At 39.0% G+C, this 72,089-nt stretch overlaps 2 protein-coding genes across 2 annotated transcripts; both read left to right on the forward strand.

Annotated features, from left to right (window-relative positions):
* The first annotated feature begins 14,623 nt into the window (after positions 1 to 14,623).
* On the forward strand, positions 14,624 to 16,273 carry LOC109216984. The gene is made up of 2 exons (XM_019381202.1): positions 14,624 to 16,117; positions 16,190 to 16,273. Exons 1-2 carry the CDS (start codon positions 14,624 to 14,626, stop codon positions 16,271 to 16,273), a joined length of 1,578 nt encoding a protein of 525 aa, XP_019236747.1.
* A 3,474-nt stretch (positions 16,274 to 19,747) lies between these two features.
* On the forward strand, positions 19,748 to 23,403 carry LOC109216985 (receptor-like protein kinase HSL1). The gene is made up of 2 exons (XM_019381203.1): positions 19,748 to 22,463; positions 22,847 to 23,403. Exons 1-2 carry the CDS (start codon positions 19,988 to 19,990, stop codon positions 23,245 to 23,247), a joined length of 2,877 nt encoding a protein of 958 aa, XP_019236748.1. The 5' UTR covers positions 19,748 to 19,987; the 3' UTR covers positions 23,248 to 23,403.
* Positions 23,404 to 72,089: the final 48,686 nt, after the last annotated feature.

Consider the following 72,089-nt stretch of genomic DNA (forward strand, 5'->3'; position numbering starts at 1 on the left):
GGGTAAGCATCAACACGATCCAAACCAGAAATTTGGGTCTGAAGTGATTGTCTATCATGCTGAAAAGATAAATCGTTAGGGACTATTTCTTCTACCAAGGGTTCCTGTAATGGTTCAGAGGCCTCCTTGCTCTTAGAAGATAATTTTTGAGAAAAAGAACCTCTAGTTCTAGAGGAAGAACCAGGGCTAGGAGAAGGCATGGCAGAACCACCACCACGAGAGGATCCTAAGCTACGAAGTCTCCCACCTCTTCCATGTCTAACAGGAGCATTGGGAAAATTATCTAAAATAGGAACTCTCTTAGGGTTAGGGTTCGAAGAAGACATGATGAAGAAGAGAAAGAAGTAAACAGAGATTCGCACAATTCAAGCGTTCAAGGAAAAAGTTTTATGTGGTAAATGGTGAAAGGAAAAATTGAATTTATACTGATGGGCGACCGTCAAAAGTAAAAATGCAGTAATAGAAGGATCACAATAATGGTAACTGATACTTCATGAACAGTGGAACCGAAAAGACAGCCTGAAAAAGTGTTGGAAATTGTGGAACCAATAAGAAGATGACACATGTCTAAAGCATTAAATGGAAGCGATAATTAAAGCGTCAACTCTGTCAGAACATTAATGGTGACAAACATTCTCCTTTAATGAATTCCACTTCCCAAATATTCAAACTGATGAATAAATGGAAAGTGGGGGGACTATCTGTATTGGGGAAAATTGTATTTATATGGTGATGTGTCATGGCACATAGACTAACCAAGCAGTCAAAGAATTAAGGTTGGTTAACAGATACGAGCAACAACAGACACGAGCAACGATAGATACGAGCAAGTTAAATGAAGAAGGTACGAGCAGTCATACAAATAATTCAACGCTCGTACCTATTCAAGACATTCAAAGGTCAAGGATCGAGAAGAGACAAAGGAATGAATCTGACAGCAAAAAGAGCCCAGATACAGCATTTAATGAGTATTAAATACTAGAAACGTTAGAGAATATGTATTGAATGCATATGATTGCATAACGTAACATTTAGGGTCATTAATTACCCATAATTGTCTTATTATGACAAAGGGAAAATTTGTATTCCCAAAACAGCTATAAAAGGGAAAGTCACAAACAACTGTACGGACACGAAAAAATATTACTGGAATATACTTTGTTCTTTTTGCTTTCTGATTATATTATTCAAAATCTCTTTCTTATATACTTTTCCGATTATCAGTAACCCGAGTTCTTCTAAATTCAAGCTTTGACCTAAAATCTAATTTTTGGTTAAACAAAGGGAAGGGGGGGGGGGGGAGGGGGTAAGGGCTTAGGAGAAGACGAAGGGGAGAGGGGATGAGATTATGAAGAAAACAGAGAAGTTGTTCCTTTTTTCTTTTTAGTTTTCCAGGTGTCGCATGTCAATTCGTTTAATTTGCCACGTTGGAAGCACTTACAATCTGACTTGAGTTTAGGTGTTCAATAGAACATATCTTAGTTCAAGTGTCTAAATGAAAAAAATGAACAGTTTAAGGGCTGCTTATGTATTTGGCCAAAAAAATAAAGATGAAGGGAATAGATGTGCTCTAATATGCGGCCTACCACAACATTAACTTGACAATAGAAGTTAAAAAGAATTCTTTGGCCATGTTTTAGCGCCTTAATCACAACTTGGATTCCTCGCCATACTAAAGTGGAAATAGACTTTTTTTTCTTGCGGTCAATTTAGGGGAGAATTTTCTAAAGTGATTGTTATATTTCCTTTTTTTCCTAATTACATAGTTAACCAAAAAAAAATTTATAGATTCAAATGGACATATGAGTCGTTATTGGAAACCACCAGCTCTAAATTATACTAAAATTCAAATTTGTGACATCTTGATTATTAAAACTGTCTCTTTGTAATAATAGAACTGATGTTGGAGTTAACACATAATTCTAGGCAACATGAGTCTAAAACTTTTGAAAGAAACAGTAGAGGACTCCCCATGTAAATTTGACCTCATCTATAGTTGCTTGATCAACCAAAAAAAAAAAAAAAATAATCCATTCAGCACGAGTGGACATCTTTATTTGCATTTTCACTATTTGAGTACCTTATCAAAATATCCAATAGATATTCCCATTTACGGTAAGATATTCCGGCTGATCTTGATAATGGTGGCCGAGTGATATTCCTTGTTTTTCTGGTTCTTATGGAGAGCTGAGGTAGGAGCAGACCATAAGTAAAAATGTTGACTACAGGGAAATTCTCGAGGGTCAGCTGGCGCGCGATGTTTAACTCGGCGGCTAATATCTAGCTCTTGTTTGCAGTATTGTTCGAACTCGTGACGTGACTTAAGCCACATGCTCTAATTACTGTCACGATCGAAAACTAACCCCGTCATGATGGCGCTAATCGTGATACTAGGCAAGCTGACACATTTCCAAAACAAAATGATATTTTTATTTAAAAGACAAATCCCAAGCTATATAATGTAAAACCTTAAATAAGGAATTCAGATCAAACAGAAGTGCAGAAAAGAAAACCCGACATCAGGGTGCCACTAAGTCATGAGCAACTGCTATAAACTGTTCAGAAAGATAGCAAGACTAACATAGTCCGAAAAATAACTAAATACAACTAAAGGAAGATAAGAGGGAGAAGAACAGGGCTGCGATTGCCAGGCAGCTACCTTGCTATCTCCGAATAATCAGCAACTGGAATAGTCAACAGCCGCTACCGTGCCCAGATGCGCCTGGATCTGCACACAAGGTGCAGGGAGTACGTGAATACTTCTAACTCAGTAAGTAACAGAAATAAATAAGCAACTGAGAAGCAGTGACGAGCTATGCAAATACAATGCATTTCAGTAAACTTCATCAAGGATAGGCATGCTTTCAAGTTCAGAAGTTTAAGTCAAATCAGTTCGTGCTCAAGTATCAGATAACAAATCTTTCAGAGAGTTACATAACAAGTACAGGAAATAGTTAAGTGCAACAATAATGGAAAGCGAGTACAGTCTCTCAAGACACAGTCACTCAACTCATCTCAGCAGCTCAATCACTCGGCTCTCAGCCCTCAATAATCACACTCAATTGATACCTGCGCTCACTGGAGGTGTGCAGACTCCGGAGGGGCTCCTTCAGCCCAACCGCTATATATAATCCGCACGGATAACTCACGTGCTGCACGGACAACTCACGTGCTATAATATCAGTATCAGAATCCGCACGGACAACTCACGTGATGCACGGACAACTCACGTGCAATAGTCTCAATATCAAAATCTACACAGACAACTCACGTGCTATAGTCTCAATATCCTCACAATTAGGCCCCCGGCCTCACTCAGTCGTCAATCTCTCTAGTCTCTCGGGCTCTCAAGAATCATATAAACAGCCCAACAGAAATAAGATCATGTATCAACAATGAACAATAAGAGACGGAGGCATAATAGGCAAGAAAAGCTATGACTGAGTACAAAAAAACAATTAGCAGCCAACATAGCCAGTACATGACCTCGCAGGTCTCAACAGTGATCACATAAGGCCTAATCATTATTTCTAACATGAAGTACAGTCAAATTCCATGAAAACAACAGGAACATGTATTAAACAGTAGGCCAATTGATTCCACAGTCTCACGGGATGGACCAAGTCACAATCCCTACGGTGCACGCCCACATGCCCGTCACCAAGCATGTGCGTCACCTCCAAAATAGTCATACAACACGGTGTCCGGAGTTTCATACCCTCAAGACCAGATTTATAACTGTTACTTACCTCAAACCGAGCAAAATCCTACTCCGCAATGCCCTTGCCTCTGGAATCGGCCTCCAAACGTCCCGAATCTAACTAAAAGCAATACAATGCAATCAATATAGGCCAAGGAACCAATTCCACACAAAAAACTATCGATTTAGACCAAAATCCCGAAATTCACCCATACCCGGCCCCTGGGCCCACGTCTCAGAATTCGACAAAAATCACAAAACTAGAAAGCCCTTTCCCTCACGAGTCTATCCATACCAAATTCATCAAAATCCGACATCAAATGGTCCCTCAAATCCCCAAATCAAACTCTCCAATTTCCAAGCCTTAACCCCTCATTTTCACCCCTAATATCCATTAAATAAATAATTAAACAACGGGAAATCATCATAAACACGTGTATTAGGCTCAAGAAACTTACCTCACTGAAAGCCCCTTGAATCTCCCTTCAAAATTACCCCAAAAGCTCAAAACCCCGTCTTCAAAAATGGTGGAAATGAGCAAAATTCGCGAAGTCTCCAATTTATAGGTTCTGCCCAGCAAAACCTCATATGCGGTCCCATTTTGCATGTGCGAGACCGCTTCTACAAAAACCTCTCCGCTTCTGCGAAATTTCATTAAAAGACCACTTCCGCATCTGCGATTGCTTGACCGCATCTGTGGTCATCGCAGATGCGGGGACCAAGCCGCACCTGCATCCCAGCTGCGCACTTGCGCCTCATACTCGCTTTTGCGGACCTCGCACCTGCGGTTCCCACTCTGCAGGTGCGGTTAACACAGAATCAGCAGCTTCAGCTGCATTACCAAATTTCCAAACTCTCCGCCAACCATCCGAAATCATCCCGAGGCCCTCGAGACCTCAACCAAAAATACCAACAAGTCACATATCAACATACGAACTTAGTCGTACCTTCGGGACACTCAAAACAATATCAAAACACCAAATTACCCTCGGATTCAAGCCTAAGAACTTCCAAACTTCCGAATTCCGCAACGATGCCAAAACCTACTAATTCACCTCCGAATGACGTGAAATTTTGCACACATATCAGAAATGACACTACGAACCTACTACAACTTCCGAAATTCCATTCCGACCCCGATATCAAAATTTTCACTGCCGGCCGAAAAATGCCAGATTTCCAATTTCGCCAATTCAAGCCTAATTCTACCACAGACCTCCAAATCACATTCCGGACGCGCTCCCAAGTCCAAAATCACCTAATGGAGCTAACGGAACCATCAAAATTCACATCCGAGATCGTTAACACAGAAGTCATCCGGTCAACTTTCCAAACTTAAGCCTTCCCAAAAGAGACTAAGTGTCTCAAATCCTCTCCGAATCCACTCCAGACCTGAACCAACTGACCCAACATATCATAATTTAACTAAAGAACACAAAAGGAAGAGGAATAGGGGAAACAGGGCTATAACTCTCGAAACAACCGGCCGGGTCGTTACATCCTCCCCCTCTTAAACAAACGTTCGTCCTCGAACGAGTCTAGAAACATACCTGAAGCCTCAAATAGGTGTGGATATCTGCTCCGCATCTCCCGCTCGATCTCCCATGTAGCCTCCTCTATGGGCCGACCTCTCCACTGCACTTTCACTGAAGCTATATCCTTTGATCTCAACTTTTGGACCTGCCTCCCCAAAATAGCCACTAGCTCCACATAAGTCAAATCACCATCTAACTGAACCGTACTAAAATCCAAGACATGACACGGCTCGCCGATATACTTCCAGAGCATAGAAACATGAAACACTGGATGCACCCCCGACAAGCTAGGTGGCAAGGCAAGCTCATAAGCCACCTCCCAAATCCTCCGTAACACCTCAAAAGGCCCAATGAACCGAGGGCTCAACTTGACCTTCTTCCCATATCTCATAACACCCTTCATGGGTGAAACATTCAGTAGAACCTTCTCCCCAACCATATAAGACACATCACGAACCTTTCTGTCAGCATAACTCTTTTGCCTTGACTGTGTTGTACGAAGCCGCTCCTGAATCACTTTCACCTTGTCCAAAGCATCCTGTACTAAGTCTGTACCCAAAATCTTAGCCTCGCCCGGCTCAAACCAACCTACTAGAGATCTACACCATCTCCCATATAAAGCCTTGTATGGAGCCATCTGAATACTCGATTGATAACTGTTGTTGTAAGAAAACTCCGCGAGCGGCAGAAACTGGTCCCATGAACCCCCCAAATCAATAACACAAGCGCATAACATGTCTTCCAATATCTGAATAGTGCGCTCGGACTGTCCGTCCGTCTGAGGGTGAAATGTTATACTCCACTCAACCTGAGTACCCAACTCTCGCTGCACAGCCCTCCAAAACTGCAATGTAAACTAAGTACCTCTATCTGAAATGATAGAAACTGGGATACCATGCAGGCGAACAATCTCTTGGATATAAATCTCAGCCAACCGCTCAGAAGAATAGGTAGTACACATAGGAATAAAGTGCGCGGACTTGGTCAACCGATACACAATCACCCAAATAGCATCGAACTTCCTCAAATTCCGTGGGGGTCCAATTACGAAATCCATGGTGATCCGCTCCCACTTCCACTTTGAAAAATCTATCTGCTGAAGCAAGCCACCCGGCCTCTGATGCTCATACTTCACCTGCTGAAAATTGAGACTCCGAGCTACAAACCCAACTATATCTTTCATCATTCTCCTCCACCAATAGTGTTGCCTCAAATTTTGATACATATTCGCGGCACCCGGATGGATGGAATACCGCGAGCTGTGGGCCTTCTCTAGCATCAACTCCCGAAGCCCATCTACATTGGGCACACATATTCGGCCTTACATCCTCACTACCCCGTCATCACCAATAGTCACATCTCTGGCATCGTCGCGCTGAACTCTGTCCTTTAGGACAAGCAAATGAGGATCATTATATTGGCGCTCTCTGATACGATCAAACAAGGAAGACCGAGAAACCACACAAGCTAGGATCCGACTGGGCTCCGAAATATCCAACCTCACAAACCGATTGGCCAAAGCCTGGACATCAACCGCAAGAGGTCTCTCCCCAACAGGAATAAATGCAAGACTGTCCATACTCACCGCCTTTCTACTCAAGGCATCGGCCACTACATTGGCCTTTCCGAGATGGTACAAAATAGTAATATCATAATCCTTTAGAAGCTCTAGCCATCTCCGCTGCCTCAAATTGAGATTCTTCTGCTTGAACAAGTGCTAGAGGCTATGATGATCAATAAACACCTCACAAGACACACCATAGAGATAATGCCTCCAAATCTTCAACGCGTGAACAATGGCAGCCAACTCCAAATCATGAACAGGGTAGTTCTTCTCATGAGGCTTCAATTGACGAAAAGCATAAGCAATCACTCTACCCTCCTGCATCAACACACACCCAATGCCGACCCGAGAAGCATCATAATATACCGTATAAGAACCTGAAGTTGATGGCAAAACTAACACTGGAGCTGTTGTCAAAGCAGTCTTGAGCTTCTGAAAGCTCGCCTCACACTCATCCGACCACCTGAAAGGAGCACCCTTTTGGTTCAATTTGGTCAAGGGTGATGAAATAGATAAAAATCCATGAACGAACCAACTGTAATAACCCGCCAAACCATGAAATCTATGAATCTCTGTGGCTGAGGACGGTCTGGGCCAACTCTGAACCGCATCTATCTTCTTCGGATCAACTTAAATACCCTCATTGGACACCACGTGCCCCAAGAACGCCACTGAACTGAGCCAAAACTCACACTTGGAGAACTTTGCATAAAGTTTCTCCTCCCTCAACAGCTGCAATACAACTCTTAAATGCTCAGCGTGCTCCTCCTAACTATGCGAGTACACCAGAATATCATCAATGAATACAATAACACGAGTCGAGATAAGGCCGAAACACACTGTTCTTCAAATGCATGAACATTGCTGGGGTATTGGCCAACCCAAAAGACATCACAATGAACTCATAATGACCATATTGGTTCCTGAAAGTTGTCTTAAGGATGTCCGAGTCCCTAATCTTCAACTGGTGATACCCTAACCTGAGATAAATCTTGGAGAACACCCTCGCTCCCTAAAACTGGTCAAATAAATCATCAATACGAGGCAAAGGATACTTGTTCTTGATTGTGAATTTGTTCAACTGCCTATAATCAATGCACATCCTCATAGTGCCATACTTCTTCTTCACAAATAGAACAGGAACAACCTAAGGTGACACACTAGGCCAAATAAACCCCTTATCAAGGAGTTCTTGAAGTTGCTCCTTCAAACCCCTTATCAAGGAGTTCCTGAAGCTGCTCCTTCAATTCCTTTAACTCCGCCGGTGCCATACGATACGGTGGAATAGAAATGGGCTGAGTGCCCGGCACCAAATCAATACCAAAGTCAATATCCCAGTCCGGCGGCATGCCAGGTAGGTCTGCAGGAAATACATCTAGGAACTCTCTCACCATCGATACGGAATCAATACTAGGAGTCTCTACACTGACATCCCTCACAAAGGCCAAATAAGAAATACAACCCTTCCCAACCATTCGATGGGCCTTCAAGTATGAAATCAAACTGCTGGGAACAGAATCTGACGAACTCGCCACTCAGTCTGTGGCATCCTAAGCATAGCCAACGTCACTGTCTTAGCGTGACAGTCCAGAATAGCATGACACGGAGACAGCCAATCCACGCCCAATATCACATCAAAATCAACCATACTAAGCAGCAAAAGGTCTACTCGGGTCTCCAAACCCCCAATAGTCACCACACAAGACCCATATACGCGATCCACCACAATAGTATCGCCCACATGAGTAGATACATGTACAGATGAAGCGAGTGACTCGCGGGGCATATCCATATAACAAGAAAAATACGACAACACATATTAAAAAAGTGGAATCAGGATCAAATAATACAGAGGCATCCCTGTGGCAAATTGAGATAATACCTGTGATCAAAGCATCTGAAGCAATAGCACCCGGTCTGGCAGGGAGTGCATAGAAACGGGCCTAGACGCCACCTGATCGGCCTCCCCCTCTAGGGCGACCCCTAGCTGACTGACCTCCACCTTGAGCTGGCTGGGCGGGTGGGGAAGTAACTGGTGGTGATGTCGTCGGCCTAGAACTCTGCTGCGGAGTCCCACTCAATAACCTGGGGCAGTCTCTCTTGATATGACCAAGATCCCCGCACTCGAAATAACCCCTCCTCTGACAGAACTGCTGCTCCTGATACCCCGTGGAACTACCCGTAGAAACCTGAGCAGACGAGGCATGATGAGAGCTCTGTGCTGGAAGGGCATTTTGAGATGATTGGCCCTGATGTGAACTGTGAGAACCATGGCCAGATGATCCGCCACGGTGGCCTGAATGAGCTGACTGAGCATGTCTGAACGAACAGCCTCTGTCGTGCTGAAACTGACCTCCAGAAGGAACACCTCCAAAACTACCAGATCCCCGAGGCGTCTTGGCCTCCCTCTCAACTCGCTCCTGGCGGTGAACTGACTCTATCTCCCGAGCAATGTCAATCACCTCCTCAAAAGAAGCACCGGACGCTTTCTCCCTAGTCATAAGAATCCGCAGCTGATATGCGAGGCCATCCATGAACCTCATGATCCTCTCCCTGTCTATAGGAACCAACCAAACAACATGACGGGTTAACTCAGAAAATCTCATCTCATACTGCGTCAAAGTCATATCATCCTGACGGAACTGCTCGAACTGTCTACGCCGCTTCTCTCTGCGGGACTGCGGCACGTACTTCTCCAAGAAGAGAACGAAGAACTGTTGCCAGGTAAGGGGCGCTGCACCAATAGGCCTACACCTCTCATAAGCCTCCCACCAAGTAAAGGCAACTCCAGAGAACTGAAAGGTAGTGAACGAGACCCCACTGGTCTCCAGAATACCAGTTGTATGAAGAATCCTCTAACACATATCCAAGAAACCCTGGGCATCCTCGCCTTCTGCACCATTGAAAGTCGCAGGCTGAAGTATACCAAACCTCTCCAATCTACGCTGATCGTCATCAGGCATGACTGGAACCACATAATCCTGAGCAGGTGCAACCGGCTGGGCTCGTGGTGCCTCCGGTGTCTGTAGTCCCTGAACAACCTGCTCGGGTGTACGGGCGGCGGGAGTTTGAGGGCCTCCCATGGCCTGGGAAGTAGCTGGTGTAGTAGAAACAGCGACCGAAAAAATGGTGCACACTGTCAAAATCTAAGTTAAGGTCTCCTAAAGACCTGGGATAACAACAGGCACAACCGGTGCCTGGGCTGGTCCCGCTAGAGCATCCACAACTGGGACCTAATCATGAACTGGTGCGGCTGGTGGATCTACAGGTGCTGCCCTAGATGATGTGCGGGCTACACCACTGCCCCTACCACGGCCTCGACCGCGACCTCAGCCTCTCGCGGCCCCAACTGGTGGTACTGGTGGCCGTCCATCCTGACCGGTAGCACGTGTCCTCACCATCTGTGAGAGAATAGAATAACATAAGTTTAGTTACCAGAATCAACAGATTCGCAGGACAAGAATTCAAGAATGTGAAGTTTTCCTAAAGGTTCTGCAGCCTCTTAAAGATAAGTGCAGACGTCTCCGTACCGATCCGCAAGACTCTACTGAACCCGCTCATGACCTGTGAGACCTATGTAACCTAGGCTCTGATACCAACTTGTCACGACCCAATACTAACCCCGTCCTGATGGCGCCTATCGTGGTACTAGGCAAGCCGACACATTTCCAACGATATTTTCATTTAAAAGACAAATCCCAAGATATATAATATAAAACCTTAAATAAGGAATTCAGATCAAACAGAAGTGCGGATAAGAAAGCCCGACATCGGGGTGTCACTGAGTCATGAGCAACTACGATAAGCTGTTCTGAAAGATAGCAAGACAAACATAGTCTAGAAAATAACTAAATACAACTAAAGGAAAATAAGAGGGAGAAGAACAAGGCTGCGATCGTCAGGCAGCTACCTTGCTATCTCCGAATGATCAGCAACTGGAATAGTCAACAGCCGCTACCATGCCCAGATACACCTGGATCTGCACACAAGGTGCAAGGAGTAACATGAGTACTTCCAACTCAATAAGTAACAGAAATAAATAAGGAACTGAGAAGCAGTGACGAGCTATGCAAATACAATGTATTTCAGTAAACTTCATCAAGGATAGGCATGCTTTCAAGTTCAGAAGTTTAAGTCAAATCAGTTCATGCTCAAGTAACAGATAACAAGTCTTTTACAGAGTTACATAATAAGTACAGAAAACAATTACGTGCAAACATAATGGAAAGCAAGTACAGTCTCTCAAGATACTGTCACTCAACTCATCTCAGCAGCTCAATCACTCGGCTCTCAGCCCTCAATAATCACACTCAATAGGTACATGTGCTCACTAGGGGTGTACAGACTGCGGGGGGCTCCTTCAGACCAAGCGCTATAATCCGCACGGACAACTCACATTCTATAATATCAGTATCAGAATCCGCACGGCCAATTCACGTGCTGCACGGATAACTCACATGCTATAGTCTCATTATCAGAATCTGCACAGTCAACTCACGTGCTATAGTCTGAATATCCTCACAATTAGGCCCTCAGCCTCACTCAGTCGTCAATCTCTCCAGTCTCTCGGGCTCTCAGGAATCACATAAACAGCCCAACAGAAACAAGATCAAGTATCAACAATGAATAGTAAGAGACTGAGGCATAATAGGCAAGAAAAGCTATGACTGAGTACAAAATAGCAATTAGAAGCAAACATAGCCAGTACATGACCTCGCAGGTCTAAAAAGTGATCACATAAGGCCTAATCATGATTTCTAACATGAAGTAGAGTCAAATTCCATGAAAACAGAAGGAACGTGTATTAAACAGTAGGCCAATTGATTCCACAGTCTCACGAGACGGACCAAGTCACAATCCCTATGGTGCACGCCCACACGCCCGTCACCTAGCATGTGCTTCACCTCCAAAATAGTCATACGACACGGTTTCTGGGGTTTCATACCCTCAGGACCAGATTTATAACAGTTACTTACCTCAAACCGAGAAAAATCCTACTCCGCGATGCCCTTGCCTCTGGAATTGGCCTCTGAACATCCCGAATCTAACCAAAAGCAATACAATGCAATCAATATAGGCCTATGAACCAATTCCACACAAAAAACTATCGATTTAGACCAAAATGCCGAAATTCACCCAAACCCGGCCCCTGGGCCCACGTCTCGGAATTCAACAAAAATCACAAAATTAGAAAGCTCTTTCACTCATGAGTCTATCCATACCAAATTCATCAAAATCCGACATCAAATGGTCCTTCAAATCCCCAAATCAAACTCTCCAATTCTCAATCCCTAACCGCTCATTTTCACCCCTAATTTCCACTAATTAATTGATTAAACAACGGAAAACATCATAAACACGAGTATTAGGGCTCAAGCAACTTACCTCACTGAAAACCCTTGAATCTCCCTTCAAAATTACCCCAAAAGCTTCAAAACCCGTCTTCAAAAATGGTGGAAATGAGCAAAATTTGCGAAGTCTCCAATTTATAGGTTCTGCCCAGCAAAACCGCATCTGCGGTCCCTTTTCCGCATTTGCGGGACCGCTTCTGCGAAAACCTCAACGCTTCTGCGGAATTCCATTAAAAGACCACTTCTGCTTCTGCGATTGCTTGACCACATGCGGTCATCGCAGATGCTGGGACCAAGCCGCACCTGCGATCCCAGCTGCGCACTTGCGCCTCAGACCCGCTTCTGCGGACCTCGCACCTGCGGTTCCCACTACGTAGGTGCGGTTAAGACAAAATCAGCAGCTTCAGCTGCGTTATAAAGTTTCCAAACTCTCTGCCAACCATCCGAAGTCATCCCGAGGCACTCGGGACCTCAACCAAAAATACCAACAAGTCACATAACAACATATGAACTTAGTTTAACCTTCGGGACACTCAAAACAACATCAAAACACCAAATTACCCTCGGATTCAAGCGTAAGAACTTCTAAACATCCGAATTCCGCAACGACGCCAAAACCTACTAATTCACCTCCAAATGACTTGAAATTTTGCACACACGTCACAAATGACACTACGAACCTACCCCAACTTCCGGAATTCCATCGATCCCCGATATCAAATTTTCCACAACCGGTCGAAAAATGCCAAATTTTTTATTTCGCCAATTCAAGCATAATTCTACCATGGACCTCCAAATTACATTCCGGATGCACTCCCAAGTCCAAAATCACCTAGCGAAGCTAACATAACCATCAAAATTCACATCCGAAATCGTTAACACATAAGTCAACTTTCCAAACTTAAGCCTTCCCAAAAGAGACTAAATGTCTCAAATCCTCTCTGAATCCACTCCAGACCCGAACCAACCTACCCAACATATCATAATATAGGTGAAGAACACAAAAGGAAGTAGAAAGAGGGAAACGGGGTTATAACTCTCGATACGACTGGCCGGGTCGTTATATCCTCCCCCTCTTAAATATCTTAAATAACATGAATACATTTTCATTGGCACCCAAAAACTCAAAGATTAACAGTTGCATTGGTCAATTTGGGGAGCACTACTCAAATTTTTATTCGACAGTAGTGCCCCCGCTATTTTCAAATCCTGCGTCCGTTTCTGGATATCGACTAGGAGTTTGACCATTCCAAGGCTTGGACTCGAGCAATTGATTAAGGGTAGAGTTATCCCATCCATCTCACCACATTCTTTGGTGGTATTTTAATTGAATTTAAGACCATAAGAAATCAAAATGTATTTCCTTTCCGTACAGTTGTACAACGTGTCCCATTTTTAAGATGTCTGAACCAGGTCGACGTAGAATAAGTTATAAATACATGAGTTTTGTGCCTTTATTCGAATACTCTGCTATATCTGAACTTATTAAAAATAAGAAATACCTTAAACATGTGTATTCTCAAAATATCAATGTTTGGCCACTGGCTTTTTGTCTCATAGCCAAAATGCACTAGCACAAAGCACTATTAAATAGGGAAAGTTTCATGCCTATACGTAATACTATAAGCGTGTGAAAAATGGGATCATCTCAATCATTTCTGAATAAACATCAATCCTATGCAACATAAGTAGATAAATAAACTTTTGATACATGCTTAGATGGAGGTCGACAAGATAATACGCGCGATACACTTATCCAAAAACAAAAAAAGAACAAGATAATATAATACAAACAAAAATTAAACTACTTAACTATAATTCCATCTCTAATTCAATATACGATCAATAGAAAAAAGTAAAAATGATCAATCGTTAAGACCATTGGCTACGAATATAAAATGAAACGATGCTATTACAAAATACATCAATTTGATATTAAAAGGAAAACCTTACAACCTTTATACAGGCAGATACAAACTATTGAGATATTTATCATATTACTTTTCATTATTTTCCTTTCCGGTTCAGGTTAGTTAGTTGCTTCATTCCGGTTCAAGTTAGTTAGCTCGAGTTAGTTAATGAGTTAGTTAGTGGTTCGAGTTTGTTAGTTGCCAGTACATAGGCATGTATATATACGTACTCTTCTCAGAATTAATACACAGATTTTTGAGCTTCTCTTCATTTCACTTCTTTATTTTGTTCTGGAATGTTCCTCAACTGCCATGGCTACCATGGCTGAGCTCGGTGGCTGCATTTTTTAGCTTCAATCTTCTCATGGTATCAGAGCGGGGTTGATCTCGCGGATAGATCTCATCTCTGTAATCTCTTCTTGTCTGTTCCTTTTTGATTTCACTGTGTTTTTGTTGTTTCTTAGATCTGATCTAGATTTTTTCATCTGATCTACTCGTTGTCGAGTTCTCTAGTTGCTGAAAGTTGAAATTCTTCCAATTTTCTCCCCCGATCGTTTTTCGTCATGGCTGTAACTGATCAGGGCAATTCGACTGGTGTCGAGACTGCTGCAACTGTCACTCCGACAGGCACAGGACTTGATCCTAGTGATCCTCTGTATCTTCATCCATCTGACAACCCAGGAGCTATGCTAGTTTCGACTGCATTCGATGGGATAGGTTATAGATCTTGGAGGAGAAGTGTGTTGAGAGGTTTGTCTATGAAAAATAAGCTAGGGTTCATAAGCGGAGAGTTTAAACAACCTGATACTTCATCACCTCAATTTCGACAGTGGGAACGTTGTGATAATATGGTAACATCTTGGATTCTAAACTCACTCTCTAAGAAAATTGCAGACAGTGTGGAATATGCAAGCGATGCTGTTGAACTTTGGAAGGAATTGGAGGATCGATATGAGCAAACTAATGGAGCTAGGTTGTATCAAATTCAAAAGGAAATTAATGATCTCTCCCAAGGAAACCTAGACATTACTGCATATTACACTAAATTGAAGAAACTTTGGGAAGAACTTGCTACTTTGAGAAAAAGGAATCAGTGCAATTGCGTTTGTAATTGTGGAGCAAAGGAGAGCATGTATAAGGCTGAACAAGATAGGAGGCTAATACAATTTCTTGTGGGATTGAATGAAGTGTACACAGTGGTTCGAGGAAGTATACTTATGATGAATCCATTGCCTAATCTAGCACAAGCTTTTTCATTATTAGTTCAAGATGAAAAACAAAGAGAGATCAAACCTAACAACCACTTAATTGTAGACTCAGCTTCACTGAATGTAGGGACCTCAGGGCAGAACTCTTTTAGAACAAATTTTCAAACTGATAACAATCGTGGGCCTTCTAGGGGAAGACTCATATGTGACTATTGTAAAAGACTAGGACACAGTAAGGAAAGGTGTTACAAGTTACATGGTTACCCGCAGAATTATTCTACTCAGAGCCTTGCCCCTAGACAATTCTCTAATAACCGCAATTATGATCAAGGTCCTAGATACAACAACAAAGGAAAAAGAGTAGTTGCAAATGTGCAGGGAATGACTTATGAGATCACTACTGGGGAGGAAACTGAAAACAAGGCACAAGATGATGGCAGAAATGTGAGTCTTACTCAAGAGCAATATGGGCAGCTGATAAGTATGCTTCAGCAATTTCATGAGAGGAATGGAGATGCAGGGAAAGTAGCAGGAAGCTCTTATTCATCCAATGTCAATGCTGCCAACTTTGCAGGTATGATAGTATGCACCTCTTCTATTGATTTTGGTAAACTTACTTGCAAATGCTTTGAGTCCAAGACTGATACATGGATACTAGATTCAGGGGCTTCCAATCACATGACCTTTGATAAGTCCCTATTGTCCAACATTCAATTTCTACCTTACCCTCTTCTAGTAGTCATACCCAATGGATATAAAGTTAAAGTCTCTGAAATTGGTGATGTTGTTCTTACATCTAAGATAGTATTGCAGAAAGTTCTCCTTGTTCCCTCTTTCAAGTTTAACCTGGTTTCTGTTTATTGGTTAACCAAACATCTCAGAGGAATGGCATCTTTCACTGACAGTGCTTGACTTCTGCAGGCCCCTTCAGTGAAGAGGCCTCTGGAGATTGGTAAAGTAGAATGGCTTGTATCTGCTCTGCTCCAAATGCCTAAGGAACAATAATACCTCTGTGGCCTTCAATCATTCATGTGATGTAAATAGTCCCTCCTTGAATAATACTCAGAGGCATATGCCTTCACCTGTAAATAAGCCATCTCTGAAGCAAATGAAAAACATTCCTACTTCTTTTACTTCTTCTTTGAATGATGGATTGTCTGAATCTGCACCATGTTTTTCCAATAGTGTAGATATACTGTGGCATAACAGACTTGGACGTGTGCCATTTACAAAAATGAGACACATTTCTAACATACCTGCTGTTTTTTCCCAAAAACAATCATTTATGTGTACAATTTGTCCCATGGCCAGACAAACAAGACTTCCCTTTCCTCAGAAAGCTAGTACCTCTACCAAAATCTTTGAATTACTCCATGTGGACCTATGGGGACCCTATCATGAACATACTCATGACAAATGCAGATACTTCATTACCATAGTGGATGATTTTAGTAGAACTACTTGGACTCAACTACTAGCTTGCAAGAGTAATGCACTACAGATAATCAAAACCAAGGTCCAATCCATTAGATCTGATAATGGATTAGAATTCAATAACCAAGAAACCAGTGTCTTCTTCCAGTCCAAGGGCATTATACACCAAAGAACCTGTCCCTACACACCACAGCAAAATGGAGTGGTGGAAAGGAAACATAGGTACCTTCTTGAAACGGCCAGAGCCTTGCTTTTCCAGTCCAAATTACCTTTGAAATATTGGGGGGAATGTGTCTTAACAACAACTCATATTGTAAATAGACTGCCCTACCACATATCTCCATAACAAATCTCCTTTTGAAGTGCTGCATGGGAGACAACCAGACTACACACAGTTGAGAAGTTTTGGTTGTCTGTGTTTCCCCACAACACCCAAGGTGCACCTAAACAAGTTTGAGCCAAGGTCTGTTCCACATGTTTTTCTAGGATACCCTTTTGGTGTCAAAGGGTATAAAGTTCTGAACCTATCAACTAGGAAAATACACATAAGCAGAGATCTCGTTTTTCATGAGTCTATTTTTCCTTTTGACATCTATTCCAAGTCCAAATCTGAGTCACTTCCCACAGTTTTTGATATCACTTCATCTGATGAACCTGTTGGCCACAATGATGTTGCAAAGATGCAGACCAATGATCCTTTTTGTGACAACACATACATGTTCACCTAGTTCAAATGATCCAGTATCTGCTCCATCTTCCTCACCACCTTCATCTTCTACTTCCCCAGTTCCAACTTCCTTTCCTGACAATTCTGCGCCATCTACATCATATCCACCTCCATCCATTGACCATTCACTGGTACATCATCCTTCCACATCCTTGAGAAGGTCACAAAGGGAACACAAAGCACCTGCCTACCTAAAGGATTATGTCCACAAAATCAGCAACTCTAATGAAAGCTCCTTTTCTCTCAACTCCTTGTTCTCTAAGTGTCACCACATAGCCCATGAATCAATGAATCCTAGTAGTCAGGCATTGGTCAATAGTGTTTGTAATGTTAGTGAGCCATCTTCTTTTGAGGAGGCTACTGTCAGTCCTGCTTGGCAGGCAGCCATGATCCAAGAATTTGAAGCTCTTTATGCTAGTAATACCTGGAACTTAGTCCCTTTACCATCTGATAAAAAGGCAATAGGTTGTAGATGGGTCTACAAGGTAAAACATAGATGTGATGGCACAATAGAGAGGTATAAAGTCAGACTTGTTGTGAAAGGCTATACCCAACAGGAAGGTGTGGATTTCACAGAAACATTTTCTCCAGTGGTTAAAATGACCACAGTGAGAACCTTGATTGCAGTAGCAGTGAAGCACAGTTGGGCAATGTTCCAATTGGATGTCAATAATACTTTCCTCCATGGGGATTTACATGAGGATGTGTATATGCAGTTACCACCAGGTCTCATGGTAGAAGATAAGTCTTTGGTTTGCAAGCTGAATAAGTCTTTGTATGGGCTCAAACAAGCCAGTAGACAGTGGTATGAAAAATTAACTGAAGCACTGTGCTCTAGAGGCTTCAACCATTCACTAAATGACTATTCATTNTCTTGGTCACAGGCACAGATATGAAGGAAATACTACAGTTGAAAACTTTTCTTCATGACAAGTTCAAAATAAAAGACCTTGGCTCCCTGCACTATTTCTTGGGTCTAGAAGTGTTGTATAAGCCTTATGGTGTGATCATCTCTCAAAGGAAATTCGTTCTAGATCTGTTAAAAGAATACAATTGCTTGGATTACACTGCCCTCAGCTCCCCACTTGATCCTCATGAAAAACTTAAAGCCAAGGAGGGCAAGCCTCTAAATGATCCAACATTTTACAGGAAGTTAATAGGGAAATTGAATTTCCTTACCAATACTAGGCTGGACATAGCTTTTGGAGTTCAACATTTGAGCCAATTCATGCAAGATCCTAGAGAACCTCACTTGAAGGCTGCCTACCATTTGCTAAGATATCTCAAAGCTGATCCTACTTTAGGTATTCTCATGTCCAAGTCTAAAGACTGGACTGTTAGGGGCTTTTGTGACTCAGATTGGGCCTCTTGTCTAGATACAAGAAGATCTGTAAGCGGGTACATTGTCTTATTAGGAAACAGTCCACTCAGCTGGAAGTCCAAGAAGCAAGAGGTTGTTTCCCTGTCTTCTGCAGAGGCAGAGTATAGATCTCTCAGAAAACTAGTTGGGGAATTAGTATGGCTAAGCAGACTTCTTGCTGAACTGAAAGTTCCATCTATACATCCAATTTCAGTATTTTGTGATAGCCTGTCAGCCTTGCACATAGCAAGAAATCCAGTATTCCACGAACGCACTAAACATATCGAAGTTGACTGTCACTTCGTGAGGAAACAGTTACAAGAAGGCCTCATCTCATTACACCATATAACCACTGATCAACAACTCGCAGATATTCTTACCAAAGCTTTGACTGGCGTAAAACATTCAGGTGTCTTAGCCAAGTTGGCAGTGTTTTCACCACCTCCAACTTGAGGGGGGGTGTTGAGATATTTATCAGATTACTTTTCATTATTTTCCTTTCCGGTTCAGGTTAGTTAGTTGCTTCATTCCGGTTCAAGTTAGTTAGCTCGAGTTAGTTAATGAGTTAGTTAGTGGTTCGAGTTTGTTAGTTGTCAGCTGTACATAGGCATGTATATATACGTACTCTTCTCAGAATTAATACACAGATTTTTGAGCTTCTCTTCATTTCACTTTTTCATTTTGTTCTGGAATGTTCCTCAACTGCCATGGCTACCATGGCTGAGCTCGGTGGCTGCATTTTTTAGCTTCAATCTTCTCACAAACCGAGTTGAGATAATAGGCTGACACTATTTGCACAAAATTTTGCTTATGCCACTGATTAAGGCTTTCTAAGAATATGATCATATTGACAAATCTTGATCAATAAATCCTTGCAGAAAAATAAATGAGAAGCAAGTTTATTGCGACAGCTCTTGATGAGTATAAAGGCCTTATAAATAGATGTTATTCTCTTGGGGTTGCTAGTGGAGGTATAAACATAAAGCTTCTTTTGTGCAAAGATAGCCACTTTGTTTGTCTATCTCTCACTTTCAATACATGAATTGCTTCTCACCACTCCACCAAATGATCCCATCAATCTTCCCTTTTATATATTTCTTCACTACTTCTCCATCTTCTCTACAACAACCAAAATAACCACTTTCCTCTCCTTCTATAGCAAAAATACCAAATTTAAAACACTTTGGTAAAGTTCACTATGACTATTCAGAAAGTTATCACCCTTGTGTTTTTTCTTACCTTGTCCAGCTTTTGTCAAGGTACAATAAATGATCAATCTCAGTTCTTTGTTCTAATGAAGAAGTCTCTCACAGGGAATTCTTTGGCTAATTGGGATAGTGAAAAACCTCTTTGTCAATATAAAGGAGTTGGCTGTGATAATCAAGGGAATATTACAAAAATTGATGTTTCAGGATGGTCTTTATCAGGCCAATTTCCTAATGATGTATGCACTTATTTACCAAGATTACAAATTCTCCATCTTAGTCACAACAATATCAAAGGTGGTTTTCCTAAAAGCATCACTAATTGTTCTTTTTTGGAAGAGTTGCATATGAGCGCAACATCACTTACAGGACAAATTCCAGACTTGTCACCTTTGCAATCCCTGAAATTACTTGATCTTTCCAATAATCAATTAACAGGTGATTTTCCTTTGTCAATTACCAACCTCACCAGCTTAGTCCTCCTCAACATGAACGAAAATCGCCATTTCAATCCATGGCAGTTACCACAGGATATTTCCAGGCTTACAAAACTCAAGTGGATGATCTTAACAGCTTGCAAATTGCATGGACCAATTCCAGTGTCAATAGGAAACATGACATCTCTTATTGATCTTGAATTAAGTGGAAATCGACTAGTTGGTAAGATACCAAGAGAGTTAGGGAAGCTAAAGAATTTGAGACTCCTTGAACTTTATTACAACCAACTCGAAGGTCAAATCCCCGAGGAGCTAGGAAATTTAACTGAGCTTATAGACTTGGATATGTCTGTTAACAATTTAACAGGCAAAGTTCCCGAGTCTGTAAGCCGACTTCCTAAGCTAGAAGTTTTGCAGCTTTACCATAATTCTCTTTCAGGAGAGTTTCCAGCAGCACTTGCGAATTCGACAACCTTAAACATCCTGTCCCTTTATGACAACCTCTTCACAGGAGAAGTCCCACAAAACTTTGGTCTTTCATCAACTTTGTTAGCATTGGACTTGTCTGAAAATCAATTTTCAGGAAAGCTACCACCTTTTCTTTGTAATGGAGGTAAACTGAATTTTATTCTTTTACTTCAAAATATGTTCTCAGGTGAACTGCCTGAAGGCTATGCAAAGTGTGAGTCTGTTGTTCGCTTTCGAGTGAATTACAATCAGTTGGAGGGAAGAATACCAGAAGAGCTTTTTACTCTTCCACATGTTTCAATTGTTGATGTGAGTTATAACCATTTTAGTGGTCCAATTCCTAAAACAATTGGAAGTGCTAAGAATTTATCTGAACTTTTCATGCAAAGTAACAGTTTTTCAGGTTTGCTTCCTTTGGAAATATCTGGAGCTATTAATCTTGTGAAGCTTGATCTTAGCAATAATCTCTTGTATGGTCCAATTCCTTCTGCTATTGGTGACTTAAAAAGCCTCAATTTGTTACTTTTACAGGGTAACAAATTCAATTCTTCAATTCCTGAGTCACTTTCTTCACTTAAATCTTTGAACTATCTTGATCTTTCAAGTAATCTTTTGATGGGGAGTATTCCTGAAAGCCTAGGTGAATTGTTACCTAATTCCATGAATTTGTCAAACAATTTACTTTCTGGCCCTATACCTCTCTTGTTTATAAAAGGAGGTGTTTTGGAAAGTTTTTCAGGGAATCCGGGACTTTGTGTCCCGGCCTCCCTGAATTCATCAGACATGAATTTTCAAACATGTTCACATAGCTATACCCATAAGAAGACGAACAACATTGTTTGGATTATTGGTGCATCAGTGGGAATTGTTATTGTTGGAGTTATATTGTTTCTCAAACGATGGTTCGATAACAAAAAAACGGAGACTGAACATGATGATCATTCGATGTCATCATCATTTTTCTCCTACGATGTTAAGAGTTTCCATCGATTAAGCTTTGATCAACGTGAGATTTTCGAAGCTATGGTTGAGAAAAACATTGTTGGATATGGAGGATCAGGAGCTGTGTATAAGATAGAGTTAAGTAATGGAGGAGTTGTTGCTGCAAAGAAGCTGTGGAGTCACAAACATAAGCATTCTGTTTCTGATGATCAATTGGTTTTGGACAAAGAACTTAAGACAGAAGTTGAGACTCTTGGTAATATAAGGCACAAGAACATTGTGAAGTTATACTGCTATTTCTCAAGTTTGGACTGCAGTTTGTTGGTTTATGAATACATGCCAAATGGAAATCTTTGGCATGCTCTACACGGGGGGAAATTCGTATTAGATTGGCCTATTCGCCATCAGATTGCACTCGGTGTAGCACAGGGTTTAGCCTATCTACACCATGATCTTATGCCACCAATTATTCACAGAGATATCAAATCCACCAACATTCTCCTTGATATTGATTACCAGCCCAAAGTTGCTGATTTTGGCATAGCCAAAGTTTTGCAAGCCAGAGGAGGGAAAGATTCTAGTACCACAGTTATTGCTGGAACTTATGGTTACTTAGCTCCAGGTAATTTTCTCAATTCATTTAGTATCACTTTTAATCCCATAATATCATTGAATATTTCCAAAGTGGTGTAATTTTGTTGAAATTCTTAGAGCTTAAGAGTTACATATCACTCTTTTAGATAAGAAGAATTAACTCAAATAGCCGTCCACTTAATCTCTTAAAGTAAAAACAGCCGGCAGATGTATAATTCATGTATATTATATGTATAATCTATGTATACAAGTAAACATTGAAGCTCACTGGCTATTGGTGTAACAATCCTTTAGATAATTAGACCATTTATATAAGAAATAGGCAAAGTTCACTTCCATATAACACATGTTAATTAAAGTGTTCATTTTGGCTTAATGTTACTGTCTTTTGGTTCAATGTGTTTATAACAGAATATGCATATTCTTCAAAGGCAACTACAAAGTGTGATGTATATAGTTTTGGAGTTGTTCTAATGGAGCTGATAACTGGAAAAAAGCCGGTGGAGTCAGAATTTGGAGAGAACAAGAACATTGTTTATTGGGTTTCAACAAAAGTGGAAACTAAAGAAGGAGCATTTGAAGTCTTAGATAAAAAAGTCTCAGATTCATTCAAGGAAGACATGATTAAGGTACTTCGTATAGCTATACGTTGTACGTATAGTACGCCAGCTCTACGCCCGACTATGAATGAAGTTGTTCAGCTCCTAATTGAGGCAGATCCATGCAAATTCAATTGTTGCAACATGTCAAATAAGAAGAAAATTGAAACAGAAGAAGTGATCAATAAGCCAAAGAGCATATATGATTTGTAATTTTAGTATTTAAGATTGGTATAAGGTATATAGAATCTAACTGTATGGTCTTAAAAACTTTGAGAATCATTACCCAAGAGAATCAGTCTCAATGTTTGTTTTTTTGTTTTAAATAAATGGTATAGTATAATATAGATTCTCTTTATCTTTTATTTCCTTTTAGTGTCACTTTGCTTTATAGTCTTGGCCTGTTATGTCATATGTGTATTTGAGAATTTATAAAATACAATAGCTTTACGGTAACGCATAGAATATTTGTATGGAGTATTCCCCATTGACCCACAATATGGAAATAGTAGTCATTCCATTACCAAATTTTCTGTCAAAAATAGCGTTTCTACTTTCACAAGATAAGGAATAAGATCAGTATACATATTATCTTTTCCAGACACCACACATAAAAATATACTGAATATATTACTTTTTCGTCCTTTACGAAGTTTGTTGTTTTCTTCTTCTTCTTTTTTTCATGAGACTTGTCCAATAAAAGAGGTTACAATCAAAGGAGCTTTCTTTTGTGCATGAAAGTGGGGTTTCTGATTCCAAACTTTAAAATATGAAAATTATTTTTATTGTTGGACGGACCTATTTAGCTCATATATATATATATGTATACTAGTTTTTCCGCACGTGCGTTGCACGTGGAAGCTGAACTATGTACACATTTGTAACATAATATTATTATCTTAAAATAAAACTTTGAGTAAATAATTGTACAAGAAAGAATAAGATATAAGTTTCTCTAAATGATCAATATGGATCAACGTATGGTGACTTGTTTGTCGAGGTCAAGATGATTGAATATAATGTTCGGACCTATGAAGATGAACAATCAAACTTTAATTAGATACATGCGATTTTTTACTTATTTTGCTTTTATAAGTTACATACATGTAATGAAGCGTATCTGATCACCCGCTATTTTTTTTATAAATGATATTTATAGTGTATGTTCCTTTCATCCATTTCGCTAGCTCAATTTTGACCAAGACTCTTGTAATCAAGATATAACATGCATCTACTTGACCAAAAACCACGGTAGGGGCCCCCCTTCTGAACCTTCTCCATAAGTGCAAGTAAATATGGATCATCATACTGGTAGGATATGATACGCTCAAGCTATAACAATTGTGCAACAAACACAAGGAAGAACTGTACCTGATACTGAAACATCCACCATGAAACGACAATTAGCCACCGACTGAACCTCCAAGGTTAATGGACGCATTTCAAATGAAATTAGAAGAGCCATTTTCCTTTGGACTTCCAACTTAAGGCATCCGTTATTACAAAATATGTTCCTTAAATATTCTCCCTCGTATATAGTCATGTAGTATATGATTTTCGTCAAATAGTATCAATATTTGAATAAATAATTATACACGAAAGAAAAAGTATAAATTTTTGTGAGTCGTATGCTGACTTGTTCGTTGAGGTAATTGGACATCGTTTGATCTACGAAGATAGGTAATTAAAATTAATCAAATTGTTAACTCTTAATCATGATTAATCGTTAATTAGCGTTCGTCCACCATTTTAAGTTCATTATTCATATTGAATGAAAGAAGTTTCATTTTGCAATAACAGAAATTTATTTAATCTTAAATTTTCATCAAATACTTGAGGGAAAATGTACTAAGAAACCATATTTCACCAAACTCATTTAATTAGTACTTATTTATGCAAATTCTATTTTTAGGAGAAATAAATTAGCAATGAAAAATATTATCAAAACTATGAAGAATATACAAAAAGATAAAGATATCACAATTGTATAACTATGTTCAAAGAAGACATCATGCAAAAAACTTTACTGAGTTCTGGTTTCATGGATATGCAAGTATCACAAAGCGCACAATTAAAAGTACAATTGCAGCAACGCTAAAATAGGAGTAATATTTTTGTGCATTTGTTCTTGACAAATTATGGAAGAAAGTTGTAAAGGCTGATTTATACATGTCAAATATTAGATACACACACCGAATTAAAATGTGGGTATTGAAGAAGCTACAAATAAAAAAATTCAAGCTAACAGAGTTTGCATAACAGATTACCTTATAAATCCGAATATTGGTTGTAAAGAGAAGTGATATATTATTGATCACTGGATGAAGTCCAATTTGAATTGTTTCAAGCATTTTCTTGCATTATTTTTTTATATATTATTGTGGTTCCTCCATTCTAACCCAATAAAGTTCTTCGTTTCCTTATTTGTTAGGCATTTTCCTTGATTCATCACTTTGATGATGTCCCTTTAGCCACCCGAACTTTTCTCTCCATATTTGTGCTTCAGTTGCTTAAAGGAAATAATGCGCAAGTGAAAGCCATTTTCGTATTTTTTATGGGTGAAATTAGAGTTGTCCTTGCCTAGAAAATTATATAGTGACAGAAATGCCTCTTCCAAAACTAAATATCATTTCGAATCGGCGCCTTCCGAGAAATGGCATGTGTCACTTTTTATAAATGCTATGACATTCTTGATATATTTGCCAATGGCCATCCATTTGGTGCTAAACAATGCCAACAGTCACAACTCATCATTTTGAAATTTTTAAGGTTTTTTCTATAAGTATGATATTTATTTAAGAAATAAATAACATAAGTTAAAGACAGAAGTGTAAGTAAAAATAATAATTATTATTGACTCTATTTAATAACTCAATAAAGGAAGAAACTCTTATCCATCCCTAGATTTTTGCTTCACCTACAACTACCTTATTGAGCTTTATAATTACAAAATAAAAATTATCTGACAATTTACCAAGATATATACATATTATTAATTAAGGTATTTGATCCAAACATTACCTTTAAACATTATGAGAGTTGGCCATATCTTTTTAAAGCCTGTAACTTTTTCATTAACTTATTTTAATTTGTATGTATTTTCATTCATAAATTTACTAATTAATACCAATGATTATTTTGACATTTTTTTCCTTCACGTGAACAAATAAATGAAAAAAATATAAGATTGTACTTATCTCTCTTTCTTAATCTCCAAAATCGACAAGGAAAAAATTTAAACCAGAAACATAATATTATGGTTGTAATCAACGGATACTAAATTAAACAAGCATATGCAAGGGAAACAAATATAAAATCGTATTTCAACATATACCAAGTTATGTAATTATTTACTTTCATTTAATAATACACACGAAAAATAGTCGATAATCCAAAACAACACAAAATTGCGGATATAAAAAACAAAGAATTCACACCCATGTATCATTTTCAACCACAGACAGCGCTAAGAGATAGTATATTTCATCAGGTAATTTTCTAACATAAATGCCGTCAACAGAAGCTCTCCTAATGATAGTATAAAAAAAGTGGTAGAAATTTAGCGTCGAGCATTTATGCAAAAATTTTGAAGTTTAATAACAAAAACGAATTATACAAAGTTTTGTGAGAAGTGAAAGATTGTAGGTGGGATTTACATAGAGGAGGGTTGCGCCTGATTTTTGTTTATTTTAAATGAGTGCATGAAAAGGCACGGTTAAACAAAACTTTTCATTACTAATGTGAAACGTTTTAACATACACAACCTTTCAGGATAATTTTGTTCCTCTTTTTTTTTTTTTAATATTATAATTTTTTTAATTAAGTAGGATAAATAGATTTTTAAAAAGGGTAAAAAAAGTAATTTAACTTTTAACTTAAGGGCTTCCCACTTTTAATATAGTATAGATATTCCATTAAAAAGGAAAATGGCAATGGCATGATTGATTGATAAGCATCGTCTTTGTCTCCATTTTATCAAAGGCAATACACTTATGAAAAGCATATAATTACTTCTTTTTTTCTTTCTTTTTTCTTCTTTAATTTTTTTTAGAAATCTATCTGACTCTCTTTTTAAAGTTGAACTATATTGTTTTTGTTGAAATATTAATGTAAGGACAAAGTATGAAAAATAACTAAGCGAATATACGTCAATGGTAGTGTTCCACGAATCCCCACTTGCAAAATGTATATTATTATTCTTTGGGTGGGAGATAGGATTCTTTGAAGTCATCTAACAACCATTCTCCAACCTTTGATTACCCCCTATACACTAGGAACATAACTAGCTAGGCCACTTTTATTAGACAAGAAATAACCAACTAACTATAAATATCTCAACTTGAGGTGTTAAAAACATTTCTCAACATATCACGAGACCAAAACAATGCATGAACTTCAATTATATGCACTAATGTGAAAAATAATTTACACTTTCAATATAATTTAACCTATAATAAAAGATTAACTAGCCTATCATGTATTATTTGTCTTTGTTTAATTGTGTAACTTTTCGTTTTTGCATTATCCGTACGTGTAACTTAAATTCTATGTAACATTTGCTCGTTCATACTAGCTAAACGCCAAAATGTATATGAGCATACACACGTGTGTAAGTAGTAGCTGATGTAGCCTGGAACTTTTGGGTTCATATGAACCCATAAGTTTCTATACGGATTATAAATATATACGTTAAAACCTATTAAAATTTTAACAAATGTTGAATTTGAACCCATAATTTTAACATACAACGAGTTCAGTGCAAATTTGAACCATTAATTTATATCTTAGATTTGTCTCTGCCTCTGTATAAGTTATTTCAGATGGTTAAGTGGTAGAAGGGGTCCTCAGTAAGAAGAATATGTTTTTTGGGTGCATAAAAAAGAATGCAAATTCGATCAAAAAAGCCTTTCTTTTAGCATGGTGGAGAGTGCACACAACAAAAGGTTGTAATGATTCTTCAATGGGAATACTTCTTCTTCTTCCGTGGAACTTTTACCTATTACAAGTTTCTTATGCAATAATTGATAACTTTACAATTCGCATAAAAGAAGAATGTTAAAAAACGAAAGAAACAAAGAGTCGCAATGATAACGTTCACTACTTTCCAATTCACCTCCTTTTTTGATGAATATCCTAAAGGTAGTGCACGTACGTGCAGATGCCAATTTTCCATTGCTTGAAATGACAAATAACGGACTTAAACAATGGCAATAATGTTCTCAACTCAAGATTGACAACACCAAACAAGCTGAAGAAATAGAGAACACAATAGTAACAGAGGCAAATAAAGAAGTAAAACAAGATATTTAGCATAAATGGGTGCAAGTAATACATTAAAATGAAATTAAAATAGCACGGGCTAGCCAGTTTTGGGACTGATAATTGAAAAATTGCCAGCATTTGTAAAGTCATTGAAAAATAGGCACTAGTTTGCTGCAACACGGAAAGTTCCAGCATAATATACTGGAGATTGGTGCACTTGTGTATGAACTTCCAGCATATTATGTTGGAACTCCAACACGCGGAAAGTTCCAGCATAATATACTGGAGATTGGAGCACCTGTGTATGAACTTCCAGCATATTATGCTGGACCGGTATATTATATTAGAACTCCAGTATATTATGCCGGAATTCCAGTATATTATGCTGGAATTTTTTTCCGGATTTTGAACAATGTTTTCGATCAGATTTATCTTTACATGAAAAGTTGCTAAATTTTGATTACTTTTGAAACTGTGGCTATTTTTCAGTTACCACTTGTAAATCTGGCTATTTTTGAATTTCTCCCTAAAATGAAGGTAATTTTTGGTTTCAAACAGTTTTAAGTGATGGGCCGACGTCGAAAACGCATATGTACAAGATTCTTCACACTGAGGATAAAAGTTTTCGTGAGATGATTCAAATACTCGTTCTTCTCCCTTCTTCTTTACATTGTTAGTGCATATTTAACTTAATATTATACAATAAGTTTAATTTAATTGGTTTGAGAGTCACCTTTACCCAATATTGAGATATATTATTTAATCTTTAATTAGTGAGGCAATGTTATTGTTAGTTATGTCGGTTAGTTAGTAGTAATGTAATAGTTTTAGTGCCAGCTGGCAGCGTGTGTATATATACTATGTACTGTTATCAATGAAAGCTTAAGCTTCATTTCATCAATTTCACTCTTTCTTCTTCCCTTCTCTCACGTTAAGTATGAACACGTGATTTTTGTCACGCTTAAATTACTCCTATAAAATTCATTAGAATTAGGATTTTTCTTTTATTATTTGAATTTTAGGAAATAATTGCATGATTTTGTGTCTTGTTCGCATTCTTGTGTGCATTTTAATTGATATAAAAAATACAAAATAGTACGCATTTTAATATTACAAAAATAAAGAAAATAACAAAATTGGTTCTTTTGCATTTCTACTTTTAATTTTTAAAATTTGTCTTAAGTTTTCTTTTAAATTAGGAATTAGTTAATTTTGGAAATTAATTAGTATAATTTTAGAGTCAATTTGGGTCTTTTATTTTTAATCATACAGTTAATAAAATCAGAAAATAATAAAAAGCAAGAAGAAAAGAAGAAAACAAATAAAAAGGAATTAAAATTAAGAAAAGGGAAGCATGCCATCAATTTTGGGCCATTTTCGTGCAAAATCCCAGCCCAAATGCCCAAAACCCCCAAATTCGGCCCCCCAGTCCAAGCCCAAATCCCCAATAATCCAGTCCAGCCCCCAAGCTAATTATACGATGCCGTTTTGAGATACTTAAGTTCTAATAAATCTCGGTCATTCACTTCTTATCATCCAACGGCCCATAATTAGTCTTAGATATTAAATAAAGATGTCCTAATCTCTGAAGAACTCTAGAGAAAACACTCTCTTTCCTCGTACCTCCGCCTCACCGTCGTCCTCCGCCGTCTTCCGCCGCCGGCCGCCGGCCGCCGGCCGGAAATCGTCTCCACCGGCGGCGATCTTCCAAATTTACCCAAATTTACACCCCTGGACCTCCTTAACCTCCCCATGCCGATTCTAACCTTATTTTCCCTCAAATATCAACCCATCGTCTCGAATTTCAAATTCAAATTCTGGCCAAAAACCCTACTTTCTCCAAACCTTGCCAAATTAACACCATACACTCACCTCACTCTCCTCTTCCAAAATCCGCAACTGGTACCTCCCAGAACCCACTGGGCCTTCTCGAATTTTAAATCGAAGTCTGGCCAAGAACCCTAATGTGTGCAATTAGGGAATAAAAGGGTTTCCGGGCTATAACAGCCCTTAATTAGGTGTTTTCTCGTGGAAACACCTAATTAAGGACAATTATAGTCCGCATTTGTTCAAATGAGCCACTGGATTCAGTTGAGGTATTTCCAATTTTTATTTTTTCTTTCCTGTTGTTTTTCTTGTGTTAGGACTAGTTTAACCCATAATTAGTGTGCTAGATTTTAGTTTAAGTTTTGATTATTAGTCTTAACCCAGTAATTGTTCCTCTTGTTTTTTTGATTTTTTTAAGTATAAATGCTGATTTCTGTTTTCATTCTTGATTTTGTTAGTTTAATTCTTGTTCATGGTTAAATCTGTTCTTAGGATCTTCTTTAGTTTAATTTAATTGTTGTTTCATTTCAGTATTATTTCTATAGGTTTAATTGATCTTTAGGCAATCCTGTTAATCAGTGTTTGATTTTAATTCTGTTATTTTGTGTTTAGTTTAGTAACTCTTTTTATGTTAGTTTAATTTCGATTAGTTTTAGGCGATTGGATATAGTTGAACAACTCAACTCCTTGATTAACTATAGTCAACTTTAACTAGGGTAAAAAGGGTTGGGGGTTTAGTTAGACTAGTTTAGTAAATTTTAGAGTAATTGAAGGGTAGAATAGGCATTCGTAGGTAGAGACTAATGCTCTAGGTGAAGCTAGAACCTTCTAGGATCTTCTAAAATAGGGCTTTAATTGAAATAACAATAACTTAGGGCAGTAACTTGAGAAACAAGTCAAAACATTAAGGGCTATTGAATAAAAACTGAAAACAAAAAGCGGGGGAAATGAGTGAATGAATTCTAGAAGCTTCCTCCTCCTTTCCTGCTTATAAAAGGCAGTCCTCATGCCTTCTTTCACAAGTTTTCAACATCTGAAAAATCCCAAAAAATTTCCAGACTCCAAAAATTTCCCCAAAACCTCTCCTGCAAGATATAGCCTCCAAATTTGAATTTCAAATAAAAAGAAGTTCAAAATCTGAACTCTTATAGTTCAAAATTTCCCTTAGATCTTAAGTCCTTCAAAAACTCAAAACAAAAAGAGAAAAACCAGTAGAAAACTCAAAAAACACTATTATATTGAATTTTCCAGGTTAATTTCGAATTTTCTAGGTTAATTCCAAAAACACATTTTTAAACGACATTCACTTTCCTAAAATTTTTAACTAAAAGCGGTAAATAATCTTAAAATTGCGCTATAGGTTGGAACATGTATAAAAATTAGATTTTAGCCAAATATAATAGTTTAAGCGACCGTGCTAGAACCGCGGGATCCGAGGGTGCCTAACACCTTCCCTCGGGTCAACAGAATTCCTTATACAGAATTTCTGGTTCGCAGACTCCAATTGGGAAGTCGAAAATTTTCCTCGATTTGGGATTTAAGTTAAACCGGTGACTTGGGACACCAAAAGCCAAACCTTTCCCAAGTGGCGACTCTGAAATAAAGAAATAATCCCATTTCGAATAATGTCACTTAAATGGAAAAACTCCCTTATACATTTATCCTTAGGGGTAGATGTGTAAAAAAGGAGGTGTGACAGCTCTGGCGACTCTGCTGGGGACACGAACCCAGAATTTCGATTCAGGGTTCAAGAGTTCGAGCTTAGTACAATTGTTATATTTGGCTTTATCTGATTTTTCTACATGTTCCATGCTATATGTGCTAACAGTTTTACCGCTTTGATATTTGTTGAAATTGTATATATAAACTGTCGCGAATCCCTTCCTCTCTCTGAGTCTTCTACATCATGGTGAAGGGTGCACTTCGTGTAGCTTCTCTTCTGTTTAGAGTCTTTTCCAATTTAGAACGAGGTTTGGATAAGTTACTAAGCCGGCGGAGCTTCTGTATCCCCGGTACGCTGCCTCCCCCTCGGCTCGAGTTGTCCGCTCGGGTAAGCCAGGTCTAGACCAATAAACCTAGGGTTTAAACCTAGAAGAACAAAACCTCATGCCGGATCCCTAGTAGGACGCTTGCTTGCATCATGTGCATTTGACTTAGGGGACTCAACACAGGGGTTGGGTCCGTCTAGGACAGGTGACGTGAAATAAAAAGACCATCCTGATGCATCTTACGTTCTACTTGTGCATTTATTTGCTCGGCTTTTGCATGTTGACCGGCCTGTATATAACGAGAAAATTATGAAAATAAGCAGTGTTAGGACTAAGTGAGGGTAACCATTTGTTTTGAAAAACCAATGCCCAAATAGTACCGAAATACTGCAAGATTTTTGAAACAAAAACAACAAAGAAAAAGAGAAAAATATGGGAAAATAGAAAGAAAATTGTTGTTCAAAATAATTTTGATTCTGGATTCTCACCGGACGTGAGATACGTAGGCAACCCTCATCGGGTCCAACCACCCTTTTTGCAAAAATAGCCAAATAATGTCAAAATTTTAATTTTTGTCATAAATAAGTCGGGTGATGTCATTCTTGTCTAAAATAAGTCGAATGTCCCTAAAAGGACGCCGGAAGGCCGTTTTTGCAAGAACAGCCACCCTGAGTCATTTTTAAATGGTTTGCGGGCACAGCCTTAAAATCTTCCTCCCAGAAGTGCTGAAAGGCCGTATTTGCAAATCCAAGTCCTTGTTGTCTAAATAAAGAATTTTTGCACAAATTGCCATTTTTCAAAATAAATCATTAAATTCCCCTAAAATAAATGTGCAGGATGAATTCAAGTAACATCGAAACCTTCTCAGTCTTGGGCGAGATCCCCTTGAAACTCCACATGTGGTGGCATGATTTGGGAAAAGGAAGCCGAGATACTGTGGTCAAAAGTTTGGGCAGCCTCGTAGATTTATTGAACATCAAACCGAGGAAGGATATCATTGAGGCACTAATACCATTTTGGGACCCGACCCGTAATGTATTCCGGTTTTCAGATTTTGAACTCACGCCTACATTAGAAGAGATTGCGGGATACGCAGGTCTTAACGGGAACCTCCGAGGTAGATACCCATTGGCCCCACGGCCGGTAACCCTTCATAGGTTCCTGGATTTGTTGAACATCAGCCGGGATATTCAAGACCCGCACCTGGCGGAAGGGTGTTGTACATTGCATTTCTTATATCACCGGTATGGTAACCCCAAAGGTTTCGAGGAACCCAACACAGGATTGACACATGCCGGAAATAAGGACAAATGGGAAGCCCGACGGGGATTAGCCTTCATGGTAGCCTTTTTAAGAGTGGTGATTTGTCCGAGAAAAGATGGTCACATAGACCTCGGCCTTGTAGGGATGCTAGATGTTGCCATGAAAAAACCTACTAGCACAATGGTTCCCCTGATTGTAGCAGAAATGTACCGAGCTTTGACCAAATGTCGGGAAGGTGTGAAATTCTTTAAAGGTTGCAATTTGCTCTTACAGTTGTGGATGCAGGAACACCTCTGTCACCGCACAGGCTATATGAATTACGGCTTAACCGGGTTGAGTTGTATTGCAGAATTCGGGACCCGGGTTGAGTTCCCTGAGGGTACTGAGGCCTGGTCGTCATGTTTAAGATCCCTGACCGCAGATAAAGTTGAATGGGCGTATGGATGGCTTCCTGCTACTGAAGTTGTATACACATCAGCAGAGGTCTCTTATATTCTTTTGATGGGTATTCGAAGCATACAGCCTTATGCTCCTTACCGAGTCTTGCGACAATTTGGAAGATTCCAGACAGTGCACAATGATGAAGACCTGAGTGGGCAAGTCATCGAGTTAGGCCCGAAGGCTGCATTCCCTGAAGGCAGAATCCGGAAGATATGGAATGAGTGCAGGTACCTTGAGCCTAAGACTATAGTACAGGACCGAGCCAGAGGCGAGGTAGATCCCAAATACTTGGTCTGGTTTGGTAAAAGATTTCAAATTCCTGAGAGACCCGCCAAAAGGCCACATGTACAACAATTCACTAACGAGGCCCAGGTGCAATGGGATTGGTTAGCCAAAGAAAAGGAGTACAGGGCCCGAATAGGAGCATTGGAAAAACAGGTTCAGGAGCTCCGGTTTGAAAACAGCTTGCAAGCCGCAGCCGATGAAGGTGATAAAAAAAATTGTCCCAGAGAATGAAGCTCTCAAGGCCCAAATTCAACAAATGAAAATAGATGCCAGGAATCAAGAAAGAAGTCTATCTGACAAGAGATTGATAAAAGGGTTAAAGAAGCAAGTCTTGGACTGCCAGGAAGAATTGGAGAAATCCGAGGGGAACATGGCAAAACTTCGAGCACAATGGGCAAAGAAGACTGAGGAAAGAGCCTAGTTTGTACAACAAATGAAGAGAAACTTCGAGGGAACCATTGCTAACATGAAAAGAAAAATGAATACTCTTGAAGAAAAGGCAGCTCGGCGGGACAAAGAATTTCAGGCCGAGAGGGAACAATGCTATGGGTTAATCGCTGAGATGGAAAAGGAAATAAAATTGTTACAAGACCTTCACTTCCAGGATGTTCAGGTGCTAGAGGCTCGTACCCAACAGATAAGTCGACTACTCCAAGAAAAGGGCCAAATCAGGGAAAGAATCAGAAGCATTGCCAACTATATTGTCATGAAGTGTCAGGGCGGTGAGCGGATGGGTCGTACCACGTTCTTTGCCTCCGTGATGATATTTGTTCGCCAGGTCATGAATGATCTTGATCAGTTGCATAAGGGTCTTGCACGCAGGCCCACGGCGATGCCGAGTGATGCCCCGCGGACCCCAGGATTTGAAGCTTTGATGTATTCTTAGTTAATCTAGTCTGTATTTTTGCTTTTGAGTTTGGTTTTTGTCCTTTCCTTTTTCCAAGAAAAGAAAAAAAAATAGTTTAGTAGCTTTGTAATTGCAGTTGTTATTAATGAAAATTAAAAATCCCAAAATTTCTTTTCTTACTCTTTGCATTTATTTGCAAGAACTACGCTTGGTCTGATTCATGCGGGGCCATGATACGTAGGAAATCTACATAAGATTCGACCGTAATCCTAAAAAAAAGAGAAAAAGAGAAACGCGAGGGAAATAAATGATGAAAAACAAGATAGGAAAAGAAATGCAAAAAGAGAAAATAAGGCATTGAGAGAAAAACCATGGCCAAGGAAAAGAAAAGAGCGAAAAATGAAACAAAGAGAGAAGAAGGGAAAGAAAATGAGAGAAAATAAAACAAAAAGAGAAAGAAAAGCGAAGGGAACAAAAGAAAAGCCGAGATGACGCATGCAACCGAAGCAAACATGTAGATATTCATTTAACTGTATAGGTGCATCACACTCCAATGTGCGGTTACCTATCTGTTATTTGTTGTAAAACTAACCGTTGTTGCTGTCCATTTCCAGCTGAGCTTTTTAGAAACAGTGGTTGGTTTGTGGTAAGCTGGCCTCGCATCTCTATTTCATCAGATCCAAAGGAAATACAGAGATGTCGTCTGAAATGACTCTGCCTGCAATCCCATACCCGAAGACAGCCCCATCTCGGGGGTCCCGGCTTCTGAGTCTTTTACAGCTGAAGAAAATCGGATCTTGCGCCTGCGATTGATGGAAATGTGGGATGCTTGGAACAACGGAAAAGAACCTCCAAGCACCATTCCCGGATTCCCGAAGTTATTCCCTAGATCTGGAGGTGCTACTACTGTCCCCATCAGCCACCCAAACGCTCCTTTGGGGCAACCTACCATAACTGCTCACATCCTAGGAACACCTTCTGAGGTTTGCCCCCAGGTGTTCCGGTCTGGACCTGCTCCCAACATCTTCACAGGCTCCACCCTGCCCCGCAACCACAAAACCATCACTACCCAAGCATGCTTTCGATCCCTCGGCCTTCACTTTCCAAAATCCCATCTTTCAGGCTAATCCTCCTCATTATACTCAATATACCTACTCTCAGAAGCCACCATACGAGCTTACACCGGGGCAGGACAAAACCCCCAAAGCCCCAGAACAGGATGAGATGGCAAAGAGAATGAGAAGCCTCGAGCAGAGCTTAAAAAATATGCAAGGCTTGAGCGGGCAAAAGAGTGTTTCCTACACAGACCTATGTATGTTCCCGCATGTACATTTGCCATCAGGTTCAAAACACCAAAATTTGAGAAGTATGACGGACACAGTGACCCCATTGCTCACCTGAAGAAGTACTGCAATCAGTTACGGGGAGCTGGTGGCAAAGAAGAATTGTTGATGGCATATTTCGGGGAAAGCTTAATTGGCATCGCTTCAGAGTGGTATATGGACTAAGATGTCTCGCGTTGGCATATTTGGGACGATCTGGCCCGAGACTTTGTTCGACAATTTCAGTACAACATAGACATCACGCCAGACAGGAACTCATTGGCGAATCTAAAGAAAAAGCCCTTAGAAAGTTTCTGTGAATATGCAATTAAGTGGCACGAACAGGCGTCAAGAGTGAAGCCGCCGATGGATGAGGTAGAGATGGTCACCGTTTTCCTTCAAGCCCAGGAAGCAGACTACTTTCAGAATATGATGTCAGCCATGGGCAAGCCTTTCACAGAGGCAATAAAAATTGGAGAGATGGTAGAGAATGGGCTAAAAACGGGTAGAATCTTGAGCCAGTCAGCCATAAGAGCAACCTCCCAAGCCATCCAAGGCGGGCCTGGAGGAATGGCCAAAGGCAAAAAGAAAGAAGAAACAGTGATGGCAGCATCGGGAGGAAGAAGATACCGGGCTCCTAGACCGGTGTTCTCTAAAAGAACCCCCCAACACTACTATCCTCACACTGATATGGCTTACGCCCCCCCACCTTATGCGGTCATGAATGCTCAACCTTTTGGCCGACCGCAACCACAAGCTAACCGAAATCCACCTCCATTCCAAAGAAATCAACCTCCTTACCAGAACCAATATAATCCCCGACCACCGCAAAATAACTTCCGCCCTCGGGAACCACCCAGACGACCAAATTTTACACCGATTGGTGAACCCTACTCCAGTCTGTTCCCGAAGCTCATTCAGATGAATCTGTTGCAGCCTATCCCCCAAAACAGGCAGAACCCGGAATCTCCAGCTTATCAACGAGGGGTCCACTGTGCCTACCATTCAGGAGCTGAAGGGCATAGTACTGATAACTGCTGGACATTGAAGAAAGCTGTGGAAGATTTGATTGAACAAGGGAAAATAGTGTTGAGGGATGAAGAAGCCCCGAATGTGACCAATAATCCGTTGCCCGCTCACAACAACGGGCCGGTGATCGGGATGATCTGTGAAGATAGAGAATTTGATCCAGCATTAAAGGCCATAATTGTTATTGCCGATGCAGAAAAGAAACCCAAGGCACCCCAGAAGCAAGAGAAAGGAGAGAAGAAGAATAAAAGTGTCAAAACTGAACTTGAGAAGAAACCTGAAACAAAAGCAGAGACGGAACCTCCTAAGAATGGAATTCTCTATGTTCCGCGAGGACGCCAAGAAAAACCACTAGTTGTCAGTGCTCCAAGGAAGTTTGAAGTAAAAAGGGAAACGCAAATGTATGTGCCAAAAGGAGCTTATGTGGTACGGGGGACAATTAAGCCGCCTCGGCTGAATGAGCCAGTGGTTATTGGACGCGTACCACAGAAGCCAATGACAGACCCCTCTGCGGTGCCATGGAACTATCAGCAAATGGCGGTTACATACAAGGGCAAAGAAATTTTGGGGGAACTTCCAGGGAAAACCTACATTGAGAAATATTCAAATGTACAGGAGGTAAACAATGCCGCTCGAAAGCGCTTTCCGTCCAAGAAGCCAGTGAGTGCTGAGGAAGCAGAAGCCTTCTTCCAGAAAATGAAGATGCCTAATTATGAAACAGTGGATCAATTAAGGAAATATCCTGAACAGGTGTCCCTGCTATCACTGGTGACGAAATCCTCCGAACATCAGAAGATCTTAATGAAAACTCTGAATGAAGCGTATGTGCCAATTGAAACTTCAGTCGAACAGCTCGAAAGGATGGCAGAAAGGTTCTTCGCCGTCAATCAACTCTCTTTTAGTAAAAATGACTTGCCTCCAGAAGGCGCAGCTCACAACAAAGCCTTGCATCTGACTGTCAAGTGTGAAGGTTATTATGTCAAGCGAGTCATGGTGGATGGAGGCTCGGGGGTCGACATCTGCCCACTCTCCACATTGCAAAGGATGGAAATCGGGACAGGAAGGATTCGTCCGAATAATGTTTGTGTGAGAGCTTTTGATGGTGTTAAGAGGGATACCATCGGTGAAATTGATTTGATATTGACCATAGGTCCGGTGGATTTCGAGGTAACCTTCCAGGTGTTGGACATGGATACATCTTATAATTTTCTTCTGGGAAGGCCCTGGATCCATGCTGCAGGAGCTGTGCCCTCTACCCTCCACCAAATGGTAAAATTCGAATATGAAGATCAGGAAATCGTGGTCCACGGAGAAGACGAGCAGTCCATTTATCGTGACCCATCTATCCCATGTTTGGAGGCGAGGGAAGGAAGTGAGCATATTGTTTATCAAGCCTTTGAAATTGTGGTGGCAGATCAACACGAGGAGGGAAATCCTTGTCCTCAGCCTTTCCTGTCTAATGCTTCAATCATGGTGGCCAAAGAAATGATTAGACACGGTTTCAAACCAGAAAAAGGGTTGGGAAAAGCTTTAAAAGGAATATCCGAGCCGGTAACTCTACCCACAGCAGAAAAGTTTTTCGGGATAGGCTTCCACCCTACCCCAGATGATGAGAAATGGGCCAAGGAAAGAAAGAAAGAAGGATGGGTTCTGCCACAACCATTGCCACATCTCTATGATACTTTTGTCAAGCCCAAGTATGGCAAAGAAGAGGACGATGAGGTGTTCACAGCCGAGGAAATCGAAGATATATGTGGAGCAATAAGACAAATGCTTTATGAAATCAACATGGTTCAGCCAGGCGAAGGGACTAGCACCGCTGAGGTGCTCTATATGGGACCAGATGCTAAACTCCAAAACTGGAAGGCTACGCCATTCCCGATCAGGCGGGAGTCCCGGTAGACTAGCCCTGTCACCTTTTCTGCATCCCGAGTTATTTCAGGGTGTAACTCGGATGTTTCTTTTAGTTTCTTGTCTTTAAATTCCTGAATGTAAACCCTGTTATCTTTCCAATTCCAAGAAATGAAATCAATATTTCATCGTCCATTTTTCTCTTTATTCTTTCTAATTTTGTTATTTTTCCCTTTTCATCTTTTCTCTTTCAGCTTTAAATATCATGACATGCTTGCGGACTTCATGCCCAAACTCAAACACGATGTCTAATTGTGAAATAATGAATCAAGAACCAGAATATGATGAAGAAGAGGCTTTTAGGGAAATAAACCGAGAATTGGAACAATTTGAGAACAAACCTAAGCCAAATCTGAATGACACTGAACCGGTTAATTTGGGAACTGCCGAAGAAATAAGGGAAACCAAAATAAGCATTCACACGGATGAGCAAACCCGAGATGCAATAATCCAACTCCTGTTCGAATTTAAAGATGTGTTTGCTTGGTCGTATGACGACATGCCGGGACTGAGTAAGGATCTAGTGGTGCACAAATTGCCAATTTACCCTGATTGTCCTCCAGTACAGCAAAAGCAAAGAAAGTTTAAAACTGATATCAGTGATAAGATCAAAGAAGAAATCACAAAACAGCTGAAGGCGGGGGTAATCCGAGTGGTCCGATATACTACATGGCTAGCCAATGTGATTCCAGTGCCAAAGAAGGACGGGAAAACCCGGGTGTGTGTGGACTACCGAGATTTGAATAGGGCAAGTCCCAAAGACAATTTCCTGTTGCCTAACATTCACATCCTTGTTGATAACTGCGCCAAACATGAAATACAGTCCTTCGAGGATTGTTACGCAGGATATCATCAGGTGTTGATGGATGAAGAAGATGCCGAGAAGACAGCTTTCACTATACCCTGGGGTACCTACTGTTATCGGGTCATGCCATTTGGGCTGAAGAATGCCGGGGCAACCTACATGAGAGCCATGACCACCATTTTCCACGATATGATGCATCAAGAAATAGAGGTGTATGTGGATGATGTAATCATTAAGTCCCGAACTCAGAGTGACCACGTCCGAGATTTGAGAAAGTTCTTCGAACGGCTGCGCAAGTATGATCTGAAGTTGAATCCAGCTAAATGTGCCTTCGAAGTCCTATCAGGCAAGCTCCTGGGTTTCATAGTCAGAAGGAGAGGTATTGAGTTACATCCCACAAAGATAAAGGCCATTCGAGATTTACCTCCTCCAAGAACTAAGAAGGACGTGATGAGCTTATTGGGCAGGTTAAACTATATTAGTCGGTTCATCGCTTAACTGACTACCACCTGTGAGCCCATATTCAAACTGTTGAAGAAAGATGCAGCAATCAAATGGACATCCGAATGTCAAGAGGCCTTCGACAAGATCAAGGAATATTTGTCAAATCCTCCAGTATTGGTCCCACCGAAGCCTGGGCAATCTCTCTTCTTGTATCTGACAGTGTTGGAAAATTCTTTTGGCTGTGTTCTTGGGCAGCATGATATAACCGGCAGGAAAGAGCAGGCAATTTACTATCTGAGCAAGAACTTCACCAGCTACGAGGCCAAATACACTTTGTTGGAAAGAACATGTTGTGCTCTGACGTGGGTCGCTCAAAAGTTGAGACACTATCTTCAAGCCCACACCACCTATCTAATAACCAGGTTTGATCCTTTGAAGTACATATTCCAGAAACCGATGCCCACTGGGAGACTGGCAAAATGGCAAATCTTGCTCACTAAATTTGACATAGTCTACGTTACTCGCACGGCGATGAAGGCCCAGGCATTGGCAGATTATTTGGCTGAAAACCCGGTTGACGAGGAATACCAACCATTGAGCACATATTTCCCAGATGAGGAGGTAAATTCAGTAGAAGCCATCTCTGAGGACACTCGTGCTTGGAAAATGTTCTTTGATGGAGCAGTAAATGCAAGAGGTGTAGGCATTGGGGCAATCTTGATATCACCCAATGGTCAGCACTACCCAGCTACAGCTAGGCTCCGATTCTTCTGCACAAACAATACGGCTTAGTACGAAGCCTGCATCATGGGCATGAATATGGCAATTGACCAAGATGTTGAAGATTTATTGATCATGGGGGACTCTGATTTGATTATCCGGCAAGCCTAGAGAGAGTGGGAGACTCGAGATGTTAAGCTCATTCCCTATCGACAGCATGTGGAAGATCTCACCAAGCGCTTTAAGTCGATAGAGTTCAGGTATATCCCTCGGTGTCACAATGAACTAGTCGATGCACTCGCCACTCTAGCTTCAATGCTGCCTTACCCAGGCAATGCCCATATTGACCCTCTGGAGATTCAGATCAAAGAAAAGCATGGGTATTGTAATGCGGTCGAGGCGGAACCCAGCATTCAGCCCTGGTATCATGATATCAAGAGATTTCTGAAAACACAAGAATACCCCGAGCAAGCCACGGGAGATCAGAAGAGAACCATTAGACGGTATGTGAGCGGTTTCTTCTTAAGCGGTGATGTTTTATATAAAAGGACCCTAGACCTCAACTTGCTAAGATGTGTTGATGCCGAGGAAGCCGGAAGAATTATGCATGAAGTACACGCAGAAGTATGCGGACCTCATATGAATGGTTATGCGTTGGCAAAGAAAATTCTGCGAGCGGGGTACTACTGGATAACTATGGAAAAGGACTGTTTCAGCTTTGTTCGAAAATGCCATCAATGTCAGGTGCACGGTGATTTGATTCATGCACCTCCGACAGAGCTCCATCCGATGTCAGCACCTTGGCCATTTGTTGCTTGGGGTATGGATGTCATTGGGCCGATTGAGCCGAAAGCTTCGAATGGGCATAGATTCATATTGGTGGCAATTGACTATTTCACAAAATGGGTTGAGGCCATCACTCTCAAGTCGGTCACCAAGAAAGCTGTGGTAGACTTTGTGCACTCCAATCTCATTTGCCGCTTTGGCATTCCTGCAACTATCATTACCGACAATGCTGCAAACTTGAACAGTCATCTGATGGGAGAGGTATGTGAACAATTCAAGATAAACGCATAGAAACTATACTCCTTATCGGCCAAAAGCCAATGGTGCCGTTGAAGCAGCAAACAAGAACATCAAGAAGATTTTGAGAAAGATGATTCAAAGTTCCAGGCAATGGCATGAAAAGCTACCTTTCGCATTACTCGGGTATCGTACCACGGTGCGTACATCAATTGGAGCGACCCCGTACTTGTTGGTTTACGGTACTGAAGCTGTCATACCTGCAGAAGTAGAAATTCCTTCACTCCGGATAATTGTTGAAATGGAGATTGAGGACAGTGAGTGGGTTAAGACCCGGCTAGAGCAATTGTCATTAATTTATGAAAAACGTATGGCTGCAGTTTGTCGCGGGCAATTATACTAACAAAGAATGGCCCGCGCTTATAACAAGAAAGTGCGTCCCAGGAATTTTGAAGTGGGACAGCTCGTGCTCAGACGCATTCTCCCTCATCACCAGGAAGCAAAAGGAAAGTTTGCCCCTAATTGGAAAGGTCCATACATAATCCGAAAGATATTGCCAAGAGGAGCACTGTATCTGGGAGACATCAAAGGAAATGACCCTGGAACAGCAGTCAATGCAGATGCAGTCAAAAGGTACTATGTCTAGGCCTCCTGCGATGATGGCTATTGTGCATTTGAGATGACGAAGGCTTTCCTTCTCGCTACCCAAATACTATCAATCCTTCGTAAACCCCTTGAGCCGGTTACGCTTCTTTGGCTACCCTCTTTGGAACCCGGAAAAAAAAGAAAAAGAAAATATAATGAAAAAACACAAAAAAAAAATATATGATGAAAAGAAAAAGAAAAAGAAAACAAAAACAAAAACAACAAAACCAAATGTTTTGCCTGAACTACATTTGACTTGATTCCGAAAGGATACATAGGCAGCCTCTCGTTGAGGTTCAGTCACACCAAAACAAAAATCACAATTTCCCCAAGAGTTGAAACTGGGGCAGATGATATAATGGTTCGGCCATGAATCCCGAAATGGTTCCAAAGTTGTAGTTCCGCCCAAAATTCTTTTTACCCCAAAACCTTGTCCAAGTCCTTTCGATCAATTGACAAAGGCATGGAAGTGGCAAACGTCATTGTTGGAATCTGATACAATTCAAATTGAGAGAAATAAAATGAGAGAGACTTATCGGTGAAAACCTTCGGGCACCATAAGGCGATGGTGAGTAGAGAAAATGAAAATGAGAGAGTCCGCTTAGTGAAAACTCACAAAGAGCACTATCGGGCGACGGTGAGAAGAGAAATGAGAGAGGTCGATTAGCGAAAACCCGCAAAGGGCGCTGTCGGCCGAAAAGAAGACGTCTCACCACTAAAGGAGTCCTGGCAAGCTTCCCTGGTTTTGAAATACTGATCAATGGGTTCACGAGAAGCCGCAAAGTTTGTGTGGGTCGGGCATCCAGTCCAAGAAACATGTCATGTCCATTTGAAGTCAGCATGCACCTCCAGATAAGTCCTTCTTTTCCCCCGAAAGGGACGTTTCTCTTTAAACTCATATGCTTGCCTTTTAAATACTTCTTCTTTGAATCCCTTTCGATTTAACTCTGATTCTGAAACTATTACAAAGAAAAGGTGGCAGGACTGGTTTGATAGGGCTTCGCATGGCAAAAGCCAAAGACCAGCCTCAGCGGGTGCGTCAGGCCAATCCCGACTGGCCATGATGGTTGATGCTTTCAAAGCAAAGATATTGGAAAGGAAAGAAAGTCAAAGACAAAGGTCCTAAGAGCAGAACAAAGTGAAAAGGCCAGAGCCCACACGGGCAAGTCATCATGAAGTCCTAAAGTTGAGTCCTGTCAGTTTGAAAAGAGGTTCCCCCTCAAGACCAGCAAGCAGCAAAGTTCTCAACGGAAATTGGGTTGGGATCAAGCAATTGAGATGATCAAGGCCACAAAACCAACCACCGTTTCAAACTAACAAATTGTTCTTTGTTGAAAACAGGTCTAATTCAAAGCAACCGTGCAAGAAGCAGGTGCAATCCAAAAGGAAATGAAATGCGCAAGTGCTGAAACAGCTTTGCAGCAGGAAAACCACCAAAAAGGAAATTTCCCCCCAAATTCTTTCATGCGTTTTGCTAAATAAAAAGGAAAACATATAAAGAGGAAAACAAAAGAAAAAGAAAGAAGAAAAAGAAATAAAAATGAAAATCCCAAAAGAAAAACAAATCATGGTAGCATAGGATCCCATTCCTTAAATATCCCGACCAAAAAACCGAGGATCTCCCGGCCAAAAAACCGAGGAGCCTTTTCTTTCCAAATCTCGGCCAAAAAATCGAAGATCTCCCGGCCAAAAAATCGAGGAGCCTTTTCTTTCCAAATCCCGGCCAAAAAACCGAGGATCTCCTGGCCAAAAAACCAAGGAGCTTTTTCTTTCCAAATCCCGGCCAAAAAACCGAGGAGCTTTTTCTTTCCAAATCCCGGCCAAAAAATCGAGGATCTCCCGGCCAAAAAAAACCAAGGATCTCCTGGCCAAAAAACCAAGGAGCTTTTTCTTTCCAAATCCCGGCCAAAAAACCGAGGATCTCCCAGCCAAAATACCGAGGAGCCTTTTCTTTCCAAATCCCGGCCAAAAAATCGAGGATCTCCCGGCCAAAAAAAAAAACCGAGGAGCTTTTTTCGTTCCAAATCCCGGCCAAAAAACCGAGGATCTCCCTGGCATTCCCCAAGGAGCTTTTTCTATCCAAATCGGAGCAAGGATCCCATTCCTTAAATATCCAGGCCAAAAACCGAGGATCTCCCGGCCAAAAAACCGTGGAGATTTTTCTTTCCAAATCCCGGCCAAAAAACCGAGGATCTCCCGGCCAAAAAATCGAGGAGCTTTTTCTTTCCAAATTCCGGCCAAAAAAAAACCGAGGATCTCCCGGCCAAAACACCGAGGAGCCTTTTCTTCCCAAATCCCGGCCAAAAAACCGAGGATCTCCCTACACAATCCTGATTTGATTGCTTAGATATGTGTCACAACTAACTCACGAAATTTTCCTAGTGAAAACTCGGGCAGAAAAATTTCGTTCGTTTGTTTTGGTATCTTACGCAGGTCGATCTCAAGACACAGGGTGCGAGATGACCAATGGAATAAGTTTTAATCCAGAATCAAGAAAAGAAGAAAAGAACAAAAAGAAATAAACTCAAATGTGAAGCAAGTAAGGGTGCGGATCGCTCAAAACCTGATTGAAGTCACAAGCTCCGCTGATCCTATTTTAACCTATTGCTGCATGACGAAGTAAACACCTACAACTTGCGAGCATCAAGATTCAGATCGAAGTCCACAGCAAAATCAGCTAAGACTCAAGATCAAGTTTCAAGAGAATTATAGATAGGAATCTTGTAACTCATAGTTGATAGGCATAGCTAGCTTAGCTTTGATTTTCCTTTTGGTGTAATAAGGAGGTCAGCAAGCAGTAGCAGCAGCAACAGCAGTGAAATCACACCTCCCGGTAGTCCCAACTACCAAACCTTCCAGAACTACACTGACCTAATTCCTTTATAGCCAAGGATATGTAGGCAACCTTTGAAGCAGGGTTCGGTTAGACGGCTTTCAAAATGCTTCTCTTGGAGTGCCAAGCAGACAAAAATCTCCTATAGCGCTCATTTATCTTTGCCCGAAAACCCTTCGTGTCTTCGAGCAAAGAGGGGCAGCTGTGAGCACGTGATTTTTGCCACGCTTAAATTACTCCTATAAAATTCATTAGAATTAGGATTTTTCTTTTATTATTTGAATTTTAGGAAATAATTGCATGATTTTGTGTCTTGTTTGCATTTTTGTGTGCATTTTAATTGATATAAAAAATACAAAATAGTACGCATTTTAATATTACAAAAATAAAGAAAATAACAAAATTGGTTCTTCTGCATTTCTACTTTTAATTTTTAAAATTTGTCTTAAGTTTTCTTTTAAATTAGGAATTAGTTAATTTTGGAAATTAATTAGTATAATTTAGAGTCAATTTGGGTTTTTTATTTTTAATCTTACATTTAATAAAATCAGAAAATAATAAAAACCAAGAAGAAAAGAAGAAAACAAATAAAAAGGAATTAAAATTAAGAAAATGGAAGCAGGCCATCAATTTTGGGCCATTTTCGTGCAAAATCCCAGCCCAAATGCCCAAAACCCCCAAATTCGGCCCCCCGGTCCAAGCCCAAATCCCCAATAATCCAGTCCAAACCCCAGGCTAATCATACGACGCCGTTTTGAGATACTTAAGTTCTAATCAATCTCGGCCATTCACTTCTTATCATCCAACGGCCCATAATTAGTCTTAGATATTAAATAAAAATGTCCTAATCTCTAAAGAACCCTAGAGACCAAACACTCTCCTTCCTCGTACCTCCGCCTCACTGTCGTCCTCCGCCGTCTTCCGTCGCCGGCCGCCGGCCGGAAATCGTCTCCGCCGGCGGCGATCTTCCAAATTTGCCCAAATTTACACCCCTGGACCTCCTTAACCTCCCCATGCCGATTCTAACCTTATTTTCCCTCAAATATCAACCCATCGTCTCGAATTTCAAATCCAAATTCTGTCCAAAACCCCTACTTTCTACAAACCTTGCCAAATTAACACCATACACTCACCTCACTCTCCTCTTCCAAAATCCGCAACACGTACCTCCCAGAACCCACTGGTCCTTCTCGAATTTTAAATCGAAGTCCGGCCAAGAACCCTAATGCGTGCAATTAGGGAATAAAAGGGTTTCCGGGCTATAATAGCCCTTATTTAGGTGTTTTCTCGTGGAAACACCTAATTAGGGACGATTATAGTCCGCATTTGTTCAATTGAGCCACTGGATTCAGTTGTGGTATTTCCTTTTTTTATTTTTCTTTCCTGTTGTTCTTCTTGTGTTTAGGACTAGTTTAACCCATAATTAGTGTGCTAGGTTTTAGTTTAAGTTTTGATTATTAGTCTTAACCCAGTAATTGTTCCTCTTGTTTTTTTGATTTTTTTTAAGTATAAATGCTGATTTCTGTTTTCATTCTTGATTTTGTTAGTTTAATTCTTGTTCATGGTTAAATCTGTTCTTAGGATCTTCTTTAGTTTAGTTTAATTGTTGTTTCATTTCAGTATTATTTCTATAGGTTTAATTGATCTTTAGGCAATCCTGTTAATCAGTGCTTGATTTTAATTCTGTTATTTTGTGTTTAGTTTAGTAACTATTTTTATGTTAGTTTAATTTCGATTTAGTTTTAGGCTATAGTTGAACAACTCAACTCCTTGATTAACTATAGTCAACTTTAACTAGGGTAAAAAGGGTTGGGGATTTAGTTAGACTAGTTTAGTAAATTTTAGAGTAATTGAAGGGTAGAATAGGCATTCCTAGGTAGAGACTAATGCTCTAGGTGAAGCTAGAACCTTCTAGGATCTTCTAAAATAGGGCTTTAATTGAAATAACAATAACTTAGGGCAGTAACTTGAGAAACAAGTCAAAATATTAAGGGCTATTGAATAAAAACTGAAAATAAAAAAGGGGGAAAATGAGTGAATGAATTCTAGAAGCTTCCTCCCCCTTTCCTGCGTATAAAAGGCAGTCCTCATGCCTTCTTTCACAAGTTTTCAACATCTGAAAAATCCCAAAAAATTTTCAGACTCCAAAAATTTCCCCAAAACCTCTCCTGCAAGCTATAGCCTCCAAATTTGAATTTCAAATAAAAAGAAGTTCAAAATCTGAACTCTTATAGTTCAAAATTTCCCTTAGATCTTAAGTCCTTCAAAAAACTCAAAACAAAAAGAGAAAAACCGGTAGAAAACTCCAAAAAACACTATTACATTGAATTTTCTAGGTTAATTTCGAAGTTTAGCAACTGATTTGGCATCATTTAGCTTAAGATCTGATTGTTGAAACTACCTGGAGGTTCCTAGTTTAATTTCGGGAGTGATTGAGCTTAAATCAAGGCTGTTTGGGCCATCTTATTGATTGATGTTCGTGTATCCTTATTCCTGGGTCATAGCAATACAGTTTTTGGCTTTCAATTGATCATTGTGGTGTTACTGTTGGTTATCACTGCTGGTTGTTGATTTACTGCTGCTGATCTCTCCTTTTCTTGTTATATCTCAATTTCCAGGTACTAATTATGCTACTGCCAGTATAGCTCCGTTTAAGAGTGAATACAAGTCATGCACAACTTCTCATGCTCAATTAGTCTACTGTATTCCTACTGCTTTTCATAGTTAGATTGAATCTCCTGTTTTGTAACTAAATAGGAATGGATAGGTATAATTGTTAGGAATCAATTTGTCAGCCTTATTATTGTTTAATTGGAGTGTATAAATGACTGTTATCAAAACTATATGGACATTATGAATGTGATGCCAATTGTAAATAGCTTCAGTTGAAACTATTAGAATAGTTGTAGTTTGAACTTCAGGTGATTGTTCGATAATATTGGCTTCAACGTGTTCAGCAAATGCTTAGGAGTATATTTACTAGATTGTAGTGTTAACACCATGCTGTTATTGAAGATGAACTCAGGAATTAGTCAGGATTTTTAGTTTAGATTTCCCTTTCAAATCTATAATGTTAAGAGCATGTGAATCAAACCTAAACAACTATCAGAATTTTGATTGAATGCTGATTCCTTAAGTTGAGTCTAAATTGGTAAACAGTTCCTCCTGGCTTAACACTAAAAATGCAAACGAGTTCGTGGATCAGGCCACAATTAACTCTATATTTTGCTTTATTTGTGTTTGAAATAAACCACTAGGATCCTTGATCATACCATCATGCTCATGATATTTGGGCCATGTGTTAGGCCCAAAGCTTGGCCTACTTACCCAATAAACGACCTGGCCTTTGTTAGCTCCAGGAACATATTGTCATCACTGAGCTGCTGCTGAAGCCCATTTCCAGAAGTCAAATACATTTTTTGGGTTGATTCTGAAGCCCAAATTACTGAAGTCCATATCTCACTGGTCAAACTATAAATTTGGACTTTCGAGTTAGGTAGCGGGTTCAAATTAAGAGGTTTTCCCTTTTGTTTGAATCCGGACTTGAACTTGAAGGCCGAATTTCTTAATGCCAATCAACTAGGTCCTTTAGAGACCAATTAATTAGAAAATCATAGTGTGCTCTAGGTTGGCCTTAAATAATAAAACAAGGTGAGCGCCGCTAAACAAAATGCATAAATTGCGGGGCCCTCTTTAAATGGTCCTATCAAAATACTTAGAATTCAGGACGTGCCGTTTAGCGAATTTCACGGCCTCCCGCAAAGATAATAACACGTTGGTCGCTTTAGACGCGCTTTTAATAATTTTACCTTCCTAAATATGGGTGTGCATTTCATGCAACCCAAATCCAAATCCCAAAACGTTGAATAAGAATGTGTCGAGGATACGGGTGCATTTCATGTGACATGATCCAAAAACACATTTTTAAACGATGTTCACTTTCTTAAAATTTTTAACTAAAAGCGGTAAATAATCTTAAAATTGCACTATAGGTTGGAACATGTATAAAAATTAGATTTTAGCCAAATATAATAGTTTAAGCGACCGTGCTAGAACCGCGGGATCCGAGGGTGCCTAACACCTTCCCTCGGGTCAACAGAATTCCTTATGCAGAATTTCTGGTTCGCAGACTCCAATTGGGAAGTCGAAAATTTTCCTCGATTTGGGATTTAAGTTAAACCGGTGACTTGGGACACCAAAAGCCAAACCTTTCCCAAGTGGCGACTCTGAAATAAATAAACAATCCCATTTCGAATAATGTCACTTTAAATGGAAAAACTCCTTTATACATTTATCCTTAGGGGTAGATGTGTAAAAAAGGAGGTGTGACACTAAGTTCTAGAAGCTTCATCGCTCCACCATTGCAGGTATGGTTGAGCTCGTTCCTATTGATTCTCAGTGTCGATCTTGACATGGTATCAGAGCAGGTTAATCCCGCGCATTATCTTTCCCTGCGTCTTCATTTTTTATTCATCTCGTTGCTCGATTCTGTTAGATTTCGAGCTTTGACCTAATTTTGGGGTTTTCGTTTGCATGTATTGCCGTCAGAAATTGTGATAATTGAAATTCCTCTATTTTTCTCCATTAATTTCACTCAATCATGGTTGTTGTCGACCAAGAGAATTTAACTGGAGTAGAACTACTACTACTGTTACTGCGCCAAGAATAGGGATCGATCCAAGTGATCCTTTGTATCTTCATCCATCTAACAATCCCAGAGCTATGCTCACTGCTTTTGACGGAATAGGGTATAGGTCTTGGAGAAGGAGTGTATTGGGGGGTTGTCTGTGAAGAACAAATTAGGTTTCATAAGTGGCGAGTGCAAACAACCAAATCCTCTATCACCACAATTTCGCCAATGGGAGCGATGTGATAATATGGTGACGTCTTGGATCCTAAATTCACTTTCAAAATAAATTGCAGACAGTGTAGAATATGCGAATGATGTTGTTGAGCTTTGGAAGGAATTGGAGGATCGTTATGAACAATCCAATGGAGCTAGGGTATATCAAATTCAGAAGGAATTAACGACCTTTTCTCAAGGAACTCTTGATATTACTGCCTATTATATTAAGTTGAAACTCCAGGAGAAACTCACTACTCTGAACAAGAGGACTCAATGTAGTTATACCTGTAATTGTGGTGCAAAAATAGTATGTATAAAGCTAAGCAAGATAAGAGACTAATACAACTCCTTATGGGATTGAACGAGGTTTACACTGTAGTTCGAGGCAGCATACTTATGATGAACCCATTGCCAAGCCTAGCGCATGCATTCTCACTCCTAGTCCAGGATGAGAAATAAAGAGATATTAGGCCAACCAACCAATCGTCCATTGAGTCAACTTCACTGAATGTGAATGCATCAGGACAAGGTTCATTCACGACAAATTTCTCGGCAAATAACAATTACAACGGCAATCCTAGAGCTCGACTCATATGTGATTTCCGCAAGAAGCCAGGGCATAGTAAGAAGAGATGTTACAAGCTACATGGCTACCCACAGAATGGTCAGAATTCTGGCCAAAACTTCACTCTCAGGCATTTCCCAAATGGCCAGAACCATGGCCAAAACTCGAGATACAATAAAGGCAAAAGAGCAGTTGCAAGTGTACAAGGAGCCTCTAATGAAGGTTTGATCACTAAGGAAAATAAAAACAGAGCCCAAGATGATGGAAGGAATGTGAGCCTGACTGAAGAACAGTATGGGAACTTGTGAGCCTACTTCAACAGTTTTATGTGGGAAATGGATATGTTGCGAGATCCCTAGGAAGTTCAAATTCCTCTAATGTCAATGCTGTCGACTTTGCAGGTATGATAGTATGTACTTCCTCCATTAATTTTGGCTTGCTTTGAATCCAAACTGATATATGGATACTAGATTCAGGGGCTTCCAATTACATAACTTTTAATAGATCCTTACTGTCTAACATCAAGATCTTACCTTACCCTCTCCTAGTAGTCCTGCCTAATGGCTATAAACTCAAAGTGTCTGAGATTGGTGATGTTGTTCTTACATCCAAAATAGTCCTGTACAAAGTCCTTTTAGTTCCTTCTTTCAAATTCAATCTTGTGTCAGTATATTGGTTAACCAAACATCTTAAAGGCATGGAATCCTTTACTGATGATACTTGTCTTCTGCAGGCCCCTTTAGTGAAGAGGCCTCTAAAGATTGGTAGAGTAAGAGATGGCTTGTACCTGCTTTGCTCCAAGTGCTTGAGAAACAACAACTCTCTCACTACAGTTTCCGATCACTATTGTGATGTAAATAGTTCCTTTTTGAATAATCTGCTATGCCATTCAACTTCACTTGTAAATAAGTCACCTCTGAATCAAATACAGAACCATTCCCTTTCAATTGTTAATACTTCATCTTTGAATGTTGATGTTTCCTGTTCTATTTCTAATTCTTGTGCCTCTAAGGACAACAATGTGAACCTTTTATGGCACAATAGGCTTGGATATGTGCCATTTATAAAGATGAAAGGTATTTCCACTATACCTTCTAAATTCTCTCCTGAACAACCTTTTATATGCACAATTTGCCCCATGGCCAGACAAAACCAAGCTGCCTTTTCCCCAAAGAGTTAGTACTTCTTTCAAAAAAATTGAATTACTCCATGTAGACTTGTGGGGACTTTATCATGAACACACACATGAAAATATAAGTACTTCATCACCATGGTAGATTACTATAGTAGAACTACTTGGAGTCAGTTACTGGCACGCAAAAGCAATGCACTACTTGCAATCAAGGTCTTCATCTCCTTAGTTGAAAACCAGTTCAAAACCAATATCAAGTCCATTAGATCTGACAATGGATTGGAATTTAACAATCTTGAAGCCACTGGTTTTCGTTCAGTCAAAAGGAATTGTCCACCAAAGAACTTATCCATACACACCACAACAAATTGAAGTAGTGGAGAGGAAACATAGATATCTTCTTGAAACAGCCAGGGCCCTACTTTTTCAGTCCAAACTACACTTGAAGTATTAGGGGAATGTGTTCTAACAACCACTCACATTATAAACAGGTTGCCTACTGTATATCTCAAAAACAAGTCTCCCTTTGAAGTCTTATATGGTAAGAAACCAAACTATACACAACTAAGCAGCTTTGGTTGTTTATGTTTTCCTACAACAGCTAAGATCCACAAAAACAAATTTGAGCCAAGAACAGTTTCACATGTCTTTTTGGGCTATCCCTTTGGTGTGAAAGGCTACAAAGTTCTGGATTTGTCAACAAGAAAAATTCACATTACCAGAGATATAATGTTCCCTGAGTTTATCTTTCCATTTGACATCTGCTCTAAGTTTGTGCTTGTGTCTTTTCCTACATTCTTTGATGATGTCTCTTCTGATGTACTTGTGATTGCTAATAATGACAGTGTTACCAGTGTGTCCACAAATGATCCATCACCTACCTCTTCATATATAAGATCATCTTATTCTATTAATCTTGTATCTTCTTCTCCTTCTTCACCTTTTGTCCCTCCTTTTTCAACTTCCTTTCTTGATACCTCTGCACCTTCTCCTCCATGCCCATCTCTCTTTCTTAGCTCTCCTCCAGTACATCACTCTTATGAACTTTTAAGAAGATCACAAAGGGAACACAAAACTCCTACCTATCTAAAAGACTATGTACATAATGTTAGCAATCCGGATAAGCACTCATTCTCTCTAAGCACTTTGTTTTCTAATCAACACCACATAGCCCCTGAATCAATAGCTCCTAACAGTTAGGCTTTGGCAAGTAGTATTTGCAATGATAGTGAGCCATCTTCTTTTGAGGAAGTTGCTGTTAGCCCTGCTTGGTAAGCAGCCATGGTCCGGGAATTTGAGGCACACTATGCTAACAACACCTAGAATCTAGTACCACTCCCTCCTGATAAGAAGGCAATAGCTTGTAGGTGGGTCTATAAAGTAAAGCACAGGTTTGATGGTACTATAGAAAGGTTCAAAGCCAGGCTGGTTGTGAAAGGTTTTACTCAACAGGAGGGTGTAGACTTCAGAGAGACATTTTCTCCAATAGTAAAGATGACTATAGTGAGAACACTTATTGCAGTTGCAGTAAAGAATAATTGGACAATGTTCCAATTAGATGTAAATAATGCTTTTCTCCATGGAGATTTGCATGAGGAAGTATACATGCAGATTCCACCAAGTCTCATGGTGAAAGATCAATCCCTAGTTTGCAAGTTAAACAAATCTCTATATAGTTTGAAGCAAAGCAAGTAGGTAGTGGTATGAGAAGTTAACTGAGGCATTGTGTTCCAAATGTCTCAAACACTCTATGAATGACTATTCATTATTTTACAAGCAGCAAGGAGATTCAGTGGTTTATGTGGCAGTGTATGTAGAGGATGTCTTAGTCACTGGAACAGATCAGGAGGAAAAAAGTCAGTTGAAAGCTTTCATTCATGATAAGTTTAAGATAAAGGACTTAGGGAACCTGCATTACTTTTTAGGTGTGGAAGTCCTATACAAGCCTAGTGGTGTGATTGTCTCTCAAAGGAAGTTTATTTTAGATTTACTAAAAGAGTATAACTCTTTGGAGTATAGTGCCTTGAATTCTCCCACCTCCTATAGAAAGTTGATAGGCAAATTAAACTTCCCTACCAACACAAGACTTGATATAGCCTTTGGCGTGCAACGCTTGAGCCAATTCATGCAAGGCCCTAGGGAACCTCACCTGAAGGCAGCCTATCACCTACTCAGATATCTCAAGGGTGGTCCTACTTTGAGAGTCTTCATGTCCAACACTGTAGACTGATCTCTTAAAGCATTTTGTGATTCTAATTGGGCTTCCTGCCCAGACTCAAGAAGGTCTGTGAGTGGGTACATTATCTTGTTAGGACGTAGTCCTCTCAGCTGAAAATCTAAAAAGCAGGAGACTATTTCACTGTCCTTAGCAGAGGCAGAGTGCAGGTCGCTTAGGAAAGTGGTTGATAAACTGGTCTGGTTGAGTAGGCTACTAACTAAACTGAGAGTTCCTTCCATTCATCCAATTGCAGTGTTTTGTGACAGTTTGTCAGCCCTACACATAGCTAAGAATCCTGTATTTCATGAACGTTCAAAACACATCTAAGTTGATTGCCATTTTGTGAGGAAACAGTTACAAGAGGGCCTCATCTCTTTGCATCATATTGCTACTAACCATCAACTCGCGGATAGCCTTACTAAAGCTCTCACGGGCATCAAGCATTCTAGTGTTTTAGGCAATTTGGCAGTATTTTCACCACCTCCAACTTGAGGGGGGTATTGAGATACATTATTTAATCTTTAATCAGTTAGGCAATGTTATATTCAGTTATGTCGGTTAGTTAGTAGTTAGTGTAATAGTTTTAGTACCAGATGGCAACGTGTGTGTGTATACTGTATACTGTTATCAATGAAAGCTTAAGTTTCATTTCATCAATTTCACTCTCTCTTCTTCCCTTCTCTCACACTGAGTTCTAGAAGCTTCACCGCTCCACCATTGTAGGTATGGTCGGGCTCGTTCCTACTGATTCTTAGTGTCAATCTTGACAACCACTTTATTGTTTTGAAGAGAGAAAAATATTATAAAGATTACTGTTTATATATTAATTGGTTCTTATTTCAATTTTCACAATCATTATTTTTTTAGATTTTATAATATTTTTCTCCTAATAATTTATGCTCGTATACAGTTCAAGTGAATAATAATGACTGATCATTTCTTGTATTGAGTATAGTCCTCATTTGATTAGTATAATTTTTTAATATCCATTTGTTGTCTATAATTAATTAGATGCACGAATTTGCATCGGTTATCCCTCTATAGGATTGGTATTTATTTAGAAGTGTACCCAAACTGTGTTACTTCTGTAACACATTTGAGGCCGGTAATAAGAGCAGACTTCCTCAGTCCAAAGTTCAGCCTTTGACCCTTTATCTATGCTGGAAAAAAATCAGACCGAAATGCGTACAATTCATTCTTCATTAGAAGGTGAATTGCCTGATTTTGTATACATATTTTGGGCATGACAAGAAAGTGCCCAAAACATGTCTTCTTAAATAATTTTTCCCTTATCAGATAATAAGACTTTAATTTGGACAGGAACAACAGGGTCTGATAATATTTGAAACCTAGTGATGTCATAATCAACATCATGTGGTGCAAAAAAAATTTGATCCTGCATGGAAAAAACAATAAGTAATAAAACATGTTTAAAGGCATAAAAACAAACATAAGAACAATACCGCTACAATTTATCTACAAACAAATGACAGTAATATATTGCAAACATTAAAATGGAAAATTCAAATACAAATAAAATAATGAAACTACAATACAACACATAAAAGTGACAGTGCTCTGTTTACATTTAGAACAGTGGGTAAAAAATAACGCCTGTACATAATATCTAAAGAAAAATAATTAAAATGGGTTTGAAAAAAAATTAAAAAAATAATATAACACATGACATATTCAACATTCATACTAACAAGAGAACAAAAGTTAACCAATAAAACAAACAAACTCATGACCAGGGGCAGCCCTTCCCTAAAGCAGGTAAAGCAGATGCTTTAGGCCCCACATTTGTAGAGGCCCCATTTTTCCTTACACCTAATAGGTTACGTATAAATTTAAAAAAAAGGTTATGTGTATGAAAAAGTTTGATTTCTTTCTTTAACAAATATAAAGAAGAAAGATTTACAATAGCTATGATTTCTGCCAAGAAAATTACATTTTAAATGAGTATCGAATCCGAATTTCGTAAGAAACATGTAATATATAGGAAAAAGTAATTTGATGAGAATGTCAATAATGAACAAAATTTCTCAAAGTGTCCTTCAGAGTTGATTACTTTTTATACATAGTAGACAACACTATTTTTTCACTTCAAAATAGAAGCATATGAAAAAATATTTTTGCTTTTCTATAAAATACTAAGATTACTAGATGATGAAAATTCGTAAAAATAGTGCCTTAATCTTGAATGTTCCTTAAAGCATAATACTCAATATAATATTGATGGTTTAGATTTATTTTTTGAATTAAAAATGTTAAGAAAAATAGTACAATTAAAAGATTAACTGATATACTCAATTAAATAAAAAAAATTGATTCTTTTTCAAATGTCTATATTGCTTATAGAATAATGTATAGATTAGCTATATTGCCAATTAAGAAAGACTTATTAAGAGAAATTGATTATAAGAAAATTATTAATAACATTGCATCTAAGAAAACTAGAAAAATAGACTTCAAATAAAATAAAATAAAATAAAACAAAAAAAAAGTTAAGGCCCTTCATAAAGTTTGGCTTTAGGCCACAAAATTGGTTGGGCCGCCCCGGCTCATGACATACTTATAACAAACAAATTTTCATCAATTATTATACAATAAATCTGCAATTTGCAAAAATATTTAGAAAATTTAAAAATAACAATATATATACACAATGTAGACAAAAATTTTATAATAAAAATATAATAAAAAAATGCAGCGGAATAAGCATGAAAACGGCTTTTTTACTAAAACTAAAAAACAAATATCGTAATGACCGCAATGTTTATCTTGTCTAAATGTTGTTGAGGTATGTGCATTGGAGATTTATGAACCTTATTCCTTTTTGAAGGTTTGCCAGCAAAAGACACCTTGATTTTTTTTTTTTTTTTTTTTTGCGAATTTGGAAATCACTTTTTCCTCCACGAAATCGTCATCACCAGCTATTTCTTTGCCCTTCCGTTTTACAGGCTTAGCAAATGCAGATCCTTCAGTAGCATCACTGTCATGCTTCATTTTTTTTCGCGCCTCTACTCTAACTTCACGAGGGGTAAGCGGAGACTTCTTCTCGGGTGTTGCATGTTGGGATTTCACATTTTTTTGCTGGCTGAATCCTATGTAAAAGCACCCAAACCAAAAGTAGGAATTTCAGCATCTCTAGAATCAGTAGGTTTTTAGTGTTTTTCGTCGCAGTTCCTTTCTTCTTCATTGAAAGGAAGGAATTGTTGATGGACTAAGGATTTCGAATAATATCAGACGACCCTAGAATTTTGAGAGAGAAATGGGGATTTTGAGAGAGAAAATAGAAATGCTTTTGAAAAAATAAGGAAGTTTAATTAGCATTAATGGAGGGAGAGGTTCAGAAACATGGGAGAGTGGATATGAAGATTAGATATGGTATAGCGTGAGATATGGGAGTAATTGGTATCTCAATTAATTCTTAAAATGTATATAATTGGTAAATTGTATCCCATGTAATTAAGTTAAAATTTAATTATGGAGGATAAAAAAGTTTCATATTGTTATGAACAATAAAAGAAGAAGAAGAAGAAGAGTATTGCAGAGCAAAGTAGAGAGAGGGAATTCTTATTGATATGGGGTGAATTACAATAGAATAGAACCCTCTATTTATAGGGAGAGGGTGACTTAGCCACCAAGCAATGAACCCTAGAATCTCTCTAAATATAGACATTCACCATAAATACAATTCTATTTATAACACTCCCCCTTGAATGTCTATTCAACAGATAATGTGCCTCGTTAAAACCTTAACTAAAATAAAATCCAGTGGGGAAAAAATTCTAGAGAAGGAAAAAGAGTACACATATCTAACAATACGCCTTTTGGTTGCCTCGCTAAAAACCTTGCAAGGAAAACCCAGTGGGACAAAACCATGTAAGGGAAAAAGAGTACAACGCGTATTAACTCCCCCTCATAAGAGCATCATTTCACATCCTTAAGCATTTGCATTCCAATCTTGTGCACCATCTTCAAAAGATCTTTGGTAGATATTTGATAAACAAATCATTCATATTAACTTGAATGAATATATTGCACCTTGAAATCATCATTCTTGATAGAGATGGATTGTCTTCATATGATCTTGTTGGAATCGTCAATTCAATATCTTCACATAGAGGTGAAAACTCTTGCTATCATATTATCATGCATATAGTTATAGCAAGATACATTTGTGCACAAATTGCACTGAGGATGTAGTACTTCATGACCAAGAATTGTATATGCTTCAAGCAATTTAAATCATTTGGGGATTGTCATATAAGTATAGTCAAATAAGCCATTTAAATAGACTTTAGATGCATATCAACTTTTCATGTCATGCTAGACATATAAGATAAATAAAAGTGATTGCACACACTATTGACTTTATACTTTCAAGTGTTTGAACTGCAGGTCCAAAACAACATATCTTTCATATGAAACCAATTCTACTTGAATTGTTTCTATAGACATAAAATCCTCATATATATATTTAGCGCTATTATCAATGTCGTCAACAAACATTTTATATCGGTTCCAACCTCCTTATTTTTCATAAAGACATAACATAGAGATATCTTCGGTCATATGTTCAGGTACCTGAATCTTTCATGAGATTTTATGAAGTGTTATGTCATGTGATCTTCTAGATCACTTGCCTCTTTATTATGATCATTTTGATCATTTGCTCACCTTATTTATCAAGAAGTTTATTTGAAACCAATCTATCTATACGCTTTAAGCGTACCATAGACTTTGTCCTTCTAGGACTATTATAATACGAGCATTTGCAGCGAAAATATAGTTACTTTCTTTGGGTCAGCAAATGTGTCTGGCATGCTTTGCAATAAATTGCACATGAATTATCCTTTTATGAACTTCAAGTTCATATTATCTTATTCGAGGATCTAGATGTACAAATGATAATTCATTCCACGTAACTTTTTCTCAACTGCTTATCATGTCTCCCCCTCATGTTAGAAAAACTAACTTGTTTTCCTCAACTTTGAGAACTCTTCTTTGTGCGTTATGGTATTAATCAAAATATACCCCGCACATCAATAATTATAAGATGGAATTATTTGGTTCCTGACCCTGAACCACTTATGAGGTGAGAAAATAAATATACTTTCGTATATAACGTATATCAAACTGATATAGATAACTTTGTTCTCATAAGCAATTGTTTAGCTATTAAGTAGAGGCACTTAATAAATTATTTTGCTAAACCAACTGTGATGTAAACCAACTTATCAAGATGAACTTCTTGAATAGAAAAATCTAGAAATTATGCTCTAAATCAAATTATCGAGCAAGTTACCTCGCAAGACCATGTTGCGGGTTAATAATAATCGCACATGTAACCATCTCATAGATGCATCTTATGTGGTATACATGGCAGGTGAATGGGCCCGTATTCACCTTTGATATTTCCAGTATTTATGGGATTCAATCCCAATTTTAGTTGGTCCATTAAATAATGAGAACAAGTAACATAAGAGAATTCGTAAAGAACTTTCTAGTTCTTTAACATTTACCCATGTGAATTCTCTATCATATTTGCACATCATACTTAAATTGATATGGCTAAACCAATTATGGCAACTGAATAAAATTATCAATATTGATAAACTTCAGATTTACACCATGATGTGTGTTTATTATGATATGGGTTTTTATATCAATAAATATCCACTTTATTGTGGTATTCTTTTATTTGTGTAGTACAAACTGGAGAATAAAACGGGTAGCTTTTCACATACATATTACCCAGCTACAAGTTGTAGTAATAGAAGATATTAAATCTTTCCTTGATTTATAGTCTCAATATAATCAACCGCTTTCGCGTATACTTTGGAAACTAAATAAGTTTCTTTGAGACTTACTACAACACAATACCTTATTGGTAATCAATTGTGTTTCTCCTTGAGCTCTCAATTAATTTTGTACTACCACATATTCATCAACATCAATATGGTGAATATCTCTTTTAAAGAGAAAATTATACCATTATGGTTATGGTCAAAATTATACGCAAGTTCTGTTTCTTGCATTATCGCTGTCTTTTAATAATCACAATGCTAAAATATTTTGGCGTACAATAGGTACGTGACCAATGACCATTCATGCCATAATAATGACGTTATTTCCTTATATCATCTCAAACCTCCTTTTAGAGGTGAGTGCGGTATATTCACTACCACTAGCACGTTCATATTCTTTGAAGAATGAATATGTATTCATAAATCAGATGTTATCACATTCACATCATGAATTGACCATAATCATCTATATGTGCTTTATAAAATCTCATGTCAAATCGATGACAAATATTTTCACAAAGTGGGGGGGATTATTTTGAGAACTCTTATTATTCTCATTATCACAATGATGACGATTATAATTTCGTCTATTGCCACGTCCACATCCATTGATACATTCATAGTGATAATTTTGTCTTCTTTCAGACTTATCACATACTGCTATCACATTCTCTTAGAGGAATGAGAATGGAGCAAATTCAATGGGACGGGTTTCCACTTTTTGTGCCCATAATAATACATGAATTTGATCATGGCAAGACATAGAAATTTTTACCACTTCAGGTGGTTATAATTTCTTACAAACTCCATTAGAGTTATAATTAAACTTTGTTGTCTTTGCTTGTATATAAAATTAAATTATAGAATTTCAAGAATTTAAAAGAGAAAAATAAAGTAAGATACTTACCTTAAATCTAGAATTTAATCATGAAGGAAGTTCATGGAACAATTGACAATCATTATGCTCAATCCCAAAGCTTCTACTCAATTGGTTAGAATAAAAGAAGAAGAAGAGTATTGCAGAGCAAAGTAGAGAGAGGGAATTCTTATTGATATGGGGTGAATTACAATAGAATAGAACCCTCTATTTATAGGGAGAGGGTGACTTAGCCACCAAGCAATGAACCCTAGAATCGCTCTAAATATAGACATTCACCATAAATAAAATTCTATTTATAACACATATAGTGTTGTATAGCTAGATAAAAATCCCAAAAACATTCATAGTCACTATGAAATAATGGGCCGGCGAGTTCCAGTAAGGCGGGCTTGTATAACGAGAAGGCCCAAGTACGCTATGGGGCTTACTAAAACGGGACTGAAATTTTCAAACTTGCATGATGAGTGGGAAACTGCAGAAGAAATAAGGGCAACTAAAAGCATAGTTTAAAGGCAATTAATGGACACTACGAAACATAAATGTGTCTAGAGATTTTTTTTTAACTTACCTAGATGTCTAGAGATTCACAAGAAATAAATATGTTAACGTGTCAAAATCGACAAGCACCTCACTAATTTCATTTTTTGGGAATTGCATTCACCACTTCCTTCTGTTCTCAACTATCCAGTTTCACTATTGTGTTCCGACAATAATGTAGTGGTACTATTAATGCGGTTTTTTTTTTTCCTTTCCCTATTATCTCTGTACAATAGAAATGGATTTTTCTTTTTTTGCAAAAAAAAAAAAGGAGTGAGAGTTTTCCATCAGAAATGTAAATAACGCTTAGTCCAGTTTCCTTACCCCCAAAATTATAAGTTTCACATTAATTAGTTGAAAATACGTGTGGTAGGCTATTGATATGATTTTTGAACAATTTTCATTTTATGAACAGCCATATGAGGTTGAGTTAGGTTCGAGATCCATTTTTCCTAACATAATATCATCCTCGGCCATCTTGATGTTGAGTACTTATCCGATAGTTGTCCTCTCTGTTATATTACTGATATTGCGTATGTGTAGTTTCTCCATTTTTAATTAAATTAAAGGTCTTGAATTCAAGTCCCGAAAATGAAAAAGATTTTTGAAAGTGAGCGTTCCGACGTAATAAATTCGAATTAGTCGGATCTTATCGAATACTAGAATAAGATAAAAGAGAAAAAAAATGAGATAGAGAAGAATGGATTATGTTCTTGCTTTTGCACTCGATGTTACTGTATTTTCGTAGTCAAATTGTGCTTTAATTGGTGCAATGATATTATCACATGTTTAACGAAGAATAGTTTTGTGGAAGACCAGCCACTTGCGATCGACACGAAACATCGATGATTACATTTATAAAAAAAAAAAAAAACAATTAGATATTTGCTACTTGTTAGTCAAGTAATTAAGTAGGTTTTAACTAATATTTTATTGCTTGTCATATATACATATAATATACTTTCCAAAGGTAGAAAATTCTCTTTGCCGGGGCTATAATACATTATTTTGCCGTTTTAAGTATTAAATGTCGTTGTTATAAACTCAAAAAATTATTAGGAATCCTCTCATATTGAGTTGGCTTGATCTTAATCTGTTGGATTTTCCGTTGCTTTTGTAGCTTCCTTCTCACACCCTGTTCTTTCCTTCTTTTCTTCATGGAAATTGCACACGGTAGCCACATTTAAGCATGTTTTTTAAAATATATTCGCAATTTATAATGCATTTAAAGATTAGCAGTTTCGCTCAAACTTCAGGATACGGCATTCTAAAGTTTAAACCTCAAAGTTCAAATTTCAAGACATCGTGTCCTAAAGTTCGAAAATTGTGTCCAGAAATTCGAATCTTATATCCTAAATTTTAAATGAATAGTTCAGAAATTCAGGACACTTAGTCCTGAATTTCAAATTCAAAAATTCAGGACACTAGTCCTGAATTTGGGACTTAATTCTGAAGTTTGGGTGTATTGGCCAATTTTTAAATACATTATCAATTATGGATATATTTTAAATAGCAAACTTAAAGTGGCTATTGCTGCACTTCGCCCTTTTTTCATTCTTTTTGTTGGCGATGGTGATTTAATTTTACCAAACCCTAAATTGAAAGAGGGATCGCTTTTCAGACAAGAGAAAGAGAAAGTTATCAGTTCGAGTAAAGTAAAACAAATGACTTATGAAAATAAGTCTTTGTCTGATAATGGAATACAAAGCAAGAAGGAAACTGGGCCAACTAATTGTCTTGGCCTTCTTACTGTTTTGGGTCAGGACAAATACACCAGCCTCAGCCCAAGACTAGAAAATTTTCTGAAGACAATTAGAAGCTTCTAGAGATAATAAAAGAGCATCTTTCAGTTTTTATTTTGTTACTAACATGTACACGTTAGTTATAGGATGAGCAATAGAAACAGTACAACTGTAGGTAGTTAGAAGTTTTATTCTTTACACTTAGGTCCATTTGCTTTGTATATATGATACATGTACTGTACAGATGAATTCATTCAATACAATACATAAGAAAAATTCCTAAATCTAACATGGTATCAGAGCACTGGTAGCTCATCAACCTCCCTCGATTTTCTGCTCAGATTTCTCATGACTAACCCAACTGAAGAAACCCCTTCTCCTTCCACATTGATTGCTCGAAACACTCTTGTTTCTGATGCCTCAGATCCACTCTACCTTCACCCATCAGACTCACTTGGTATGGTGTTAGTCAATTTATCTTTGATGGAAAAAGCTATGGTGGTTGGCGTAGGGCAATTGTCATAGCACTCTCAACCAAGAACAAGCTTGGTTTCATTGATAGATCCATCAAAGAACCAGACCTGGCTGATCCTTCATCCAAAGCTTGGAATCATTGCAACGACATGGTAATTTCCTGCCTCTTAAATTCTCTTTCTAGGGATATTGCTGACAGTGTGTTGTATTCCAAAACTGCAAAAGATATATGGGTGGAGTTAGAAGCTAGGTTTGGGCAGTGTAATGGAGCTCAACTATATCAACTCCAAAAAGAACTAAATGAACTTGTTCAAGGAAACACTGATATAGCAGGATACTACACTAAAATGAAAAAAATATGGGATGAATTAGATACACTCAATACCTGTATCAGCTGTTCTTGCAAATGTTCATGTGGAGGGAAAGAAAAACCCTCAAATCTTTTCAGGATGACAGATTAATCCAATTCCTGATGGGCCTAAATGAAGCATATGGTCCAGTCAAGAGCAACATTCCAATGATGACCCCTCTACCCAATGTCAATCAAGCCTATTCTCTCTTAATCCAAGATGAAAAACAAAGAGAGATACACATTGGGGTGCATCCTGCAGAATCAGCCTTCATGGCAGGACAACAACAAATCAACAATCACAAAACTATAGAAGGAAAGTTCAAAGGAAATTTTGCTGGAAAGAAAAATAACCTATTTTGCCACTATTGCAAGAAACCTGGCCATACTATTGACAAATGCTACAAGATAGTGGGTTTTCCAGCAGATTTCAAGTTAACTAAGTCCAAGAAATTTCAGAATTATGCACATGGAAATGCAGCCATCACTGAAGAAAATGCAGGACACTCAGTAAAAGGGGGAGAGGAGTTTCTTCTGCAAATACAATTTGACAGGAGCAGTACAATCAGCTATTTCAAATGCTCCAACAGATGCAAATTGGGCAACAAGCTGATCATGCTTCTGAGGTAGTAGCTACTGCCAACTGTGCAGGTATACCACTGTCAGAACTTAATGCCATTTCCTGTTTTTCTTTTGTTCACCCTAAGTTTTTGGATTATAGACTCTGGGGCTTCAGAACATATGACATCTGATCTTTCTATCTTATTCAACATTATTTCTCTTCCTATGCCAGTCTCTGTTAAGCTTCCCAATTCCCACAAGGTAAAAGTTAAACAGATTGGAAGTGTACATGTTCTGCCAGGAATAACCATCTCTAATGTTCTCTACGTTCCAGATTTTCAATTTAATCTATTATCTGTTCATAAGCTTACCAAACACCTTAGCTGTATCCTGTTATTTACTGCCTTTGGTACAATTTTGCAGGGCCCTTCAATGAAGAGGCCAGTGGTAGTTGGTGAAATCAAAGATGGTCTATATCTACTACATCCAAAGTCCATTTCCTCTAGCTTCAAGTTTCAGAAAGTTTCTGTTCCTCAGCCCTCTTCAGTTTGTAATAAGTCTAGTAGACATGTTCCTAAGTTAGTTTCATGTTCAGTGAGTTTGTTTAAAGATGTAAGCCTTTGGCACAAACGTTTGGGGCATATGCCTTTTTCAAATATGAAGATTTTATCTCCATTTCAGTCTATTTCCATTCCTAATAATATTCATCCATGTGATATATGTTCTAAAGCTAGGCAAACTAGGCTGCCTTTTCATTTCAGTATCATTTCTTCCACTTCAATTTTTGAGCTTATCCACATAGATACATGGGGACCCTATAAGGAACAAACTCATGATGGATATAAGTATTTTCTCACTATTGTTGATGATTTTAGCAGGGGAACATGGACCTATCTGCTCAAAACAAAAAGCAATGCTTTCAATGTCTTAAAATCCTTTCTTATTATGGTGGAAAGGCAATTTCACACTAAGGTCAAGATGGTTAGATCTGACAATGCCTTAGAATTAGGAAGCAGTTCCTCTTCCTCTGATTTTTTCTCCTCTCAAGGGGTTCTACATCAAACATCTTGTGTCAACACCCCACAACAAAATGAAGTGGTCGAGAGAAAGCATAAACATCTTTTAGAAACTAGTAGAGCTTTGTTATTTCAATCACATCTTCCTATTGCTTATTGGGGGGAATGTCTTTTAACTGCTACTTTTCTCATAAACAGGTTTCCTTCTAAGGTATTAGGTCTCAAATCCCCTTACCAAATATTGTTTGGCAAGGATCCTGATCTTACCATTCTGAGGGCTTTTGGTTGTCTATCCTATGCTTCTATCCTGAGCTCTCAGAGAACTAAATTTGATTCTAGGTCTGTTAGGTGTGTCTTCTTGGGATACCTTTTTGGAAAGAAAGGTTACAAGCTTTTAAACCTTAGCACCATGAAGTTGTTTGTTTCCAGAGATGTAGTCTTCTATGAGAATATTTTTCCTTTTTCTACATTGTGTACCAATCAGGCTACTTTTCCTATTTCAGCTCCCCCTATTGAACCAGTTTTGCCCAATAAAGGGGACCTTCTACACCCTCAATTACAGTTTGTGATGATTCTTCACTTCTTCATTCTCCTACTACTCACACATATTCTATTCTTGTTCCTCCTACTATCTTTTCACCCTCTACTGTCATTTCCAGCCCTACTTCTTCACCCTCTTATATATTTTCTACTCCACTTATTGATCATCCTACTGTGAGAAGGTCACTTAGGATTCACAAAACTCCCTCTTACCTGGCAGATTATGTATGCAACTCTGTTTATCTAACTAACTTGACTTCTACTTGTTTTGTAGCATCTATTGAGCCTAATGTTTTGCCTTTTTCAGCCTTATCCTCTACCAATCAACAATTATTGAATTCCACTTCCCATATTTTTGAACCTAGCACCTATAGCCAGGAAGTGGTACATCCTGGTTGGCAGCAAGCTATGGCCAAGGAAGTTGAAGCTTTAGAAGCTAACAACACCTGGGAGATAGTTGAATTGCCTAAGGGTATGAAGGCCTTACCTTGTAAATGGGTCTACAAAGTGAAATATAGGTCAGATGGTGTTGTGGAAAGATTCAAATCTAGGCTATTCATCCAGGGTGATGTTCAAGAGAAGGAATTGATTTTACAGAGACTTTTTCCCCTGTGGTCAAAATGACCATAGTGAGATGCCTTATGGCAGTGGCAGTCAAAAAAGGGTGGTCTCTTTTTCAGTTAGATGTTAATAACGCTTTTCTCCATGGTGATTTGCAGGAAGAAGTATATATGAAAATACCTCAAGGAATGCTTAGCCCTAGTCCTAATCATGTTTGTAGGTTAAGAAAATCTTTATATGGGCTGAAGCAAGCTTCCCAGCAATGGTATGCCAAGCTCACTGCAGCCCTCAATTTCAAAGGATACTCTCATTCCCTCAACGATTATTCTTTATTTTTTAAAAGGACAGATTCTGCTATATCCATTGTTGTTATTTATGTTGATGATATACTACTTACCGGAGATGACCCTATTGAATTGTTTGCTTTAAAGATTTATCTTGATTCAGAATTCAAAATTAAGGATTTGGGGGAAGCGCATTTCTTCCTAGGCATGGAAATCATACGGGAATAGCAAGGTTTAATTTTGAGTCAACGGAAGTTTACCTTGGAGCTTCTCTCAGAGTTTGATTGTCTATCATTAAAGCCTGCTTCTTCACCACTTGATCCATATTCAACGCTAAAGGCAGATTCTGGCCAGCTTCTTTCAGATCCCACCATTTATCGACGTCTTGTAGGCAAATTAAATTTTTTGACCCATACTCGCCCGGATATCTCTTTCGCAGTACAGCGGCTCAGTCAATTCATGCAATCTCCTCGCCAATCTCACTTTGATGCGGGGATTCACTATCTTAGATATCTTCTTGCTACTCCTAGACTTGGTCTCTTCTTCAACACAGACCCTTCCTTCAAGCTTTTAGCTTTTTGTGATTCTGATTGGGGATCTTGTCCAGACACTAGACTTTCCGTTAGTAGGTATTTTATCAGCCTCGGAGGTTCTCCCATTTCTTGGAAATCCAAAAAGCAAGCTTTGGTTTCCCTTTCTTCTGCCGAAGCTGAATACCGATCTATGATGAGAGTTGTCTCCGAAGTCACCTGGTTGGTGTGTCTTCTACAAGACCTCTCTGTTCCTCCATCTCTTCCGGTGTCCATCCACTTTGACATTCAAGTGGCACTTCACATAGCTAAAAACCCCGTCTTCCATGAACGGACGAAGCATGTCGAACTAGATTGCCATTTTGTCCGGCAATAATTTTTTGCCGGATTAATTTCTCTTCACTTTGTGCCTTCAACCTCTCAGCTCGCCGACATCTTCACAAAATCTCTCCCTGGTTGTATTCATCACTCTGTCATCAGCAAGTTGGGTGTGTGTTTCCCCCCTTCCAACTTGAGGGGGGGTGTTGGCGATGGTGATTTAATTTTACCAAACCCTAAATTGAAAGAGGGATCGCTTTTCAGACAAGAGAAAGAGAAAGTTATCAGTTCGAGTAAAGTAAAATAAATGACTTATGAAAATAAGTCTTTGTCTGATAATGGAATACAAAGCAAGAAGGAAATTGGGCCAACTAATTGTGTTGGGCCTTCTTACTGTTTTGGGCCAGGACAAATACACCAGCCTCAGCCCAAGACTAGGAAATTTTCTGAAGACAGTCAGAAGCTTCTAGAGATAATAAAATAGCATCTTTCAGTTTTTATTTTGTTACTAACATGTACACGTTAGTTATAGGATGAGCAATAGAAACAGTACAGTTGTAGGTAGTTAAAAGTTTTATTCTTTACACTTAGGTCCATTTGCTTTGTATATAAGATACATGTACTGTACAGATGAATTCATTCAATACAATACATAAGAAAAATTCCTAAATCCAGCACTTTTTAACTACTCAATTGTCATCTCTTACTCATTCATCACTCTGATCGTCCAAAAATTAATTTGCCGATCAGAACTTTTAAACTAATCGATACACGTTAATGCATCACTAAAATGACAAATTTTTAGTTAATTGACATGAACACAATTAAGATAGTGATAATTTATAATGGTGAAATTTAATATCTGGTTATTCCGATCGCAACATCAATTGACTAAGAAGGGCTTTAGATTAGAGAAGATATTTAGAAAGGGTTAAATTCAAAAATAGTCAGATTTATAAGTGGTAATTGAAAAATAGTCACAGTTTTAAAAGTACTTAAAATGTAGCCACTTCTCATGTAAGATAAATCTAAACAAAAATACTGTTCAAAATCCGAAAATTATTCTAGCATAATATGTTGGAGTTCGAATTTTTTACATGTGAACTTCCAGCATAACATGCTGAAATGTAACGACCCGGCCGGTCGTTTCAAGAGTTACAACCCCGTTTTTCCCATTTCGACTTCTTTATGTGTTGTTCAGTTGTATTTCATTATATCGTGTTGATTGTTCTGTGTTCGGAGTGGTCTTGGAGTGAAATGAGACACTTAGTCTCTAATTTAGGGGCTTAAGTTGGAAAAGTCAACCGGATGTCGACTTATGTGTTGAAGGTCTCGGATGTGAATTATGATGGTTCGGATAGCTTCGTTAGGTGATTTTGGACTTAGGAGCGTGTTCGGAATGTATTTTGGAGGTCCGTGGTAGATTTAGGCTTGAATTAGCAAAATTGGAAATTTGGAGTCCGGTCGGCAGTGGAAATCTTGATATCGGGGTCGGAATGGAATTCCGAAAATTTGAGTAGGTCCATTGTGTAATTTGTGAGGTGTGTGCAAAATTTCAAGTCATTCGGATGAGGTTTGATAGGTTTTTACATCGTTTGCGGAACTCGGATGTTTGAAAATCCTTATGCTTGAATCCGAGAGTGATTTGGTGTTTCGATGTTGTTTTGAGAGTTCCGAAGGTTGGTATAAGTCTGAATGATGATATGTGAGTAGTTGGTATGTTTGGTTGAGGTCCCGAGGGCCTCAGTTGGAATTTGGGTGGTTGACGGAAACTTTGGCATTGAGTTAATGCAGCAGATTTTGCTACTTCTGTCATATCCGCACCTGCGGATTGAGGACCGCAGGTGCGAGAGGGAGACCGCAGTAGCGGAGAGTTGGGAGCTGAGGCAAATCCACAGATGCGAGAGGAGGAGCTCACCTGCGTGACCGCAGGTGCGAGTATTAGGCCGCAGATACGGCTATGGCCGGATAAGTGAAAATCGCAGATGCGGTTGGTTTGACCGTAGAAGCGGTCCCGTAGGCGCATGTAATGGACGGCAGATGCGAAAATCGCTGGGCAGAAAGTATAAAAGGCCATCTTCGTAAATTTTTGCCATTTTCTTCACCATTTTTGAACGAGTTGGAGCTTGGGAGTTGTGATTTTAAGAGGGAATCAAGTGTTTTCAGTGAGGTAAGCTACTTGGGCCTTGTATCTTGTGTTTATGACGATTTTTCCATTGTTTAATCATGATAATAGTGGAAAAAATTAGGAAAAAAATTGGGAGATTAGGGCTTGAAATTGGAGAGTTTAAATTTGTGATTTGAGGGGTCATTTGAGGTCCGATTTTGATGAGTTTGGTATGTATAGACTCGTGAGAGGATAAGGATTCTAGTGTTGTAATTTTTATCGGATTCCGAGACGTGGGCCCGCGGGTCGGGTTTGGCTAATTTCGGGAATTTTGATTTAATTTTATAATTTTGGCGTGGGCTTTGTTCCTTTAGCATGTATTAATGATATGATTTTGATTTTGGATAGATTCGGGGAGATTTGAGGCCGAGTCGAGCGGCAAGAGCATCGCAGAGTAGATTTTTGTCCGGTTTGAGGTAAGTAACGATTGTAAATCTAGACCTGAGGGTATGAAACCACGGAACTTTGTACTATTTTGATAAATGAGATGATGCACATGCTAGGTGACGGGCGTATGTGTGTGCACCTATACAGATTGTGACTTGGTCCGTCCCGTGGAAACTGTAGAGTTGTATATTTTGATAAACTCTATATGATATCGATGTGCTTTAGAATTGATTCTGTTAACTTGGGCTGAATGTCATGTTTGGGGCCTCGTGTCGTACTGTTTGGACCCTCAAGGGTATTTTACTGTTATCCTCACATTGTTTTCGATAGAAAGCGTTATCCTCAGTCATGGTTTATACCTGTTTATTTTTTAATCTTGTTCATCACTCTATTTTTAATATATGAGAGTTGTTTTGGGTTGAGTTCCCTGAGTTTGTACTGAAATGCCGAGTAGCTTGTGAGGCTGATGAGTGAGTGAGGCCGAGGGCCGGATTGTGAGGATATGTTGGATCGGGCTGCATGCCGCAACGTTATATGCATATATATGGATCGGGCTGCACGCCGCAGCGATATGTTGGATCGGGCTGCACGCCGCAGCGATATAGCGCTTGGGCTGGAGCCCCTCCGGAGTCTGCACACCCCCAGTGAGCGCAGTCGACTTTATATTTATGGATCGGGTTGCACGCCGCAGTAGTTATCATAAGATATCTATTGAGCGTGAGTGCTGATTGATGAGAGTTGAGTCACGAGTGACTGAGAGGCTTGCCCGAGAGGCTATATATATGAGTGATACTTTGCCCGAGGGGCTTGTTTTATGAAAATACTATTTTCACTCTTCTTTATACTGGGACTCTATTGAAAATGTTGAACAAATGTTTTAAAACAACTTTCATTGAAACTGGAGTTTTTACTAGATGTTCAGAATTTATTTATTGATTTGATCTTGTTATTCCCACTGAGATTTTTATGTTATGATATGTATATGATTTTAAATGCTCGTAACTGCACTCAGCCTTTATTTATAATTGTTACTTACTGAGTTGGCGTACTCACGTTACTCCCTGCACCTTGTGTGCAGATCCAGGTGCCAGAGTGTCCGAGTGAGAGCTGTTTGTTTCTTTCAAAGCATTTCCGGAGTTAGTAAGGTAGCTGCATAGCGTCCGTAGCCCTGCCTTTCTCCTTCCTATCTTTTAGTATTTGTTTTTTATCAGACCCATCTTGTATTGAGTAGACAGTATCAGATTGTATTTTAGTGGCTCATGACTAGTGACACCGGGATCGGGCAGTGTTTGATGTTTTGCATATTTTTTCGCTTGTTTTGAAATGTTTAAACGGAAGATTGGTGATGATATCTGATTTTTATGTTGTAAATGTCGAATCGTCAAGCCTAGTACTGCGATATGCGCCATCACGACCGGGGTGGTTTGGGGTCGTGACATGAAATTTCATAATGTACCGGAGTTCCAAAATAATATCCTGGAAGTTCA

Source organism: Nicotiana attenuata, unplaced genomic scaffold (genome assembly GCF_001879085.1).
Source record: "Nicotiana attenuata strain UT unplaced genomic scaffold, NIATTr2, whole genome shotgun sequence".
Classification (NCBI taxonomy): domain Eukaryota; kingdom Viridiplantae; phylum Streptophyta; class Magnoliopsida; order Solanales; family Solanaceae; genus Nicotiana; species Nicotiana attenuata.

What these genes read in the sequence shown, in the direction of transcription:
- LOC109216984 (XM_019381202.1), top strand. Translation starts at nt 14,624, where the DNA reads ATGGCTGTAACTGATCAGGGCAATTCGACTGGTGTCGAGACTGCTGCA. An exon ending in CCTCTTTCAAGTTTAACCTG is followed by an intron (nt 16,118 to 16,189) that starts GTTTCTGTTTAT and finishes TGACTTCTGCAG; the next exon opens with GCCCCTTCAGTGAAGAGGCC.
- LOC109216985 (XM_019381203.1), top strand. Translation starts at nt 19,988, where the DNA reads ATGACTATTCAGAAAGTTATCACCCTTGTGTTTTTTCTTACCTTGTCC. An exon ending in TTATGGTTACTTAGCTCCAG is followed by an intron (nt 22,464 to 22,846) that starts GTAATTTTCTCA and finishes TGTTTATAACAG; the next exon opens with AATATGCATATTCTTCAAAG.